The following is a 60,948-nucleotide window of genomic DNA, read 5'->3' as shown; positions in this document are numbered from 1 at the left end:
TTCATATTCTTCCCTCTTTTTGGAATTGTTAATGATTGTGCTTTGAGAATCTTATTTTTCAAGATTTGCCATCTTTCCTGAACATTTTTGTCCTTAAGGATATCCAGCAATTGGATCCCTCCAATTCTCTAGTCACAATGTTCAGATCCAAGGCGCATGATCACATTTATCATTGCCGCGCACTGTGTACTGCATCAATGGAGGGAGCAGCGGAGATTCTCTTACTATTACTGGGTTCCCACTCCACTCGCTCCTAACACTCAGCAAGTGTCTGCACTGCGGCCTATATACCCAAAACATCACACACGGCGATGTTCTGTGTGCAGCACACACCCAGTACCTCTGCTATATACGGTATGCTCTGCACACACACAGCTCCGCTCCGTACACCTTGTAAATGTGTGGCTCTGCTCCATACACCTCGTACACGCATGGCTCCACTCTGTACATGCGCGGCTCTGCTCTATACACCTTGAACACATGCAGCTCCGCTCTGTACACCCCGTACACACGCAGATCTGCTCCGTACACCTCGTACACATGCAGCTCCGCTCCATACACCTCACACACGCATGGCTCCGCTCTGTACACACACGGCTCCGCTCAGTACACATCGTACAAATGTTGCTCCACTCCGTTCACCTCGTACACACACGGCTCTGCTCCGTACACCTCGTACACACGGCTCTGCTCCGTACACCTCGTACACGCGGCTCTGCTCCGTACACCTTGTACACACATGGCTCCGCTCCGTACACCTCGTACACACACGGCCCTGCTCCGCACACCTCGTACACACACGGCTCTGCTCCGCACACCTCGTACACACACGGCTCTGCTCCGTACACCTCGTACACACGGCTCTGCTCCGTACACCTCGTACACACACGGCTCCGCTCCGTACACCTCGTACACACGCGGCTCTGCTCCGTACACCCCGTACACACGGCTCCACTCCGTACACCTCGTACACACACGGCTCTGCTACATCCCCCCTGTAAACCCCTCCTGACCCCACAGAAACTTCCCCTCATCCAGCACCATGACAACCAGCACAGCAGAGTCCTGCATACACTGAGGCCCTGATCATGTGACCCCCTGACTCCTCCCCTCCTGTGACCTCATCACAGGTCCTGTGCGCACAGAGCAGCCATATATGTGGAGTGCGGCTCTGCGGGTGGAGGTCGGTGCTGGAGATTCCCCATTAAAGGGAGCGGGGGACATTAACCCCTTCAGCACTGAGGAGACTCTTTTGGGGTCCCTTTGTGGTGTGAACAGTGACGTAACAGCTGTGGACAGAGGGGTCGCACTGGTTACAGATTCACCGTCGTCTATTGGAGCTTTCTGGTAAGCAGCGTTTCCCGTTTCCCCTCATATATGGAGATTTTGGGGTCACCGCCCTAGAACAAGCAGCGTATAGTTCCCCACGTGACCTCTGCCCTCAGACTCCTGCGGCTCCTGTCGGTGATTGACCTTGTGCTTTGTTTCTGCTCATAGTAAATACAAGTCGGATTGGAAGCTGCAGACGCCTATAATGGGGGACGTGTCACTCGGTAACGAGGGGGGAGACGCGGGATGGGAACATTTCCCCCTTAGTTTCCCATAAGAATAGTGGCCCCAATACCGTTGGGCTGAGACTCGGACACACGACCTTGCGCCGTTACACAATTTGTGGTAAAGGTTCCTCAGTAACATTATCGGAGCTCCTATCCTTATAATGAGCCCCTGCGGTGACATCCAGGAGACCCCTCAGAATTCAGGAACTCCAATGGGGACATTCTGGCTTGGTCACTCTCCATAACAGGCCTATTAACCTCTATCATCACAAAACATGCTGTAGCAAATTTCCAGGTTCATATCACTGAAGCTAATAATGTTAGGCGTCGAGTTTTCCCCACTGCACAGGGGGGATCTCGAGCCATGCTCTCTGCAGTCTCCCATTCCTGTGCAGCTGCAGAGATTCCTGCTCAGCTGCAGAGATTCCTGCTCAGCAGGGTTGTCGCTCCAGACGTCTTGCCCAGGCTGATGCTAGGCGTCTGGTTGCTCCTTTTTGGCTCTGCTATAACTCCATGCCTGAGTCAGCAGCAAGTAGATGCTTCTGGGACTAAGTCCTATCTTTTGGGTACTGAGCATGCCCATGGGACGACCTCTCATTGGAGGTCGGAGGTCACATGCGCAGGTCCCACTCCTGCTCAGACTGGTCCACCACTGGGAAGGTCCCGCAAGGACGCCACTATAAAAGAGTCGCATGGCCGCTCGGCCATGCGCTAGTATAGACTCTTATGCTTATTTGTGTGTATGATGATGGATGCATGTGTCTGGTGACTGACTCATTCAGACTCCCATCCCTTTGATACGCATGTTGGTTTGGGATTCAGAGTGAGAGTCAGCGCCAATGGGTGGCTATGCTCAAGCCACCGTGCTCCCAGTACTCTGTACACACTAGCGTCCGACTGTGCCTCCCTGCTACAGGCACTGTCGTACCGCACCAGGTAGCTGTGACCGCTGTGCGCACCTCTGGCGCTTTCCTCCCCGTCCTGGGTGGTTAGTGGTGTCCGCCGAAGCGGCACTGTGTGCACTTGGTGCGATTATATAAACTTTTACTTTTTGCTGGCACCGCAGCGCCGAGCACTGATGATCTAGAGGAGCTCTAATCCGGTGTCTCTAGGACAGGGCTCTGTGACCCCTAATTAGCGCTCACTCAGCCGAGCTCTGTGAGTTCAACAGGCTCCGGCGTTTGTTTCAGCGACTCTGTGGAGCAACAGAGTTCGCCTCTATTCACACTGGGTGAAGTTAACCCACGTGTGAGCAAGCGCTTACCCACCATCTAGGTCCGCCATTACTCAGCAGCAGGTTCCATCTCTGCACAGTGGACCCCGGGCTGCGAATGCACCTCATATCTCCTTTCATATTATTTGGTGCGTTCTGCCTGCCCCTAACATTATACTAGCGCCAGGGTCTGGCTACTAATGGCGGACAACCAGCAACTGCATAGGTACATCCAGCAGCTGGAGGGCAGGTTGGCAGCGCTAGAGCGTTTCACCTCAGCTGCGGATGTTACCTCAGTTGCTGTTCAAGCAGCCACAGAGGCTGTCTCCCGTGTCTCCACGGCCATCCCTGCTCTGACTCTGTCCCATCTCCCGCTGCCCGAGAAGTTCTCGGGTGATAGTGCATCCTGTAGGGGTTTCGTAAGCCAGTGCTGCATTCACCTAGAGTTGCTGGCCACACGATTTCCCTCTGAGCGGGCTACGGTGTGATTCATCATCTCCCTCCTGTCGGGCAGGGCCTTCGAGTGGGCCACCCCACTGTGGGAGCGTGGGGATCCCCTGGTACAGAGTGTCACCCATTTTCTGGTCACTCTGAAGTAGGTTTTCCTGGGGCCTCGGGTCACGCACGACACCGCACTTCAGTTGCTGGCCCTAACTCGGGGTTCGTCTCTGGTCAACCAGTATGCCATCCTCTTCAGGACTCTGGCCTCAGAGCTAGAGTGGCAAGATAAGGTTCTCATACCTATATTCTGGAGAGGTTTGGCTGATCATGTCAAAGACACCCTGGCCACCAGACACCCTGCCCACTACTCTGGAGGAGCTCATTATTTTCTCCACCCGCATCAACCTTCGTTTCACGGAGAGAGGGCTGGAGCACTCCAAAGTCCAGTAAACGGTATAGGTTGGCTCCAACTTTTGCTAGACCGCTGGAGTCTCCCGGTCAGGCGCCCGAGTCTCCAGAGGCCATGGAGGTGTCCCGCACAGGTTCCAAGTTCCGGTCCGCGCGGGTACCCCCGGTCTGTTTTCGTTGTCGGCAGACTGGCCACCTTGCCAACCAGTGCCCACAGCGGTTGGGAAATGCTCGTGTCTAGTGGTTATTGGAGGGTGCCTACTAGACATAGCGAGTTTCTCCTCCAAGCTCTTGTTTAAAGGGATGCTGGAGTTCAATTTCTCCACTCTGATCGTGGAGATTTGCGTGGACTCCGGGACGGAGGGCAATTTCATGTCATCTGCCTTCGCCCAACAACACGCAATCCCCCTGGTCTTGCTACCCCAAACAGTCTCTATCAGAGTGGTGAATTGTGCGACACTACTGTACCAGATCACCCACCAGATGGCTCCACTGAGGCTCTCACTGTCTCCTCGTCAGGAGATGTTATCTCTCCTTGTTATGCCCGAAGGTATCGACCAGGTCCTCTTAGGGGTTCCCTGGCTATGATTTCACTCTCCTCATATAGAGTGGTCCTCGGGGAATATTCTCGGTTGGAGCAAGTTCTGCGAGGGTAGGTGTCTGAGGGACTGCGTACAGGTCGCTACTAGAGTTGAGCGAAACGGGTCGAAAAAATTCAAAAGTCGCCGACTTTTGGCAAAGTCGGGTTTCATGAAACGAAACCCGACCCTAGGATGAGGTCGGCCACGAGGTCGGCGACTTACGCGCCAAAGTCGCGTTTCAAAAGTTTGTTTTGCGCTCTTTTTCAGCCAATCAGGATCCACGGACACTGTGGGCAACGTGATGACATAGGCACGGGTCACCACCATCTTTCAGAAGGGCATGCAAGTGATTGGCTTGCTTTGGTGGGCGTCACAGGGGGTATAAAAGGGCGTGCACGCCGACCGCCATCTTACTTCTGCCGATCTTAGTATAGGGAGAGGTTGCTGCTGATTCTGTAGGGAGAGCGTTAGGCAGGGAAGAAGACAAAAAAACTGCTTCTGCTGCTAGCGATTTGGCCTGCACAACACACAAGTCACTGTGTGTGCAGTGCAAGGGGAGGCTATATTGTGGTGTATCAGTGGTGTTGGTTGTTGGGCTGCCTTCTAAGGCTTCCTGACACGCTGGCATTGCTGTTTACCCACTGCTCCGCAAACTGCTTTTTTAAAAGCAATCCAATCTCCCTTATCCTCTCGTCACTTTGGTCACAGGCAGCTGTGCCATCGTGCGTGTCACATAGCGCTCAGATATCAGTGGGCCGCACACATCCACAAGTGTCCAGTGTCCAAAAGTGTACGCAGAGATTCAAAATCTCCATTATCCTCTCGTCACTTTGGTCACAGGCAGCTGTGCCATCGAGCGTGTCACATAGCGCTCAGATATCAGTGGGCCGCACACAATCCACAAGTGTCCACTGTCCACAAGTGTACGCAGAGATTCAAAATCTCCATTATCCTCTCGTCACTTTGGTCACAGGCAGCTGTGCCATCGAGCATGTCACATAGCGCTCAGATATCAGTGGGCCGCACACAATCCACAAGTGTCCAGTGTCCAAAAGTGTACGCAGAGATTCAAAATCTCCATTATCCTCTCGTCACTTTGGTCACAGGCAGCTGTGCCATCGAGCGTGTCACATAGCGCTCAGATATCAGTGGGCCGCACACAATCCACAAGTGTCCACTGTCCACAAGTGTACGCAGAGATTCAAAATCTCCATTATCCTCTCGTCACTTTGGTCACAGGCAGCTGTGCCATCGAGCGTGTCACATAGCGCTCAGATATCAGTGGGCCGCACACAATCCACAAGTGTCCACTGTCCACAAGTGTACGCAGAGATTCAAAATCTCCATTATCCTCTCGTCACTTTGGTCACAGGCAGCTGTGCCATCGAGCGTGTCACATAGCGCTCAGATATCAGTGGGCCGCACACAATCCACAAGTGTCCACTGTCCACAAGTGTACGCAGAGATTCAAAATCTCCATTATCCTCTCGTCACTTTGGTCACAGGCAGCTGTGCCATCGAGCGTGTCACATAGCGCTCAGATATCAGTGGGCCGCACACAATCCACAAGTGTCCACTGTCCACAAGTGTACGCAGAGATTCAAAATCTCCATTATCCTCTCGTCACTTTGGTCACAGGCAGCTGTGCCATCGAGCGTGTCACATAGCGCTCAGATATCAGTGGGCCGCACACAATCCACAAGTGTCCACTGTCCACAAGTGTGTGCAGAAATTCTAAAACTCCCCTGTCCTATAGACACCTTGTACCTTGTTTTACATTACTATATAGTTTGTTGGATTTTGTCTACATTTCTACCAAAAATGAGGAAGGCTGGTGGAAGAGGCCGTGGAATTGGGCGGGGGTTGGCAGCTGGTAATGATGGTGTTGGTGGTGGATCTGATGGTAGTGGCAAGAGCAAAATAGGACCAAATGCAGGAGGTGCTGACCCTGCGTCATCGTCTGTCTACATAAGGCCTCGAACGCTTAGTTTTCTAGGAGTTGGCAAACCGCTTTTAAAGGTAGAGCATCAGGAAAAAGTTTTGTGTTACATTGCTGACTCAGCCTCCAGCTCTCTCGCCTCCTCTTCTTCAGTTGTAAAAAGTAAAAGCACTGAGTCGTCATTGGAGGCTCATGTTCATGAACCACACCTTTCCTTGTGTCCTTCACCCCAACCAAGATTGAAGGATGACGCAGGCCATACTACTGATTACTTCATGGAGCTGTTTTCACATACCAGGCCAAGATGAATCTGACATGGAGTGCACTGATGCACAGCCGCTGATGGATGATTCTGCTGGTACATTCACTCAGAGCACTACATTGTCCTCGCAGTGTACAGAGCCAGATTTTGACCCTGATGAGACTCAGGTGCCCCTTCCCGCACACTATACCACCATACACGGTGACACAGAGAAAGGTGCACATGACATAGAAGAGGAGGTGATGGATGACCCAGTTGTTGACCCAGATTGGCATCCATTGGGGGAAGAGGGTGCTGCTTCCAATAGCTCAGATGAGGAGCATCCACAGCAGACATCGACATCGCAACAGCTGTTATCTGGCAGGCCCGGAGCACTCCAAAGACAGGTTCCAAACATCAAAAGAGTTGCTGGACAGCTTGTCCAGAGGGTCAAAAGATCACAGCGTGCTAGGCCGCAAAATGTCTGCCAAAGTAGGAAGAGTGCAGTGTGGCAGTTTTTTGAACAAAATCCTCATGATCAGGCCAAGGTTATCTGTAAGAAGTGCGCAAAGACCTTTAGCCGAGGGAAAAATCTGAAAAATTTGAATACCAGTTGCATGCTTAGACATTTAACCAGCATGCACTTGCAAGCGTGGACACAACACCAAACCTCAAGTGCCACATGTGCAACTGATCACAACGAAGGTAGTCAGCAGCGCTACATTGTTTCCCCCACTGTAAGCACACCGGTTAGCACAGCAGCAAATGTTGAGGTGTCGTTGCAAGGCCACAGCAGTCAGGGAATCCCACTGTTATATCAACGAAAGACTGATTCTAGGCCATCAGAAAGAACACCAACTCCATCACCATCATCAACCCTCTCTCAGTCCGCCCTGTCCACCGCTACTTCCACCATATGCAGCTCTCAAGTCCAGCTCACCCTCCCAGACACTATGAGTAGGTCAAGAAAGTACTCAGTCTCTCATCCGCGTACACTGGGTTTGAACGCCCACATTGCCAAACTAATCTCGTTTGAGATGATGCCCTTTCGGTTGGTGGAAAGCACAGCTTTCCGCGAACTCATGGCCTATGCAGTACCACGCTATGACCTACCCAGTCGCCACTTCTCTCGCAAAGCCATCCCAGCCCTCCACCATCATGTGAAAGACCGCATTGTCCATGCAGTCAGTGAGCGGAAAGGTGCACCTCACAACTGATGCATGGTCCAGTCGGCATGGCCAGGGCCGTTACGTGTCCATCACTGCGCACTGGGTTAATGTGGTGGATGCAGGGTCCACAGGGGACAGCGGTGGTGGGACAGTGCTGCCTAGCCCACGGTCTAGGAAACAGTTGGCTGTAGGCGTTCGACCCTCCTCCTCCTCCAGAAGCGACAGCTCGTCCACAGAGCGCAGTCGTACGAGCACTCCATCTGCAGCTGCCACTGTTGCACACGATGTGTCCCCCTATCGAGCAGCTAGTGGAAAGCGTCAGCAGGCTGTGTTGCAGATGATGTGTTTGGGCGACAGACACACCGCTGAGGTGCTGGCCGAGTACTTGAAGCGACAAACTGAGTCATGGCTGGGCAGTGTACATCTTGAGGCAGGCAAGGTAGTTAGTGATAACGGCCGTAATTTTGTGGCAGCCATAGCCCTTTCAAAACTCAGCCACATACCTTGCTTGGCTCACACCTTGAACCTGGTGCTGCAGTGCTTCCTCAAAAATTATCCGGAGTTAACAGCCCTGCTCCAGAAGGTGCGAAGACTGTGCGCGCACATCCGCCGGTACACTCCGTTCGTATGCAGAAGCTGCAGCGATTGCTCCACCTTCCCAACCACCGCCTCATTATCGACATTGCAACAAGGTGGAACTCCACCCTGCACATGGTGGAGCGGCTGTGCGAGCAGAGGCAGGCCATAATGCATTTGTGGGAGGATACACGGCCAGGCACTTTGAGAGCAGACATGGAGTTGACAGGCGTGCAGTGGTCGAAGCTGAAAGACCTTTGTAAAGTCCTTCAGTGTTTTGAGGAATGCACACGGCTGGTAAGCGCAGACGACGCCATCCTAAGCATGAGCATCCCACTTATGCGTCTGCTCATGCAAACTTTGACGCACCTTAAGGAGCAGGCGTCTGCAGCCAATGTTGATGAGGAGGAAGAGGAGGAGGGAATCCTTGATGACATTCAGCCATTGTCTGCTCAGGGACCTCTCCTGGACGAGGTGGAGGAAGAAGAGGAGGAGGAGGAGGATGATGGGGATGATTACTTAGGGGAGGAGGATGCATCTCGTGGGGCAAGTGAAAATGTTGGCGTGGCAAGGTCTGGTACAGGGTTTGTGCGTGACTGGAGGGATGTGGATTTGCCAGAAAGTGCTCCTCCACCCAGCACTCGCAGTGCATCATTGACACCGGGAACATTGGCCCACATGTCAGATTATGCCTTGCGGATCCTAAAAAGGGACCCCCGCATTGCCAAAATGATGAACGATGACGACTACTGGTTGGCCAGCATCCTGGATCCACGCTATAAAGGCAAATTACAAAACATCATGCCACAGGAGAACCTTGACCTAATATTGGCTAATAAACAAGCAACTCTGGTAAATCGGTTGCTTGAGGCATTCCCAGCACACAGCAGCGGTGATGGTTCTCACACGAGCCGTACGGGCCAGGGGCAGCTTGGCAGAGGTGTTCGTGGTGCACACAGCAAAAGTGGCGTTGGAGACAGGGGCTTCATGACAATGTTGTGGACTGATTTTTCAAATACCGCTCACACAACTGGTAATACTGCATCGATGGAAAGTGACAGGAGACAGCAGTTGTCAACTATGGTTACAAACTACTTTTCCTCCCATATCGATGTTCTCCCACACAGGTCATTCCCCTTTGACTATTGGGCCGCTAAACTGGACACCTGGCCTGAATTGGCCCAATATGCCTTACAGGAGCTCGCTTGCCCAGCTGCAAGTGTGCTATCGGAAAGAGTCTTCAGTGCAGCTGGATCAATCCTGACAGAAAAAAGGACCCGTCTGTCAACCCAAAATGTGGATGATCTAACCTTCATTAAAATGAACCACGCATGGGTTTCCAAGGATTTTGTCCCACCTTCCCCTGATGACACATAGGGTGACAGAAAAATGGCTTGCTTTGGTCCACCTCTTCCTGGTACTTCACCTATTTCGCCTTTTGCATCAGTTGAATGTCCAACATCAACATATGCCACTTTCTAAAACTCCCTAACTGTGCTGCCTCCCCCCCATGGCCGGGGTCACCACCTAGAGCACGACACCGTGCGAGTGCCGTTGCCCTGGACAGGTGGGTAGGCCGACTCTTGGGCGCGGGCACTGGCACAGGGTCCCTCATAGTGCAATCAAGTGTCTCTGACGGTGGTGGTGCACACCCGCCGTCAGACACACCGCTGTACTATGAGGGGCCCAGTGCCAGTACCGACGCCCACGAGTGGGCCCCCCTTGCTTGGCCAGGGCCCCAGCATTTGCAATCTTTACCTCTCCCTGCTCCTCCGCTGTGTAATCTGGGCCGTCAAATCCATACTGTGCCTGACACCGTCTGAGCCTGCCTCCTGATGTATAGACATATATTTTGAATGTGTACGCTATCCATACATGTTATCCGGGGATACGTTACCCCTTCTAAACTTTGTGCAATGACGTGCAATCCATACTGGGCCTAACACCGTCTGAGCCTGCCTCATGCTGTATAGACATATATTTTGAATGTGTACGCTATCCATACATGTTATCCGGGGATACGGTACCCCTTCTAACCTTTGTGCAATGACGTGCAATCCATACTGGGCCTAACACCGTCTGAGCCTGCCTCATGCTGTATAGACATATATTTTGAATGTGTACGCTATCCATACATGTTATCCAGGGATACGGTACCCTTTCTAACCTTTGTGCAATGACGTGCAATCCATACTGGGCCTAACACCGTCTGAGCCTGCCTCATGCTGTATAGACATATATTTTGAATGTGTACGCTATCCATACATGTTATCCGGGGATACGGTACCCCTTCTAACCTTTGTGCAATGACGTGCAATCCATACTGGGCCTAACACCGTCTGAGCCTGCCTCATGCTGTATAGACATATATTTTGAATGTGTACGCTATACATACATGTTATCCGGGGATACGGTACCCCTTCTAACCTTTGTGCAATGACGTGCAATCCATACTGGGCCTAACACCGTCTGAGCCTGCCTCATGCTGTATAGACATATATTTTGAATGTGTACGCTATCCATACATGTTATCCAGGGATACGGTACCCTTTCTAACCTTTGTGCAATGACGTGCAATCCATACTGGGCCTAACACCGTCTGAGCCTGCCTCATGCTGTATAGACATATATTTTGAATGTGTACGCTATCCATACATGTTATCCGGGGATACGGTACCCCTTCTAACCTTTGTGCAATGACGTGCAATCCATACTGGGCCTAACACCGTCTGAGCCTGCCTCATGCTGTATAGACATATATTTTGAATGTGTACGCTATCCATACATGTTATCCAGGGATACGGTACCCTTTCTAACCTTTGTGCAATCACGTGCAATCCATACTGGGCGTGAGAACGGCTGGCGAGCTGTTAAGCAAGCTACAGCACCTGTCCAGACAAGTACAGGGATTCCCTAGCGAGGAGACTTATTTGATTGTTTTCTATGTTGGGACAGCAATTTTTGGGGAGCACTATACTCTGGAGAATGATAGATGGGGCCCACCATACACTGGAACATTCCAAAGGTGGACATCAGACACTGGAGCAGCATTTACAGGGCCCATTATACACTAGAGCATTAGAAATGGGGCCCATTATGTTTGGAGCATTATTTGGGCCCATAAGACAGTGGAGCTTCATCCATGGGGACCAACATATACTGTAGCATTATGTGGAGCTCATCATATACTGTTTCAAACATTATATGGGACCAATGATTTTGTATGGAGAAATAGATGGGCCTCGTCATGAGATGTAAAAAGTGAGGTATTTTTCATTGTACTATACCGCTATTTCTCTGCCGTATCGGAGCATGATGAGTTGTGGTATGTGTTAAAGGGGCGCTCTTTCGCCCAGGGCACATGAAAACCTGCAGCCAGCCCTCCCCCCCCCCCCACAAATTTAGCCAAATAACCCCCATTTTTCAGTGCGTAACTTGTGTTATGAAGTTAATTAAGGTTGACAAGCTTAAGTAAGAAGAATTGATGCTTTTGGCATTCAAATGGGCACTGTAGGTGTGTTTCCTGTCCTCCTCTCACTGCCGACTTTTATTCCCCATTGACTTACATTGGGTTTCGTGTTTCGGGACGACCCCGACTTTTCCCTATAATCGGACGATCTTGCTCGACCCGACTTTTGGAAAAGTCGGGTTTCACGAAACGAAACGCGACCCTAAAAAAGCAAAAGTCGCTCAACTCTAGTCGCTACCTCTGAGGTTCCCCCAAATCTCTCCTCGCTTCCCAAGCCCTATCAACAGTATGCAGACGTTTTCTCCAAGAAGGCGGCGAAGACCCGCTGCACCGCCCTTACGACTGTCCTATTGACCTCTTGCCCGATGCTGAGCCTCCTCACGGCCGAGTCTATCCCCTATCTCTCCCAGAGACAGAGGCCATGTCTCAGTGTATCACGAGAATCTGGCAAGAGGATTCATTAGGAAGTCGGTGTCCAAAAGAAGAATGGAGAATTACGCCCCTGCATCGATTACAGGGACCTTAACGCCATAACTGTTAAAAACAAGTATCCTCTGCCCCTGTTATCGGAACTGTTCAATAGGTTACGAGGAGTGAGGGTATTTTCCAAGTTGGATCTGCGGGGAGCCTATAACCTGATACGTATTTGTGCGGGGGACGAATGGAAGACGGCCTTTAACACCAGGGATGGCCTTTATGAGTATCTGGTCATGCAACTTCGCCCTCTGCAATGCCCCAGCCATCTTCCAAGACTTTGTAAATGACGTCTTCCGGGACATGTTCTCCTCCTCGGTGGTGGTCTATCTGGATGACATTCTTATCTTCTCTCCAGATTTGGCCTCCCACCGGAGAGACGTCTGCAAGGTCTTCGACCGCCTGCGAACGCACTCCCTCTACGCCAAGTTGGAGAAGTGTCAGTTTGAGCAGGAGTCCTTGCCTTTCCTGGGCTATATCCTCTCGGCCCAGGGTTTGGCTATGGATCCGGCCAAATTGCAGGTGGTAATGAACTGGCAAGAACCCCACTCCCTTAAGGCGGTGCAGCGCTTTTTGGGGTTCGTTAACTATTATCGCCAGTTCATTCCCCATTTCTCCACCTTGGTGGCTCCTTTGGTCGCTCTCACCAAAAAAGGGAGCCAATCCTATGGTATGGTCTGAACAGGTCTCCGAGGCCTTCTCCGCCATCAAGACACATTTCGCTGGCGCTCCCATCCTCCACCATCCCGATGTGGATAAACCATTTATCCTGGAGGTAGATGCTTCGTCTGTTGGTGCCGGAGTGGTCCTTTATCAGAAGGATGCTCAAGGTCAGAAGCATCCCTGCTTCTCTAAGACCTTTTCACTGGCGGAGAGATTCCATCGGGGACAGGGAGTTGTTGACCATGAAGTTGGCCTTTTCTGAATGGAGACACCTCCTGGAGGGTGCGCAGTTCCCCTTCCAGGTGTACACCGACCATAAAAACCTATCTACAAATGGCCCAGTGGCTTAATTCCCGCCAGGCCAGATGGTCGCTGTTTTTCACCTGATTCCGTTTCACCCTTCACTATCTGTCTGGTGAGAGTAATGTCCGGGCTGATGCTCTCTCTCGCTCTGTGGTGTCCCTGGAGGAGGAGGAGACTGAGCCTCGGCTAATCGTCCCATCCGAGAGCTTGAGGACTGTGGCTCCGGTCGCTCTTGAATCGGTGCCCCCGGGCAAGACCTTTGTTCCTGCCCATCTGGGGCCAGAGGTTCTCTCTTGGGCCCACGCATCCAGAGTGGGAGGTCACTTTGGGATGTAGCGGACCACCGAAATCTTGGCGAGGACATATTGGTGGCCGCACATGACACAAGACGTGGGAGATTATATTCGGGCATGTGTTTCCTGCGCCCAGAACAGGTCTTCTCGTCAGAGGCCTGCTGGGCTACTTTACCCCCTGCTGGTGGCGGACAGACCTTGGCAGATGGTCGGCATGGACTTTGTGGTCGGTCTGCCCAAGTCCAGTGGCAGCACGGTCATCTGGGTTGTCACCGATCATTTTTCTAAAATGGTGCACCTGGTACCACTCTCGCAGCTACCTTCTGCACGAGGCCTGGCAGCCTTGTTCATAAAACACGTCTTTCGCCTGCATGGTATGCCGGACAAGATAGTCAGTGACCGGGGCCCCCAGTTTGCATCTCGGTTCTGGAGAGAGCTCTGTAGTCTGCTCAGTGTTGAGCTAAATCTCTCCTTGGCCTACCACCCCGAGACGAATGGGTTGGTTAAGAGAGCCAATCAGACCCTGGTCACATACCTACGACATTTTGTCTCGGCTAGGCAGGATGACTGGGCATCCTTGCTACCATGGGCGGAGTTTGCGTTGAACAACGCTGTGGCCGACTCCACCGGTCAGACGCCGTTCCTGCTTAACTACGGCCAGCATCCGCGTGTCCCTGTCCCTATGCCCATGTTGTCCACTGATTCCAGGGTGGCAGACTGGGCGGTGGAGGCTCGTAAAATTTGGGACCGCAAAAAAGGATGCCATCCGGGCCTCTAAGGAGAGAATGAGGGCTTCTGTCAACACTCATCGGCGCCACGCTCCGACCTTTGCTCCTGGCGACTTAGTGTGGCTATCCGCCCGTAATATCAGACTGCGGGTTGAGTCCACTAAGTTCACTCCTCTACATTGGCCCCTTCGAGGTCCTTGAGCATATCAATCCAGTGGTCTACCGCAGGGCTACCACTAGGAACTTCGGGGCCCCATACTGGTAAAACTTATGGGGCCCCTTGAGGCTCCGCCCAGGCTCCACCCCAGCCCCGCCTCCACCCCTTGAACTGTTCAAAGTCCCACCGCTCTCTCTTGGAAAAACTCCACTTCTCGCCAATCACACATTAACAGTTCCCATCACCAGATCACACATATAGCCGGCAGCTTTTGTTTTTGCCAAAAGATTTTTTAAGCCGCCACCATAACAGGGTAGACTCTTTTGGCCGAGCTCTATTCTACTGTAACGTATTAAATATTTAAAATATGTGATACAATTTAGGTTTTTTTCTATTTTTCAATTTTTAAAATGACCAATAATATCACATACAAGGGAAAAATACCACCGCACCATATCCAGACCACATACCACATAATACCACACACAAGGAACAAATACCGCCAGACCATGACCAGACCACATATTACCACCACAGTGACTGAATAATATCACATACAAGGAACAGCACCGCACCATGACCAGACCACATATTACCACCACAGTGACTGAATACTACAATACTGAACAGTAATAAAAAAACACGATACTATCACCATAAGTGCCATTATACACAGGAGATCTGTACTTAGTATGCAGTGTCTATGTACAGGTAATACAGTGATCAATGACATTATACACAAGGCCTCTATACAGTCTATAGTGTCGGTGTATAGCGGACACACTAACTCACCAGTGACGTCTCTAGGTGAAGTCCTTCATCTTTGCTTTTCATCTTTCATCCAGCACAGACCGCCATCACGTCTTCCAGCCAGGGCTCATCTCTGCAGGAAATAACACAGTTACCTAGAGCTCCGCTTGCAGAACATATTACTTAAATTTCCCAACTTCTACATTACATCACATGAAGAAAAAAAGGTAACATAGTGTCACTCTACACAGTAACAGGACCGCCCTCCCCCATTTAAAACCGTATACTCAAAAAATAAAATAAATACATCACTGCAGTAATAATATCCCTTAATTAGACCCTGTGGTAATAATATCCCCCATCCTAGCCCCCGTGTGTCTCATTCCTGGCTTCAGCCATCCGTTGTCCCATCCCGCCCTCATAAGTATCCATTCTGCCCCATATGATCTCCCCATCCTGCCCCATCTGTCTCCACCGTATCCATCCTGCCCCATGATCCTGCACGATCTGTCTCCAATCCTGCCCCATCTGTCTCCAATCCTGCCCCCAGTGTCTCCAGTCATGCCCCCATGTCTTTGATCCTGCCCCCTGTGTCTCTAATCATGCCCCATATCTCCAATCATGCGCCGTATCTCATTCTGCCTCTTCCTGTGTCTCACTGTCACATTCTGCCCCCGTGCTTAACATTCTGCCCCTTCCTGTGTCTCACTGTCACATTCTGCCCCCATGCCTCACATTCTGCCCCTTCCTGTGTCTCACTGTCACATTCTGCCCCGTGTTCATTCAGCCCCCTCCTGTTTCTCACTGTCACATTCTGCCCCTATCGTGTCCAGCATTCTGCCCCCATCGTCTCCAGCATTCTGCCCCCATCGTGTCCAGCAATCTGCCCCATCGTGTCCAGCAATCTGCCCCCATCGTGTCCAGCAATCTGCCCCCATCGTGTCCAGCAATCTGCCCCCATCGTGTCCAGCAATCTGCCCCCATCGTGTCCAGCAATCTGCCCCCATCGTGTCCAGCAATCTGCCCCCATCGTGTCCAGCAATCTGCCCCCATCGTGTCCAGCAATCTGCCCCCATCGTGTCCAGCAATCTGCCCCCATCGTGTCCAGCAATCTGCCCCCATCGTGCCCAGAATTATGCCCCCATCATGACCAGCATTCTGCCCCATGTCCAGAAATCTGCCCCAGCGTTCAGCATTCTGCCCATGTCCAGCATTCTGCCCCCATGTCTCAGTCTCCCCAGGGCCCCCCCGGATTGCCACTCTTAAAAATTTAAAAAAATAAAAAAGTTCTTCTTACCTGGCCGCGGTCCAGCGGCGGGCGACGCTCGCGCTCCCTCCATACTGCAGTGTTTCCCAGCCGGCGACTGACAGTGACGTCAGACGTCGGCGAGGTGCGCTCTGCGGCTGACGTCAGCTGCCAGCCTCCTATTGGCTGGCGGATGTTAACTATTGACGTGCGGGCCTGCATTGTCAATAGTGTTTAGCTGCGGTAGCGCCGAGGGCCCGGTTTACCTACCGGTAGGGGCCCGGTGACCAGAGGAGACCGGGCCCCCTCTGCCAGTCAGGGCAGTAATGCCCTGATGGCGGCCCTGGTCTACCGCCTGGCCCTTCCCCCACACATGGCCATCTCTGAAACCCTCCACGTGTCCCTTCTTAAGCCGGTTCACTTGTCCCGGTTCTCCGAGTCATCTGCCGGGACATCAGACCTATCTTCGAACGAGTTTGAGGTCAATGCCATTGTGGGACGCAGGGTGGTGCATGGTAAAAAGTTTTATTTGGGGGACTGGAAGGGCCATGGTCCAGAGGCTTGGACCTGGGAGCCAGTGCAGAAAACCACGCTCCGCTCCTTATTGCGGCGTTTGAGTGTAGTGAGGCTCTAGGAGGGGGAGTAATGTTAGGCATCAAGTTTTCCTCACTGCACAGGGGGAATCTCGAGCCATGCTTTCTGCGGTCTCCCATTCCTCTGGAGCCACAGAGATTCCTGCTCAGCAGGGTCGTCGCTCCAGGCGTCTTGCCCAGGCTGATGCTAGGCATCTGGTTGCTCCTTTTGGCTTTGCTATAACTCCATGCCTGAGTCAGCAGCAAGTAGACGCTTCTGGGGACTAAGTCCTATCTTTTGGGTACTGAGCATGCCCGTGGGACGACCTCTCATTGGAGGTCAGAAGTCACATGCGCAGGTCCCGCTCCTGCTCGGATTGGTCCACCACTGGGAAGGTCCCGGAGGATCGCCACTATAAAAGAGTAGCATGGCCGCTCGGCCATGCGCTAGTATAGACTCTTATGCTTATTTGTGTGTATGATGATGGATGCATGTGTCTGGTGATTGACTCATTAAGACTCCCCTCCCTTTGATATGCATGTTGGTTAGGGATTCAGAGTGAGAGTCAGCACCAATGGGTGCTATGCTCAAGCCACCGTGCTTCTAGTACTCACTACTAGCGTCCTACTGTGCCTCCGTGCTATGGGCACTGTCGTACCGCACCAGGTAGCTGTGACCGCCGTGCGACGCCATGCGCACCTCTAGCGCTTTCCTCCCCGTCCTGGGTGGTTAGTGGTGTCCGCCAAAGCGGCACTATGTGCACTTGGTGCGATTATATAAACTGTTACTTTTTTCTGGCACCGCAGCCGCTGCGCTGAGTGTTGATGGTCTAGAGGAGCTCTAGTCCGGTGTCTCTAGGACAGGGCTCTATGACCTCTAATTAGTGCTCACTCAGCCGAGCTCTGTGAGTTCAACCGGTCTCCGACGTTTGTTTCAGCGGCTCTGTGGAGCAACAGAATTCACCTCTATTCACACTGGGTGAGGTTAACCCACGTGTGAGCAAGCGTTTACCCACCATCTAGTTCCGCCATTACTCAGCAGCAGGTTCCATCTCTGCACGGTGGACCCTGGGTTGCGAACGCACCTCATATCTCCTTTCATATTATTTGGTGCGTTCCGCCAGCCCCTAACAAATAACATCAGTGAAACATATCTCCCCTAAAGCACATTACCAATGACCCTCTTACAATGTAAAGAAGATAGCTATATACTGTAAATTAATAAATCTCCTCATAGGTTTCCCTTATTATCTCCAGTAATTGTATTATTACACAGGATTTTATGATGTTACATCGGCTCATCTTCTCATTCAGGTTCCTACAATATCAGATCCTCTCAGTGAAGATCTTCTATATAAGAGAATTTTCATGATTTACCCATCACAGATGGATATGGACAGAGAAAAGATGGTGGAGAGGATATTACACCTCACGCTAGAGATCCTCTACTGTCTTACTGGAGAGGTGAGACATTCTGATGACGTCACATTGCATCATTCTTATCTATGGGAATAACGGATGGACAGAACTGGAGAGATGAGGACTCTGGAAATGTCTGTAGTGAGAATTATTAATGTGTCTCTCCATAACCAGGATTACACAGTAGTGAAGAAGACCTCTAGTGAGCGCTGTCAGGACCCTGTGTCTGAGGGATGGAGAAGACCCCTGAGCCCAATCACGGGGCCTCAACCGCACCCCCTGATACATGAGGACATCAATGACCAGAAGATCCTAGAACTCACCTACAAGATGATTGATCTGCTGACTGGAGAGGTGACACTGCTGGGAATGCTGGGACATTAATACAGTAACACTATGAAGGGATCAGGGGGAATGACGGTATCATTGTATGTGTCAGGTTCCTATAAAGTGTCAGGATGTCGCTGTCTATTTCTCCATGGAGGAGTGGGAATATTTAGAAGGACACAAAGATCTGTACAAGGACGTCATGATGGAGGTTCCCCAGCCCCTCACATCACCAGGTAAAAGACAGGACTAAATACACGTGGCCTATAATTATCTGTATGTAAAGAATGAATTCAGTCCCTGTATGTATTTCCTCCAGATCTATCTAGTAAGAAGACAACACCAGAGAGATGTCTCCATCCTCTTCTTCCACAGGACTGTAAAGAAGAAGATCCCAATGTTCCTCAGGATCATCAGGTAGATGGAGAGAAGGTGTCAGGAGATCTCCCCTATGATGTGTAGATGGCTGTGAAGGTCTTGTGCTCAGTCTTGTTTTATCCACCAGTATTATATGTTTTATACTTGTGTAATGAGAACGGTGGAGATGGCATGATTAGAGCTGATCATAGATGTGACTTCTCCATCTGTCTGTGACTTTTACAATATTTTTTTCAGGGTGAAGATCTGACCCATATTAATACTACAGAGACATATGTGAGGGGTGATGAGAGGTGCAAAAAGGAGATTCCGACATATGACTACCTAGGTGAGTAGTAACCAATAAATGCTGAGAAGTCACAGATTCTTCTCAGTCACAGTCTGTGGCTGCTTAATCGGTCTTGTAGTCCGGCCGTATCACAATTATGTGATCACCGTTTTGCCTCTAGACCACAACATTCTCCTTCATCTAAAACTGTTCAAATTTCTTTGTGCATTGTGAAAGCCCTTTTCTATAGAAGTTAGAATCTGGAGGATGCACCTACCCCCTGGGATAAGAAGACGTTAACCGTTACCTGTCCAGATCTGTAATCTGCAAAGCCAAATGACAGCGTACGTAGAATGTGCTGACAAGTTAGAAAATCATTAAAAGAAAAATATTATGATGGGATTGTAAGAGAAAACAGAGGGTAATGATGCTGTTGGCTTCCTATATGCTTATTGGATGAATCTATCTTCTCTCCCTTCTGTGCTGCTGAATGTGCTCATATGGTCCCTACAAGACAACATTGAATGTGCAGTAAGGTCAAGTGTGAATTCTGTACAATAACAACAGAGTTTCCCTTTATCCTGACTTTTCAGTTTCTTTTAAAACCAACTAACTTAAAACAGGATCGCGATAAACTACATAGAAAAATTACACATGTGCTTCCCAGGGGAAGAGTCCTGAGGAGAGAATTTGCATATTCCCAGTGCCTTCTGGGATAAGTGAAGGGTCTCCGCGAGCTCAACGATCACTGGATTTTGGCCGTTGCAGCTGAAAAGAGGAAATCGGTAAACCGCGCGCCGATAATTTTGGCTCATTTTTTTAATCGCTTTGAAATCTCTTTAACAATAACAATATGGAAGAGGCCAGGAGCCATTTGGTGAGCTGCATTTCTTGCTACATGTTCACAGACTTACCAGTGGAAAAGCCTAAAATCACATGCCACAAATGCAAGCTTGTGTCCCTGTTGGAGGAAAAGTTGCAAAATCTCGAAGAGAGGTTAATTACATTGAAGATCATTAAGGAAGGTGAAGAGTTCTTAGACAGAGCAGAATTATCTCTTCATGTTACAGAAAGAGAAGAAATTCGAAGTGCACCTGAAGAAACAGAGGAATGGAAACATGTGACCCAGAGAAGCAGGAGGATCGGGAGGCAGTCATCACCCATACTGCTAAGGAACCAGTACCAAGCTCTTACACAGGAGAACGATGAAGAAATACATCAAGATGAGACTTTACCCACAAAGAACAACCTTGTACACCTTCAGAGTCCTCCTGGATGTAATGGATGAAAAATGTTGTGAAGAAGAAACGGAGAGTGGTGGTCATGGGGGATTCCCTGTTGAAAGGAACAGAGGCCGCTATCTGCAGACCGGATATAACCTCAAGAGAAATGTGCTGTCTTCCAGGTGCAAAAATTAAAGATGTGTCTGACAGGATATCAGGACTCTTCAGACCTACAGATGACTACCCATTCCTGCTAATACATGATAGAGGCCGCTATCTGCAGACCGGATATAACTTCGAGAAATGTGCTGTCTTCCAGGTGCAAAAATTAAAGATGTGTCTGACAGGATATCAGGACTCTTCAGACCTACAGATGACTACCCATTCCTGCTACTACATGTGGGGACAAATGACACCGCAAGAAATGACCTGGAAACCATCTGCAGAGACTTTGAAGACTTAGGCAAGAAAGTGAAAGAACTGGGAGCGCAGGTGGTCTTCTCTTCCATCCTCCCAGTGGATGGCCATGGAACAAGGAGGTGGAATAAGATTCTGCAGGTGAACAACTGGCTACGTTGGTGGTGCCGTCAGTAAGGATTTGGATTTCTGGATCACGGAGTGAATTACCTTTACACGATGGACTACTTGCTTGAGATGGGGTGCACCTTACGAAGACTGGAAAACATGTATTTGGAAGTCGCCTTGCTACACTTGTAAGGAGAGCTTTAAACTAGAACAACATGGGAAGGGAAGCAAAAGACCAGAAAAAGCCATACACCTGACAAATGCTATTGAGAACTCTGCTATTAGAAGTGGAAAGGAAGAACAAAGACAAAAGAATCTAATTAATAAAAATATTGGAGAAAGAGAAACCAATCACAAACTAAAATGTTTCTATACTAATGCACAAAGCATGGGCAACAAACAAGGAGATTTGGAACTACTAACACAGAATAAGAAATATGATGTCATTGGAATCACTGAAACTTGGTGGGACAATACACATGATTGGAATACAAGACTAGAAGGATACAACTTATTTGCAAGAAACAGACTTGATAAACGAGGAGGAGGTGTCGCATTGTATGTTAGAAACACATATATCTGCATAGAGATTGAAGCTTCAGAGACTGGGAGTTCTGTGGAAACTGTTTGGGTAAGAATAGAAGGACAGAACAATGGAAAGGACACCATTGTAGGCATTTACTACAGGCCGCCTGTGCAAGCTGAAGATATGGATGAACACTTTATGCATCAAATGGCCAAGTGCTCCAAAAAATGACATCGTTGTCATGGGAGATTTTAACTATCCAGACATTTGTTGGGAATCTCTCTCAGGCAAAACTAACAGGTCAAGGAAATTGTTATACTCTCTTGCTGACAACTTTATCTTCCAAAAAGTAGGGGAGAAAACAAGGGGAACTGCTACCTTGGATCTAATCCTTATAAACAGGGAGGAAATGGTTGAGGAGGTAAAAGTGGCTGGGACCCTAGGAGGTAGTGACCATGCTATTTTAGAATTTTGGATAACTAGAGGAGGAAGACCTGTGAACACTCAGATGTCAAGGTTAGATTTCAGAAAGGCAGATTTTAAGGGATTCAGAAAGAGAATTGGAGGGATCCAATGGCTAGATATCCTTAAAGACAAAAATGTCCAGAAAGGATGGGAAATCTTGAAAAATGAAATTCTCAAAGCACAATTGTTAACAATTCCAAAAAGAGGGAAGAATAGGAAGCATTTAAGGAAGCCAGGATGGATGAACACAGAACTTAAGCACATGCTAAAAAGGAAGAAAAAAATGTTTATAAAATGGAAAGAGGGAGGCATATCTAAAGAAGAATATAATGCTGTCTGCAGAACCTGCAGGGCACAGATCAGATTATCTAAAGCTGACAATGAATTGAGGCTTGCAAGAGATGTCAAAAGCAATAATAAAGGATTTTCGGGATATGTCAAAAGTAAAAGAAAAGTCAAAGATGCTATAGGGTTTTTACAGGATGCAAATGATGAAATGGTAAGACAGGATGTTGAGAAGGCTGAACTTTTAAATTCCTATTTTGCATCTGTTTTCTCTCAGAAAGGAAATGTCAACTGTTCTTCACTGTCCTATTAAGGGAATAGAAGAATCCAGGATATCTATAAACAGAAAGATAGTGAGAAAACACTTAGCTAACCTAAATGAATTCAAGTCTCCAGGTCCAGATGAATTACACCCCAGAATACTGAAGGAGATGGCAGAACTGGAGAAGTGGGCAGCAACTAACAGAATGGTTTTTAACAGGGAAAAATGCAAAGTACTACATCTGGGCAATAAAAATGAAAAAAGCATATACAGAATGGGAGGAATAGGCCTAAGCAACAGCACATGTGAAAAAGATTTGGGTATACTAATAGATCACAGACTGAATACGAGTCAACAGTGTGATGCAGCAGCAAAAAAGGCAAATGCAATTCTAGGATGTATTAACAGAAGCATACAGTCTAGATCACGTGAAGTCATTATTTCCCTCTACTCCTCTTTGGTCAGACCTCATCTGGAATATTGTGTCCAGTTTTGGGCACCACATTTTAAAAAAAGACATCAACAAACTGGAGCAAGTTCAGAAAAGAGCAACCAGAATGGTGACCGGTCTGCAAACCCTGTCTTATGAGGAAAGGTTGCAGGATTTGGGATTGTTTAGTTTGCAAAAGAGAAGACTGAGAGGAGACTTAATAGCTGTCTACAAATATCTCAAGGGCTGTCACATTGTAGAAGGATCAACTTTATTCTCATTTGCACAAGGAAAGACTAGAAGCAATGGGATGAAACTGAATGGGAGGAGGCACAGATTAGATATTAGAAAAAACTTTTTGACAGTTAGAGTGATCAATGAGTGGAACAAGCTGCCACGAGAAGTGGTGAGTTCTCCTTCAATGGAAGTCTTCAAACAGAGGCTGGACAGACATCTGACTGGGATGATTTAGCGAATCTTGCTTTGAGCAGGGGGTTGGACCAGATGGCCCAGGAGGTCCCTTCCAACTCTACGATTCTATGATTCTATGTGGGGACAAATGACACCGCAAGAAACGACCATCTGCAGTGACTTTGAAAGCTTGGGTAAGAAAGTGAAAGAACTGGGAGCGCAGGTGGTCTTCTCTTCCATCCTCCCAGTGGATGGCCATGGAACAAGGAGGTGGAATAAGATTCTGCAGGTGAACAACTGGCTACGTCGATGGTGCCGTCAGCAAGGAGTTGGATTTCTGGATCACGGAGTGAACTACTTATACGATGGACTACTTGCTAGAGATGGGGTGCACCTTACGAAGACTGGAAAACATGTATTTGGAAGTCACCTTGTTACACTCATCAAGAGAGCTTTAAACTAGAACAATGTGGGAAGGGAAGCAAAAGGCCAGAAAAAGCCATACACCTGACAAATGCTATTGAGAACTCTGCTATTAGAAGTGGAAAGGAAGAACAAAGACATAAGCATCTAAATAATAACAATATTGGAGAAAGAGAAACCAATCACAAACTAAAATGTTTTCATACTAATGCACAAAGCATGGGCAACAAACAAGGAGAATTGGAACTACTAAGGTAGGAAAAGAAATATGATGTCATTAATAATAATAAATTTTATTTCTATAGCGCCGACATATTCCGCAGCACTTTACATTTCAGAGGGGATTTGTACAGACAATAGACATTACAGCATAACAATAATCACATAGATTATAACAAATACCAAGAGGAATGAGGGCCCTGCTCGCAAGCTTACAGTCTATGAGGAAAGAGGTAGACACGAAAGGTGGGTGGTAACTAGTGTTGAGCATTCCGATACCGCAAGTATCGGGTATCGGCCGATACTTGCTGTATCGGAATTCCGATACCGACTTCCGATATTTTTTCAATATCGGAATTCGGCATCGGAATCGGAAGTTCAGTTGATTGACGGCCTGACGTCATCATGATGCGCGGTGTGTGCGCATCATGATGCGCCGTCATTTCGGGCCTGCCGGGGGTCTCTGCCGGCCTGCCGGGGGGCTGTGCCGGCCTGCCGGGGGGCTGTGTGGACTGCCCGGGGTCTGTACCGGCCTGCCGGGGGGCTGTGCCGGCCTGCCGGTGGTCTGTGCACCCTGTGGGGGTCTGTACCGGCCTGCCGGGGGGCTGTGCCGGCCTGCCGGGGGGCTGTGCTGATGTCCGGGGGTCTGTGCAAGCAACGTCCGATGGGACTACAAGTCCCATCGGGCGATGCCTGCTACCATGACAGTGATTGACACATTAGCCAATGATGGGACAGTAGTAGTCCCATCATCCGGCTAATGTGTTAAATGTTAAAAAAAAAAAAAAAATACTACATACATACTACATGCATGCTACATACATACTACATATATACTACATACATACTACATACATGCTACATACATACTACATGCATGCTACATACATACTACATGCTACATACATACTACATGCATGCTACATACATACTACATATATACTACATACATACTACATACATGCTACATACATACTACATGCATGCTACATACATACTACATGCTACATACATACTACATGCATGCTACATACATACTACATATATACTACATACATACTACATACATGCTACATACATACTACATGCATGCTACATACATACTACATGCATGCTACATACATACTACATGCATGCTACATACATACTACATGCATGCTACATACATACTACATGCTACATACATACCACATACATACTACATACTACATATATACTACATGCATGCTACATACATACCACATACATACTACATACATACTACATACATACTACATGCTACATACATACTACATATATACTACATGCATGCTACATACATACTACATGCTACATACATACCACATACATACTACATGCTACATACATACTACATATATACTACATGCATGCTACATACATACTACATGCTACATACATACCACATACATACTACATACATGCTACATATATACTACATGCATGCTACATACATACTACATATATACTACATGCATGCTACATACATACTACATGCTACATGCATGCTACATACATACTACATACATACTACATGCTACATACATACCACATATATACTACATACATACAATACATTCATACAATACATACATAGACATACAGTACATATAACATAGAGTAACATACTTACCAATACTTGTTACATTGTTCCCCGAAGCCATTGTCTTTTCCGGAATAAATATTAACATAACAAACCACAAAAATACTCACCCACGATCCGAAGCAGTCCACGAGTGTGTCCCACGACGATCTTGGGTAGAGAACTGCAGCATCAGATGATGCTGCCGTTCTCTACGGGCTGCAGGAATCCAATGACGGAAGGTAGGTATCCTTCCGCACTGTATTCCTCCGCCACTTAAAAAAAAAAAAAGTCCCTAGTCTCACTTTATGCCATTGCTGCGTGGGAATTTCCCACACAGCAATGGCATAAAGTGAGACTAGGGATTTTTTTTTTTTTTAAGTGGCGGAGGAATACAGTGCGGAAGGATACCTACCTTCCGTCATTGGATTCCTGCAGCCCGTAGAGAACGGCAGCAACAGCTGATGCTGCAGTTCTCTACCCAAGATCGTCGTGGGACACACTCGTGGACTGCTTCGGATCGTGGGTGAGTATTTTTGTGGTTTGTTATGTTAATATTTATTCCGGAAAAGACAATGGCTTCGGGGAACAATGTGACAAGTATTGGTAAGTATGTTACTCTATGTTATATGTACTGTATGTCTATGTATGTATTGTATGAATGTATTGTATGTATGTAGTATATATGTGGTATGTATGTAGCAGGTAGTATGTATGTAGTATGTATGTAGCATGCATGTAGCATGCAGTATGTATGTAGCATGCATGTAGTATATATGTAGTATGTATGTGGTATGTATGTAGCATGTATGTAGCATGCATGTAGTATATATGTAGTATGTATGTAGCATGTAGTATGTAGCATGCATGTAGTATATATGTAGTATGTATGTAGCATGTAGTATGTATGTAGCAGGCATGTAGTATATATGTAGTATGTATGTAGCATGCATGTTGTATGTATGTAGCATGCATGTAGTATGTATATGGTATGTATGTAGCATGTAGTATGTATGTAGCATGCATGTAGTATATATGTGTTATGTATGTGGTATGTATGTAGCATGCATGTAGCATGTATGTAGTATGTATGTAGTATATATGTAGTATGTATGTAGCATGTAGTATGTATGTAGTATGTATGTAGCATGCATGTAGCATGCAGTATGTATGTAGCATGCATGTAGTATATATGTAGTATGTATGTAGCATGTAGTATGTAGCATGCATGTAGTATATATGTAGTATGTAGCATGTAGTATGTATGTAGCATGCATGTAGTATATATGTTATGTATGTAGCATGTAGCATGCATGTAGCATGCATGTAGTATGTATGTAGTATATATGTGGTATGTATGTAGCATGCAGTATGTATGTAGCATGCATGTAGTATATATGTAGTATGTATGTTGCATGTAGTATTTATGTAGTATGAATGTAGCATGTATGTAGTATGTAGTATGAATGTAGCATGTATGTAGTATGCATGTTGTATGTATGTAGCATGTAATTTTTTTTTTTTTTTTACATTTAACACATTAGCCGGATGATGGGACTACTACTGTCCCATCATTGGCTAATGTGTCAATCACTGTCATGGTAGCAGGCATCGCCCGATGGGACTTGTAGTCCCATCGGACGATGCCTGCACAGCCCCCCGGCAGGCCGGCACAGCCCCCCGGCAGGCCGGCACAGCCCCCCGGAGCCGGCACAGCCCCCCGGCAGGCCGGCACAGCCCCCCGGCAGGCCGGCACAGCCCCCCGGAGCCTGCACAGACCCCCTGGCAGGCCGGCACAGCCCCCCGAAAGGCCCGTACAGACCCCAGAGAGGCTGTACAAGGGCAGGAAAGGGTTTTTCTTATTCCGATACCGGAAGTCCCATAGACTTGAATGGGACTTCCGGTATCGGAATCGGCGATACCGATACTTTTTTTAAAGATCGGCCGATACCATCCGATACGATACTTTGAAGTATCGGACGGTATCGCTCAACTCTAGTGGTAACAGTTGCCCTGATTGTATAGACCAGCCATAATGTTAAGTGTGTATCAGTACAGACACAGAGGGCTAATGGATGCATAAAGCATGTGGGAACATGATGCGGGGAACCTGGTTATGCTAAAACTTTTGGCTGTGCCACACAGGGATAGATTAGGTTAAAGTGTTGAGGTGATAGGCCAGTCTGAATAAATGCGTTTTCAGGGCATGCTTAAAATTGTGTGGATTGGGGACTAATCGTATTGACCTGGGAAGCGCATTCCAAAGAATTGGCACAGCACGTGTAAAGTTTTGGAGACGGGAGTGGGAGGTTCTGATTATTGAGGATGCTAACCTCAGGTCATCAGCAGAGCGGAGGGCGCGGGTAGGGTGGTATATTGAAACAAGTGAGGAGATGTAGGGTGGTGCTGAGCCATGGAGGGCTTTGTGGGTGAGGGTAATAAGTTTATACTGAATTCTGGAGTGGATGGGTAGCCAGTGTAATGACTGGCACAAGGTAGAGGCATCGGTGTAACGATTGGTGAGGAATATGATCCTGGCTGCAGCATTCAAGACAGATTGGAGAGGGGAGAGTTTGGTAAGAGGGAGACCGATTAGAAGAGAGTTACAATAGTTGAGACGAGAATGAATAAGAGAAACAGTAAGAGTTTTTGCAGAGTCAAAAGTAAGAAAAGGTCAAATTCTAGAGATGTTTTTGAGGTGCAGATAACAAGAGCGAGCCAGTGATCGAATGTGGGGGGCGAAGGAAAGCTCGGAGTCAAGTATGACACCCAAGACAGTGGGCATGTTGCTGGGGAATAATAGTGGAACCACACACAGAAATGGCAATGTCGGGTATAGGTACATTAGAAGAGGGAGGAAACACCAGGAGTTCAGTCTCTGACAGGTTCAGTTTCAGATATAGGGAGGACATGATGCTAGACACAGCGTTTAGACAATCGCCGGTGTTTTCTAGAAAGGCTGGCGTGATGTCAGGAGAAGAAGCGTATAATTGGGTGTCATCAGCATAGAGATGGTACTGGAAACCAAATCTTCTGATTGTTTGACCAATAGGGGCAGTGTACAAGGAGAAGAGGAGGGGCCTAGAACCGATCCTTGAGGAACCCCAACAGTAAGGGGAAGGTGAGAGGAGGAGGAGCCGGCAAAAGATACAGTAAAGGAGCGGTCAGAGAGATAGGAGGAGAACCAGGAGAGAACGGTGTCCTTGAGGCCAATGGAACAGAGCATAGTGAGGAGGAGCTGATGATCCACATGGTCAAATGCTGCAGAGAGATCCAAGAGAATTAGCATGGAGTAATGACCATTTGATTTAGCTGTTAGTAGATCATTAGAGACTTTAGTGAGGGCAGTTTCAGTAGAGTGTAAAGAGCGGAAACCGGATTGGAGAGGGTCGAGAAGAGAGATATCAAAGAGATAGCGGATAAGACGGGAGTGGACCAGGCGTTCCAGGAGTTTAGAGATGAAGGGAAGATTAGAGACAGGTCTATTGTTATCGGCACAGTTTTGGTCGAGAGATGGTTTTTTAAGTAGTGGATGTATGATGGCATGCTTAAATGAGGAGGGAAAGATACTAGAAGAGAGAGAGAGGTTAAATATTTTAGTTAGGTGAGGGCTGACAGCAGGAGAAAGGGACTAGAGGAGATGTGACGGAAATGGGTCACTGGTGCAAGTGGTTGGGCGAGAAGATGCAAGGAGCCTGCTTACTTCTTCTTCTGTGACTGGTTAAAAATCAGAGAGTGAGCTAGATGCAGTGTGGGAGGGAGGACAGTGCATGGTATGAGGTGATTGGGAGATAATTTCCTGTCGAATCTGTTCAATTTTTTCTTTGAAGTAATTGGCCAGATCGACAGCTCGGAGCTCCGTGGTTGGGGCCTGTACTCTTGGGTTGAGTAGAGAATCAAAAGTGTCAAAGAGACGTTTCGGGTTATTGGACAGTGAGGTGATGAGGGTGTTGAAATATAGGTTTGTTTGGAGAGGTGAAGGGCAGTGTTGTATGTTCGAAGTATAAACTTATAATGGATGAAATCTTCATGTAGATTGGATTTTCTCCACAGACGTTCGGCGCACCTGGAGCACCGCTGCAGGAAACGTGTTTGCAGGGTGTGCCAGGGTTGTCGCCGTCTGTGTTGTGGTGTTCTATTTATAGGGGGTGCAAATTCATCCAGGGCAGTTTCAAGTGTTTCATTGTAATGCTTCAATGCAGAATCAGGACATGAGAGGGAGGAGATATTGGCCAATGAAGACTGCAAGTTCTTCATAAGTTTCTGGGTGTTAATGGCCTATATGTTTCTATAAATATGGACAGTAGGGGTAACCTGAGCAGCCTGGCAGTTCTTGATAGAGAATGAAAGAAGATTGTGGTCAGAGAGCGGGAGAGGGGAGTTTGCAAAATCATCCACTGTACAAAGCCGAGAGAAGACCAAGTCGAGGGAGTTTCCGTCTTCATGCGTTGGAGAATTAGTAAGCTGCGAAAGGCCAAACGAGGAGGTTAGAGATAAAAGGGGAGTAGCAGATGGGGAGAGGGGAAGAGCAATGGTGATGTTGAAATCTCCCATGATGAGGGTAGGGATGTCACAGGAGAGAAAATGTGGAAGCCAAGTGGCAAAATGATCCAGGAACTGATGGGAGGGGCCGGGAGGACGATACACCACCACCACTCGCATGGAGAAGGGGGTGTAGAGTCTGACGGCATGGACCTCAAAAGAAGGGAAGACTAGTGAGGGTAGTTGAGGGATAACCTGAAAGGTACATTTTGGTGATAGGAGCAGACCAACGCCTCCACCTGCTCTATTGTCTGATCTTGGGGTATGAGAGAAGTGTAGTCCCCCGTATGAAAGAGCAGCAGCAGCGGTAGTGTCTGACTGCTGGATCCAGGTTTCAGTAAGAGCCAGGAGGTTAAGAGAATTAGAAAGGAAAAAGTCATGAGTGAAGGAGAGTTTGTTACACACTGAGCGAGAATTCCAAAGTGCACAATTAAGAGAGACAGATGGCATGCAGGGAATATTAATAAGATTAGAGAGGTTTCTGAGTGTAGCAGTTGGGGGGTTTGACTTTCTATAACATGGGGGACCAGGGTTGGGAGCAATGTCTCCTGCGACTAGGAGAAGGAGGAAAGAAAGAGTGAGCAGATGGTTGTGATTTGTGAGAGCGTCTCTTATGTTGAATAGTGGGACTGACTGGATCTGTGCAATTTAACAATGTGAAAAGAGCATGAGTGCTATACATAGGAGAGGAAAGAAGCGAGGGGCCGGTGTTATGATTGAGTCACCGTAGGAGGCAAAAACAGAAATGCTAGCTAAGTCCAGAAAACCAGAGAAGTTGGCAGCTATCGGATTGCAGACCCCTGAACCTCTCAACACAACTAGCAGTAGCCGTGGGGGGTTCCTACGATACCCTAGACCCCTCGATCACAGCCGGAGAAATAGCTAGGCCTAAAGAAAGAAAGGGCAAAACTAAACTGCCCCAGAGCAGACCCCAAAGCAATAGGCAGCCCCCAACATATAATGACGGTGAAGCAAGATGAAAACACTAACACAGGCAGAAAGATAGACTGAGCAAAGACGGGGCCCAATCTAGCTAGATAGAAAAGGACAGGAAGGCTGCTGTCTGCAATCCGTGAAAAACCCTATGAAAATAAGAGCCAACAGACTGACAGTGAAAAAGGCGCTGAAGACGCTAGGCTTCAAAAAAGCTATGTCAGTACTCAGGAATATTCTGAAGACAGAGCTACAGGCAAAAGGAGATTCAGCTCACCCCAGCAGGGAATGGCAGAATCCAGAAAAGCAAGGAAAACAAAAACAAAACACTAATGCAAACAGGCAAAGCAGAAAAACTTAGCTTAGAGGAGCAGGAATCAGACTGGTGTCCTAGAAGTCCACAGAGAAATCACCCGCAGGGCAGAAGGGCATCGGCAGCCTTATATCCAGTCCGTGACTCCACTCAGCCAGTCATCCTCATCAGGTTCAGGTGCCTGATAATCAGGCTCATTACCTTCCTTCACCAGAATAGGGAGTTCACCAGACCTCAGTGACGAAGGGGAAAATGAACTCACAACAGTACCTCCCCCTTGAGGAGGGGTCACCGAATCCTCAACCACGCCACCAGGGCGATCAGGGTGAGCCCGATGAAAGGCACGCACCAATCTTTTGGCATGAATATCAGAGGCAGAGACCCAGGAATTATCCTCCTGACCATAACCCTTCCACTTAACCAAATACTGGAGTCTCCGTCTAGCCAGACGGGAATCCAGTATTTTCTCTACCTCATATTCCATGTTACCTTCAACCAATACAGGGTCCGGAGGTGCCACCCCAGGAACAACTGGTTCAACAAACCTCTTCAACAAGGACTTATGGAACACATTATGGATTTTAAATGTGACAGGAAGAGCCAAACGGAAAGAGACCGGATTAATAATCTCCAAAATCTTGTAAGGTCCAATAAATTTAGGCTTAAACTTAGGAGAAGCCACCTTCATAGCAATATTTTTTGATGATAACCACACCATATCACCAATCTTAAACTGGGGACCAATGGTCCTATGTCGATTGGAAAACCGCTGGGCCTTTTCCTGGGAGAGAGAGAACTTATCCACCACTTGGTCCCAGATCTGGTGCATTCTCTCCACCACAGTGTCAACACCTGGGCAGGCAGAAGGCTCCACCTGCCCTGAAGAAAATCGAGGATGAAACCCAAAGTTACAAAAAAAAAGGTGACATCAAAGTGGCAGAACTAGCTCTATTATTTAAAGCAAATTCGGCCAAGGGCAAAAATGAAACCCAATCATCCTGATCAGCGGAAATAAAACCTCTCAAATACGACTCCAAGGTCTGGTTTGTTCTCTCTGTCTGCCCATTGGTCTGAGGGTGAAAAGCAGAGGAGAAGGACAACTGAATTCCCAGCTTGGAACAGAAAGTCCTCCAAAATCTAGACACAAACTGAACTCCTCTGTCAGATACAATGTTCTCAGGAATCCCGTGTAAGCGAACCACCTGTTGCAAAAACAGGGGCACCAACTCAGAGGAAGATGGCAACTTAGGGAGTGGTACAAGATGAACCATCTTAGAGAACCTATCACAAATCACCCAAATAACAGTCATTCTTTGAGAGACCGGCATATCAGATGAAATCCATTGAAATATGGGTCCATGGCCTCCTGGGGACAGGCAAAGGCATCAATAACCCACTAGAACGAGAACAAGATTTAGACCGGGAGCAAGTCCCACAGGACTGCACAAAATTCCTGACATCATGAGACAAGGTGGGCCACCAAAAAGAGCGACTCACCAGATCTCTACTACCAAAAATACCTGGATGACCAGCCAATGCAGAGCAATGAACTTCAGACATCACTCTCTTCTTCCACTGGTCAGGAACATACAACTTTCCACTGGGACAACGCTCAGGTTTGTCCTCCTGGAACTCTTGCAGAGCAAGTCTCAAATCGGGCGAGATGGCAGAAAGAACTACCCCTTCGCCTAACATGGTAGCAGGCTTGGTCACCACAGGAGAATCAGCAAAGAAACTCCTAGAGAGGGCGTCTGCCTTGACATTCTTAGTTCCAGGAAGAAAAGAGACCACAAAATCAAAACGTGTAAAAAAACAAGGCCCACCTAGCTTGTCTAGGGTTCAAGGGTTTAGCCGACTCTAGATAAATCAAATTCTTGTGGTCAGTGAGGACCACAACTTGATGTTTAGCTCCCTCCAACCAATGTCTCCACTCCTCAAATGCCCATTTCATGGCCAACAGTTCCCGATTCCCCACATCATAGTTACGTTCAGATGGAGAGAACTTTCGGGAAAAGAAAGCACAGGGATTCATTTTAGCTGTTACAGGATCCTTTTGGGACAAAACAGCTCCTGCACCAATCTCAGAAGCGTCCACCTCTACCTGGAACGGGAGTGAGACATCAGGTTGCCGCAAAACCGGGGCAGAGGTAAATCTTCGCTTCAGCTCCTGAAAGGAAGCAACAGCCTCCGGAGACCAATTCAACACATCAGCACCCTTCTTAGTCAGATCAGTCAATGGCTTGGCAATACTAGAAAATTTTGCTATAAATTTCCGATAAAAATTAGCAAAACCCAAAAACTTCTGGAGGGCCTTCAAAGAAGTGGGCTGAACCCAATCATAAATGGCCTGTACCTTGGCAGGGTCCATTTCAATAGTTGACGGAGACAAAATAAATCCCAAAAATGAAATCCTCTGTACTCCAAAAAGGCATTTCGATCCTTTGACATACAGGGAATTCTCCCTCAAGATCCGGAACACAGTCCGAATATGTTCCACATGAGAATCCCAATCCTTGGAGAAGATCAAAATATCATCCAGATAGATAATCAAAAATTTATCAACAAAATCTCAGAAAATATCGTTCATGAAGCACTGGAAGACAGAAGGGGCATTAGTGAGCCCAAAAGGCATCAACCAGGTACTCAAAATGTCCCTCCGGAGTATTAAACGCCATCTTCCATTCATCCCCCTGCTTAATGCGGATAAGATTATACGCCCCCCTGAGGTCAAGCTTGGTAAACCAGCAAGCACCTCTAACTCTAGAGAATAGATCCGAAATCAGGGGTAACGGATACTGATATTTAATAGTAATTTTATTGAGGGCACGATAATCAATACAAGGCCTTAAAGAACCATCCTTTTTGGCCACAAAAAAAAACCCGGCACCTAAGGGTGAAGAGGATGGTCTAATATGACCCTTCTCCAACGCCTCCTTAATATAGGACCGCATAGCCTCGTGCTAGGGTACAGATAAATTGAAGAGCCGACCCTTGGGAAATTTACACCCCGGGCTTAGTTCAATTGCACAGTCATAACTCCTATGAGGAGGCAAGGACGCAGACTCATTCTCACTAAATACATCATAAAAGTCCGCCAAATAGTCAGGAACATCATGCGACTGAGGAGAGGTGGAAAAAACCGGAGCCTCACTAAAGGTACACCGACAACCCTAACTCACCACAGACACAGATTTCCAATAAAAAACTGGATTATGAATTTGCAACCAGGGAAACCCCAGAACAACGGCATCATGCAGACCATGCAACACCAAAAATCTGCAATTTTCTTGATGGTCTGGGGCGACCCGCATGACCACCTGGGTCCAAAACTGAGGTTTATTTTTAGCCAAAGGAGTAGCATCAATCCCCCTCAAAGGGATAGGCGTCTGCAGAGGTGTCATCGGAAATCCACAACGTTTAGCAAAATCCAAGTCCATTAGGTTTAGCGCTGCTCCCGAATCCACAAAAGCCTTGGCGGAAAATGTGGACAGGGAGCAGATCAGAGTAATTGCCAGAAGAAACTTGGGTTGAACACCACCAACAGAAAACGTGTGTGCAAAGCGTTTCTCTCGCTTAGGACAAACAGAAATAATATGCGAGGCATCTCCACAGAAAAAACACAGCTTATTACGCCTTCTGAACTCCTGACGTTGCGCCTTAGGCAAAACTCTATCACATTGCATAGGTTCAGACGTCTGTTCAACCGGTGGCAACACCTCTCGTGCAATCCTGCGTTCACGTAAACGCCGATCAACCTGAATGGCTAATGACACAGAATCGTCCAGACCAGAGGGAACAGGAAATCCCACCATAGTATCTTTTACGGCTTCTGACAAACCCTTCCGAAAGAGAGCAGCCAAGGCATTATCATTCCAGGTAGTAAGGACCGCCCACTTTCGGAACTTTTGACAGTACAACTCTGCAGAATCTCGACCCTGGTTCAATGCCAACAGGGTCTTTTCAGCCTGATCAATGGCATTAGGTTTGTCATACAACAACCCCAAAGCTTGAAAGAATGCATTCACATTAGTCAGAATAGAATCATCTGGTTTCAAAGAAAACGCCCAATCCTGGGGATCGCCACGCAGCAAAGAGATGACAATTTTAACCTGCTGCGCGGAGCTCCCTGACGAGTTAGGCTTCAAGGCAAAAAATAATTTACAATTATTTTTGAAACTCAAAAATTTAGATCGATCCCCAAAAAATACATCAGGTGTAGGGATCTTTGGTTCAACAGCATGCGAACGAGCAAGGTAGGCGGAAATTCCCCGCACTTCCGCAGCGAGCTGCTCCACACGATCAGACAATTGCTTTATCTCCATTGAGAGAAAAAAAAAATTCCCCCTACGGCCTCAGAGAGATAGAGGAAAGAATATACGCACACCTTTTTTTTTTTTTTTTTAACACAATTCTTTCCTGCTATTGAGTACGCTAGGATCTGCGGTATGGCGGGTGATTCTGTTATGATTGAGTCACCGTAGGAGGCAAAAACAGAAATGCTAGCTAAGTCCAGAAAACCAGAGAAGTTGGCAGCTATCGGATTGCAGACCCCTGAACCTATCAACACAACTAGCAGTAGCCGTGGGGGGTTCCTACGATGCCCTAGACTCATCGATCACAGCCGGAGAAATAGCTAGGCCTAAAGAAAGAAAGGGGAAAATTAAACTGCCCCAGAGCAGACCCCAAAGCAATAGGCAGCCCCCAACATATAATGACGGTGAAGCAAGATGAAAACACTAACACAGGCAGAAAGATAGACTGAGCAAAGACGGGGCCCAATCTAGCTAGATAGAAAAGGACAGGAAGGCTGCTGTCTGCAATCCGTGAAAAACCCTATGAAAATAAGAGCCAACAGACTGATAGTGAAAAAGGCCCTGAAGACGCTAGGCTTCAAAAAAGCTATGTCAGTACTCAGGAATATACTGAAGACAGAGCTAAAGGCAAAAGGAGATTCAGCTCACCCCAGCAGGGAATGGCAGAATCCAGAAAAGCAAGGAAAACAAAAACAAAACACTAATGCAAACAGGCAAAGCAGAAAAACTTAGCTTAGAGGAGCAGGAATCAGACTGGTGTCCTAGAAGTCCACAGAGAAATCACCCGCAGGGCAGAAGGGCGTCGGCAGCCTTATATCCAGTCCGTGACTCCACTCAGCCAGTCATCCTCATCAGCTTCAGGTGCCTGATAATCAGGCTCATTACCTTCCTTCACCAGAATAGGGAGTTCACCAGACCTCAGTGACGAAGGGGAAAATGAACTCACAACAGGCCGATATGGATGGAGTGTAGAGAGTTAATGCCAGGGCGGTGGATGTGTGTGAATGCAGCGGCCAGGATATAAATTACACAAATGCATATGGTATATATTTGTTGTATTCCAAATGTACAGGGAGTAGATGTATATAAATGTCTTACCTGTCTCCTGCCCTATCTAACTGACATGTTATAACTGCCTCCTACTTTGATACATGTACTTCGATTACATGTGCATAAATGCCCCCTGCATAAATGCTTCCCCAAGCTATGTCTGAATATATAGGAGGCGAAGGCTTAGAACTTTTTTTTTTTTTTTTGCTCTCTCTTTTCTCATTAATCAATCAAACTAAATTGAGACAGCAGGACCCAATAAAATGTTGTGGTCAAATAAACAGATGTCCAGCACTACATGGATCATAAAGCACTTTGAAAAGTTTCTTGACCTCACAACATAAGGGGACAAGCAGACTAAGTTGAAAAAACTATTTACCAGATATAAGCTTGCATAGTTGAAAACACATATATAGTATTCAGGATTAACTGCTTGCTGACATTGAATGGAGTGGAGAAACACAGGTTGATTCAGAGCAGAGATTGAAAGAGCTGGTTACCAGATATAAGCTTGCATAGTTGAAAACACATATATAGCATTCAGGATTAACTGCTTGCTGACACTGAATGGAGTGGAGAAACACAGGTTGATTCAGAGCAGAGATTGAAAGAGCTGGTTACCTGTATGAAGAGAATAGAGATGCGTGTCACATTCATCCATGTTATAACTGCCAGTACTCTGATACATGTACTTAGATTACATGTGCATAAATGCCCCCTGCATTTATTTATGCATATGTCATTGGAATCACTGAAACTTGGTGGGACAATACACATGATTGGAATACAAGGCTAGAAGGATACAACTTATTTTCTAGAAAGAGACTTGATAAACGAGGAGGAGGAGTCGCATTGTATGTTAGAAACGCGTATATCTGCACAGAGATTGAAGCTTCAGAGACTGGGAGTTCTGTGTAAACTGTTTGGGTAAGAATACAAGGACAGAACAATGGAAAGGACACCATTGTAGGCATTTACTACAGGCTGCCTGTGCAAGCTGAAGATATGGATGAACTCTTTATGCATGAAATGGCCAAGTTCTCAAAAAAATATGACATAGTTGTCATGGGAGATTTCAACTATCCTGATGACATTTGTTGGGAAGCTCTCTCAGGAAAAACTAACAGGTCAAGGAAAGTCTTATCCTCTCTTGCTGACAACTTTATCTTCCAAAAGTTAGGGGAGAAAACAAGGGGAACTGCTACCTTGGATCTAATCCTTATAAACAGGGAGGAAATGGTTGAGGAGGTAAAAGTGGCTGGGACCCTAGGAGGAAGCGACCATGCTATTTTAGAATTTTGGATAACTAGAGGAGGAAGACCTGTGAAGACTCAGACGTCAAGGTTAGATTTCAGAAAGGCAGATTTTAAAGAATTCATAAAGAGAATTGGAGGGATGCAATGGCTGGATATCCTTAAGGACAAAAATGTCCAGGAAGGATGGGAAATCTTGAAAAATGAAATTCTCAAAGCACAAGACATATCTAAAGAAGAATATAATGCTGTCTGCAGAACTTGCAGGGCACAAATCAGATTACTAAAGCTGACATTGAATTGAGGCTTGCAAGATATGTCAAAAGCAATAATAAAGGATTTTGGGGATATGTCAAAAGTAAAAGAAAAGTCAAAGATGCTATAGGATTTTTACAGGATGAAAATGATAAAATGGTAAGACAAGATGTTGAGAAGGCCGAACTTTTAAATTCCTATTTTGCATCTGTTTTCTCTCAGAAAGGAAATGTAACATCAACTGTTCTTCACTGTCCTATTAAGGGAATATAAGAATCCAGGATATCTATAAACAGAAATATAGTGAGGAAACACTTAGCTAACCTAAATAAATTCAAGTCTCTAGGTCCAGATGAATTACACCCCAGAGTACTGAAGGAAATGGCAGAAGAAATTTTTGAACCCCTCTCCATAATCTTTGAAAATTCTTGGAGAACAGAAGTCCCAGAAGAATGGAGATGAGCAAATGTTGTTCCTATCTTCAAAAAGGGAAAGAAGGTGGACCCAGGCAACAATAGGCCAGTGAGTCTGACTTCTATACCAGGAAAGAACTTTGAACAAATTATTAAACAACATGTATGTAAGTACCTGGTTAAGAATGAAGTGATTAAACAGAGTCAGCATGGGTTTGTAACTAATAAGTCATGTCAGACTAACTTAATTTCCTTCTATGACAGAATCACTGATTGGGTGCATCAGGGAAATGCTGTAGATATAGTATATCTTGACTTCAGCAAAGCATGTGACAAAGTATCTCACATAATCCTTATTGAAAAAATGGCTAAGTATGGAATGGACAAGGCATCTGTTAGGTGGATTCATAACTGGCTTAGTGATCGGACCCAAAGAGTGGTCGTAAATGGCTGCACATCCAGTTGGAAGAATGTCTCAAGTGGGGTACCACAGGGCACTGTCCTGGGCCCTGTATTGTTCAACATCTTTATCAACGATTTAGATTAAGAATTTGAGGGTAAACTGATTAAATTTCCTGATGACACAAAGCTACGAGGGATAGCTAATACTAGAGAAGAGAGAGAGAGGATTCAAAAATATATAAATAAACTGGAGCAATGGGCAGCAACTAACAGAATGGCTTTTAACAGGGAAAAATGCAAAGTACTACATCTGGGCAATAAAAATGAAAAAAAACATATACAGAATGGGAAGAATAGGGTTAAGCAACAGCACATGTGAAAAAGACTTGGGTATACTAATAGATCACAGACTGAATATGAGTCAACAGTGTGATGCAGCAGCAAAAAAGGCAAATGCAATTCTAGGATATATTAACAGTAGCATACAGTCTAGATCACGTGAAGCCATTATTGCCCTCTACTCCTCTTTGGTCAGACCTCATCTGGAATACTGTGTCCAGTTTTGGGCACCACATTTTAAAAAAGACATCAACAAACTGGAGCAAGTTCAGAAAAGAGCGACCAGAATGATTACCGGTCTGCAAACCCTGTCTTATGAGGAAAGGTTACAGGATTTGTGAATGTTTAGCTTGCAGAAGAGAAGACTGAGAGACTTAATATCTGTCTACAGATATCTCAAGGGCTGTCACATTGTAGAAGGATCGTCTATATTCTCATTTGCACAAGGAAAGACTAGAAGCAATGGGATGAGACTGAATGGGAGGAGACACAGATTAGATATTAGAAAAAACTTTTTGACAGTTAGAGTGATCAATGATTGAAACAGGCTGCCACGAGAAGTGGTGAGTTCTCCTTCATTAGAAGTCTTCAAACAGAGGCTGGACAGACACCTGTGTGGGATGATTTAGCGAATACTGCTTTTGAGCAGGGGGTTGGACCAGATGGCCCAGGAGGTCCCTTCCAACTCTACCATTCTATGATTCTATAAATCTGTAAGCTGTGCGTGACTGATGGCTGTAATATACATTTATTCACACCTGCAGGAGATGTGTTGGCATGGCTCAAGCCCTGGTTTCATAGAATCGGTCCACGTCATTAATTACATTATGTTTTCATTCCTAAGGAATTCAGATTACTGCACAATCTCTCCTGAAATGGGGAGCGCTAATAATTTCTTTACTCCTCTGGCCAGGACTTATAGCAGCTCCAATGGTCCACCATATACGAGTAGTATGATTGTGGTGGGATTTGCTGCCCTCACGTATGTGAGTCTGTAACTCCCTGGTAGTATTTAAAAAAGGTCTCCATTTCCTGTGCCAAATGCCCAAGATCTAAATTTAAGGCACCTCAGCTCTCCATAATTATACATAGTTCTCTTTTAAATGTATAATTTTTCTTCTTGACTCATTTGACAGAAAATATTGGCCCTTACGATAGTTTAGATTGTCACGAACCGCTGAGCCACAACTCCTGAGAGGTTTCACCAATAGTTTCTCATTTTTTTTTTACTGAACAAGGCTGTTAAGTTTGATCATTTCAGTAGATGTCTTATTGTCTATCAGTCTTTAACCCCTTCATGACCCCAGCTTTTTTTGGTTTTGCGTTTTTGTTTTTCCACTCGATTCTTCCCAGAGCCATAACTTTTTTATTTTTCTGTCAATATGGCCATGTGAGGGTATTTTTTTTTTTTTCGGACGAGTTGTACTTTTGAACAACATCATTGGTTTTATCATGTCGTGTACTCGAAAATGGGAAAATGGCCCCAGTTATGCTGCACAGTGAGTGGCCCCAGTTATGCTGCACAGTGAGTGGCCCCAGTTATGCTGCACAGTGAGTGGCCCCAGTTATGCTGCACAGTGAGTGGCCCCAGTTATGCTGCTGCTGCTGCCCCTGACTCCCTTGCAAAAAAACCCCCAAAAAACTGCATACTCACCTCCGTCGCTGCCCCCTGCTCATCAGCGTTGCGCTCTGCAGTGACTGTGCAGGCAGAGAGCGATAGCGCTCTCTGACCTGAATGTCACTGCAGAGGACGCAAGACAGCAGAGCGCAGGGACAGGTGAATATGCCCCCCAACCCCCCCTTCATACTCACCTGGTCCTGGCGCTTGTCTCTGCAGCTCCTCTGCTTGTTCCATGTATGTCGGCGCTGCTCTCTTCCTGGTTCAGCGGTCACGTGGTACCCGCTCATTAAATATGCGCATATTTAATGAGCGGGTGCCATTTGACAGCTGAAGCAGGAAGAGAGCAGCGCCGACAAACATGGAACAAGCAGGGGAGCTGCAGAGAAGGGTGAGTATGATCTGACACCCCCGCTCCCCCTTCCCCGGCCGACCCCCGGTATATGACTCGTGTATAAGCCGAGAGGGGGACTTTCAGCCCCAAAAAATGGGCTGAAAATCTCGGCTTATACACGAGTATATACGGTAAGTGGTGAAAAAAAAATTCCTAATTTGCAAAAAAAAAAATTGCGCCATTTTCTGATAACCGTAGTGTCTCTATTTTTCGTCTACTGAGGTTGGGTGAGGGCTTATTTTTTGCATGCTGAGCTGTCGTTTTTAATTATACCATTTTGGTGCAGATATGTTCTTTTGATCACCCGTTATTGCATTTTAATTTAATTTATTTTTATATCACTACGCCATTTAGCGATCAGGTTAATCCTTTTTTTTATTGAAAGATCGGGTGATTCTGACTGCGGCAAAACGAAATATGTGTAGGTTTGATTTTTTTTTTTGTTTATTGTTTTATTTTCAATGGGGCGAAAGGGGCGTGATTTAAACTTTTATATATTTTTAAAAACATTTTTTTTTTTATTTTGGCATGCCTCAATAGCCTCCAGGGTGGCGCTCATAGCAATCCGGCATCAACAGCCATAGGGGTCTCAAGGAGACCTCTGGTTGTTATTCCAATGCATCAGTGTCCCCCGATCACGTGACGGAGTATTTAAAGCCCGATGGCCGGAAGTGCGCGTTAAATTCCGCTGTCAGCGTTTGACAATGGCATTTTAACTAGTTGATAGGCACGGGTGGATTGAGATTCCACCTGTGCCTATTGCGGGCACATGTCAGGCTAGTTTCACACTTGCTTTTTTTTGCAGCGCGTTTTTCCCGCAAAAAAACGCATTGAAAAAACGCATACAAAAGCATACAACTGCTGCGTTTTTTTCAAGCATTTTTATGAGCATGCATGAAAAAAACGCAGCGTTTTTATGCGTTTGTATGCGTTTTTAGTGCGTTTTTACCGCGTTTGCGTTTTTTTCCAACATTAGGTGGCCCCTCACACTAACCCAAACCATGACTTTACTAACCCTAACCCTGACCCTAACCCTAACCCTGACCCTAACCCTTAACCAAACCATACTTAACCCTAACCCAAACCCTAAACCCTAACTAACCCTGACCCTAACCCTAACCCTGACCCTAACCCTGACCCTAACCCTAACCCTAACCCTTAACCAAACCATACTTAACCCTAACCCAAACCCTAAACCCTAACTAACCCTAACCCTGACCTTAACCCTGACCTTAACCCTGACCCTAACCCTGACCCTAACCCTGACCCTAACCCTTAACCAAACCATACTTAACCCTAACCCAAACCCTAAACCCTAACTAACCCTAACCCTGACCTTAACCCTGACCCTGACCCTAACCCTGACCCTAACCCTTAACCAAACCATACTTAACCCTAACCCAAACCCTAAACCCTAACTAACCCTAACCCTGACCTTAACCCTGACCCTAACCCTAACCCTAACCCTGACCCTAACCCTTAACCAAACCATACTTAACCCTAACCCAAACCCTAAACCCTAACTAACCCTAACCCTGACCCTAACCCTGACCCTAACCCTGACCCTGACCCTAACCCTTACCCTAACCCTGACCCTAACCCTTAACCAAACCATACTTAACCCTAACCCAAACCCTAACTAACCTTAACCCTAACCCTGACCCTAACCCTTAACCAAACCATACTTAACCCTGACCCTAACCCTGACCCTGACCCTAACCCTTAACCAAACCATACTTAACCCTAACCCAAACCCTAACTAACCCTAACCCTAACCCTGACCCTAACCCTTAACCAAACCATACTTAACCCTAACCCTGACCCTAACCCTTAACCAAACCATACTTAACCCTAACCCTGACCCTAACCCTAACCCTGACCCTAACCCTTAACCAAACCATACTTAACCCTGACCCAAACCCCAACCCTAACCCTGACCCTAACCCTAACCCTAAACCCCCTTAACTAACCCTAACTCTAACCCAAACCCCTAAATTCCATGGTTAACAAAAAAAAACGCATGTGCAAAAAAACGCATACATGAGCATGCCAGTGCGCACGTATGCGCATCCATAGGCTATAATGGCCATTTTTAGCGCAAAACGTGCGCATACGTGCGCATGCGCTTTTTTGCAGGGCCAAAAAATGCAACATGCTGCGTCTGGAAAATACAAACGCACACCCCAAAAAAACGCAGCGCATGAAAATCGCATACGTGCGCTTACCAGCGCGCAGGTATGCGCACCCATGTTAAATATAGGGGAAAAAACGCATGCGCACGTATGCGTTTTTTTCCAGCGCAAAAAAACGCAAATGTGAAACCAGCCTCAGCTATTCAAAACAGCTGACTTCTCCCGGCTTTGATGCAGGCTCACTGCCGGAGCCCTCATCAAAGAGGGTGTTCAGCCCTAGGGCGTACTATACCTTCTGAGGTCAGAAAGGGGCTATCCCCTCTACATGAATCTGGACTTACACAAAGACCCCTAGGTTTGGGCCACAGCATTATCTGCTGTTCTGTGAGATGGCAAGAATAGTCAGGTAGTTGGGTCAGGACCACTGAAGAATAGAAAATACAAAATCATAAGACACGAGTAGCCATTAAATGGTTCGGGGTCACAACAGGAAACAAATAAACCAACCCAGAGCTGAGCACAGAGGACTGAACCAGAGTAGAACCAGGCTGTATCTGGCAGTGTCTTGCAATATGCTTCAAGCTTAAGTAGGATATGGTGCTCTCCAATTGTCTGAAGGAGTTAACAGATTACTGTAGCTGGACAGCACACACCCATACTGCCAGACTGGATAGTACTACTGGTCCCAGCAGCCCTAATCTCAGTGGCTGGACAGAGCCTGCACCATCCACAGCTTCTGGTTCCGACATCTCCTCCATTACCAGAGCTGACTGCAGAATGAATAAGGCATTGTCTGATGACAGAAGCAGACGTCGAAGGAGTAGATCCCAGAGAAAATGTGACACACCATTTCAGACTCCCTAATACAACAAAATGGCAGAAAACCAGAGCAGAGGAAATCCCCATAATGTGACTCCATTTTGGAAATTCTAACTAATCTATAGAAGTAGTGACTATTTTTATTCCACAAGCACTTTCCAGAAATTAGCACGCAGTGGATGTTGGAGAGTGAAAATTGCACATTTGACGTTTTCTTACCCAACACATAGTGCCCAGATTGTGCCCCAGGTGCAATAAATGCACCATAAATTAAGTGGGTTATTGTCACTATAGTAATGCTATATACATGTATAGTAATGCTAAATACATGGATGCTAAATGTGGTTTGGGCGCACTGCAAGACTAGGGAGAAATTTGACTTTGCAAGAGCAGATATTGCTGGACTGACTTATCTATCGAAGCCATGTTGCCTATCAAGAGCCTTTGAGCCACAAATAATGTGAAAATCTCTGTTTTTCCATTGACAGATGATGCATCTGAGTGGGGACTTATTTTTTTGTGAGATGAGTAGAAGTTTTTATTGGCATTATTTTTCCCTACATAACATTGTTTGGTGGCTTTCTATTCCATATTTGGGAGGCAGAATGAACAATCAGTTCAACACCATTCTCCACTGGTTCATGCTATGAAGTTTTTTATTAGACTGTGAACTGTCATTGTCTTGGTGAATAGTTCAATATTGTTACATAACTTTTCATTTTTACGGACAGTTTAAGTAAAAATGTTAGAAAATGTAAAAGGATATTTTATTCAAAAATAATAATTGGTTTTATTCTTGACAGATGACTGTTCCAGGAGATCAGAGGGACAGCTGACATCTTCAATTTTTAAATTAGATGATCTTGAGATCCCACAGGATACAATTGAAGTGAATGCCATTATTCAAGATATACCATCATCCCTTCACAGAAAAAATCTGTTGTCTTCTCCTTTGAAACAGGTCCTGTCTTCTCATTCATTACCAAATACTAAGGATAATCAAAGTCACAAAATAAGCATTAAAAAACTAATTGCTCCCAATGCAAAGAAGCCATTTTCACGTTCAGAATATGGAAATAGTTTTCCAGTGAAAAAATCTTTTCTTAAACATCAAAAAATTCACACAACGGAGAATCGATTTTCTTGTTTCAAGTGTGGGGAAAGTTTTAACCAAAAATCAGATCTTGTTAGTCACAAGAGAACCCACAAAGAGGAGAAGCCATTTTTATGTTCAGAGTGTGGGAAATATTTTACACAGAAATCAAGTTTTGTTAAGCACCAGAGAACTCACACAGGGGAGAAGCCGTATTCTTGTTCAGAATGTGAGAAATGTTTTAACCAGAAATCAGATTTGGTTAACCACCAGAGAACTCACACAGGGGAGAAACCTTTTTCCTGTTCAGAATGTGGGAAATATTTTACACAGAAATCAAATTTTGTTAAGCACCAAGGAATTCATACAGGGAAGAGGCCTTTTTCCTGTTCAGAATGTGGAAAATGTTTTAACCTGAAATGGAATCTTGTTATACACCAAAGAACCCACACAGGGGAGAAGCCATATTCATGTTCAGAATGTGGGAAATGTTTTAACCAGAAATCATCTTTGGTTAAGCACCAGAGAACCCACACAGGGGAGAAACCATTTTCCTGTTCAGAATGTGGGAAATGTTTTAACCAGAGATCAGGTTTGATTAAGCACCAGAGAACTCACACAGGGGAGAAGCCTTTTTCGTGTTCAGAATGTGGGAAATATTTTAAACAGAAATGGAATCTTGTTATACACCAAAGTTCTCACACAGGGGAGAAGCCTTTTTCATGTTCAGAATGTGGCAAATGTTTTAATGATAAATCATATTTTGTTAGGCACCAGAGAATTCACATTGGGGAGAAGCCTTTTTCATGTTTATAATGTGGAAAATATTTTGTGAAGAAATCAACTCTTCTTGGTCACCAAAAAATTCATACAGGGGAGGGAGAAGCCTTTTTCTTGCTTTTAATGTGGGAAATGTTTTACTCAGAAATCAACTCTTAATAAACAACAGAGAAGTCCCACAGGTGAGAAGTTTTTTTTTATGTTAAGAATATTGACACTTTTTAACCAAAATTTTTTTTCTTCTTAAAGAAGTTATACACTACAAGGACAACCTTTCGTGATTCCTTCTGTGCCTGCACCATTCTAGTGGTGTTAGTACTTGCGTTCCCTGGGCTCACATGAGGTTGTTACATCACACAAACCCTAGACCCAATCAGCGACTTTTTTGTGATGTTCGATTTGTCCGAATGTGAGGACAGTGACGTCAGCGTTGATTGGGAGCATGGTTCACATCAGGTAACAACCTCACATAAACACCAGGAGCACAATTATCGACACCGCTGAAATAGCGTTGGCATTGGAAGTTAGATTAAGTGTTTTAATTTTAACAGGACCAAACAGGAGGAATGAGAAGGGGTTGTCCGAGTAGTGGACAACCCCTTTAAACATCAAAAATCCCACACAGAGTCAAGCCATTATCTTACATAGAGTATGAAAATTGAATTACTGGAAAATCATGTTATGTTGACCATCAAAAATAACTCATAGGGTAGAAACTATATATGTTTTTGTCGAAATGCAAAGAAATGTAAAAGCACTATAGGGTCTTATCCACATAAAAAGGTTGATAATAGAACCATTCAGATTATGAGGTTGTATGAGACGCAACACTTATAGAGCCTGAAAACCAGATGCAGCAGCTTCCATGAGACAGTAAATTTAAGTAGCAGGATTGGAAGTGTTGTTTAATAGGTGTATGCACTAAAACTAACTGATAGTGAAAAAAGCCTACCTTGTCTCCCTCTCTCTAAACTCTGTGTAAGGTGCACCGTACAGATTTGGAGATGAAGAAGGCAGCTTGACCTGCATTCATCCCAGGAAATGGATCATCTGCTTGATACAGGAAAGAAAATTAACATTTTATCCTTACAGGAATATAAATATATAAAGAGTCACCATATAGAAGCAAGGAACTGGCACTCACCGTCCCATTAAAAATGTTCTTTATTATGAAATCATATAAAATCAATGCAGGCAGGCATATAAGTGGATATCGTGATGGACCTCATTACGCCGGAGCTGAACAGCCGTGCCAGTCTCTTTTTTTTCTTTTTTCTTCTTTTTTCAACATTTGTTCCATATAAATATATAAATGTCTCAATATCCAACTGTAGCGATGTTCGATCAAATTATTAAAAATGAATCAAATCCACCGGGTAGACCAATTATATATGGTATAAATTATCTGAAAGCTAATTTGTGTGCATATCTGGACTATATTTTACAGAAATTTGTCCCAAAGTTTCCAACATATATTAAAGGCACAAAGAATATATTATAAATTTTAAAGGCCATCAGATGGGAACCACATTATATTTTAGACACATTGGACATAACATCCCTTTACACTGTTATTGTCGCGGGAAGCGATTTGAGGCAGTCAGTTATTTTTTAAAAAGGGAGGAGATGATCTGATACCAGTAAAACAAATACATTTTATTACTGAGGCGATAATGTTAAATTTAACACATAATTATTTAAAATATGATGAGCAGTTTTATCTACAGACATGGGGTACCGCGATGGGAACCAGTTTCGTACCAGGTTTTGCTAATCTCTATGTTAGTAGGTGGGAGGATTATACGCTCTGGCCCAACAGCAGCCCGGTGTGGGTCTTGTCCTAAGGAAACAATTCATAGATGATGTCATTTTTATTTGGTCAGGGGGTCTAGTGTCACTGAATATGTTTTTAAATGGTATTAATAAAAATATTGTAATCTACAGTTTACATCGACTATCAGTGAAAAATCTATTAATTTTTTGGACATTACTGTATTCATAGAAAAAGGAAACATAGCTACTAAAACATATAGCATACCTACGGATAGTAATAGCTTTATTGTAATGGACAGTTCCATCTTCCAGTATGGCTGGAAAATATACCCAAGGGACAACTAATGAGAATCAAGAGGAATTATACTTATCAGGAAGATTATACCCAAGGGACAACTAATGAGAATCAAGAGGAATTATACTAATCAGCAAGATTATCAGGAAGAATCATAGAAAATGTTATATAATTTTTGAACAAATTTATTTAACTAAATTACAAACTCTAAATAAAGTGGTAGAAAAAATACCCGGATAATTATTATTAAAGGTACATTCAAAGAAAAAGGTGGAAAAAGATATTTTCTCTGAATTCAGTATCCCCATAATAACACAATACAATCAGGAATGCAGACATTTAAGAAGAATTGTAAAAAATTATTGGTCACTTTTAAAGGGCTAAAGTAATACTAGAATTTATCCCATGAAAACCAAGCTTTACATATAGAAAAGCTAACAACCTAGCCAACCAAATAACTCCAACAGTGGTCAGAAATAAAGGAGCCAATGATAAAAAAAATGTATAACCCAAAGGATTTTTTTAAATGTAAAATGTGCGAGATGTGCACATGCACCTTTTCTAGTTCTGACAAAACATTTATAATTAACACACATATTACATGCCATAGAGGCATTATATACTGTATACTGTAGGTTGTCAGAAGCTTTATATAGGAAGAACAAAGCGTGAATTAAAAGTGAGAATGAAGGAGCATCTTCATAATATCAAATGACAATTTGTGGGCCATCCATTGTCCAATCACTACAAAACACTGCATAGTGGCAGATGATATGAAGCAAATTTTTGCAGATAGAACATGTGAAGGAACATTGGAGACAAGGAAATTTTATTTACAATATGTCAAGAATTGAAAGTAAATGGATGTTCCCATTAAATTCTATAAAAACATGTGGTCTGAATAGTGAGATTGAATTGTTTGCCTTTTGAGCACCATTATACATTCCACCAATCACTGTTGATGCGTTAGCATAAATATCTGTCTGCCCCTGTGTACCTAATCCCTGAAGGAGGTTGCAACCTCTGAAATGCGTCGGATGATTAGCCTTATTTCTTTTCCGCCTGTGGTAGAAAGCTTGTGTCTTGAATGACGTCACACATATACAAGACGACAGCTCCCAAATGTCAGTGGGAAGAGAGACGTGACCAGCCACACGCTGTCTCCACCATTGATGGTTTTTTTCTACTCAAATCCCCAGCAGCTGATCCTTTACCTGGGGTTGATCCAGGTCAAGCTGTCTATGTAGCGCTCTGGCCGGCGGGTCCCGTCTCCCGGATACAGGGAGATCGGGTTCCGGATGTCCGCAGGCATGCCCCTGGTCCCGCAGTTTGTCTTACCAAGTCCGTGCACTCCCGTGAGGTCCCTTCTGGCATCCTCGTGGCATGTCTCCTCTGCTCTCTCACTTCCTGGTTGCAGGGGAACGAGCATAGGGCGCGCACCGCTGGCAAGTGATTTAAAGGGCTAACGTACCTTTTTCCCTATAATCTCTTATCCAATAAAGATCAGTGTATATTTAAAGTCCTCACTTCCCTTGGGAGGTGCCTGGGCAATTTTTGTGCTTGTTCTCAGTTGCCGTTGTCAGGTCCCAGACCAGCGCCTCCTAATTCAGCCTTGTCCTGATATTAATATCCAGTGTTTTCTTCTAGAGCTGTTGTCCTGCCTGCCTATCATCTGGCCATGGACTCCGGTGGTATTCTCTGGACCATCTGGTTGATCTTCTTTGGTTCTCTGGACCTCTCGTTCCCTTCCCCTTTCTGTTTCTTTATTCACCATGGGTAAGACTCTCTGGTCTGGAACTTTCACTAGAGCTTCCTTGGTTGTGCCGGCATAATCCCTGTTAAGGGGTTCACTTGCTGGTCCTCTCACGGAGGTATTTGGTGTTGCGGTCTAGGTTTTTTTTCCTGGTGGGTTCTTCTGTTGGCAATTCTAATAAAGCCTTGCAGTTTATCTGACGTCCTTGTCCTGCTAGTTTCTAGGGTTCAGCTTCCAAAGACTTCTCTGTGGTCCAGTGGGTTCACTATCGTCTCGCCTGCCGTGGCATCTGCTTCATCTCCAAATCTGTACGGAGCACCTTACACAGAGGGAGGCACGTCTCAAGAGTTTGGAGAGAGGGAGACAAGGTAGGCTTTTTTCAGTAGCCGGTAATTTTAGCGCATACATCTTTTAAACAACATTGCTTTATACAGCCCTCGCGCACAGCAGCAGATTTGTATGCAGTTTTTTTTTAACTTATTCAAAAGGGAACATTTTTGCACAGATTTTATACTTAGGATTGGAAGTGTTTCTTTGCTCTCCGGAATACGGCACAATTAGTGGTATGATAAAATAGTAGGTTTGTTCTCAGCGCATTTCAGAGGTCACCGACTCCTTCTTCAGGACACCCCTACATATATAACGAGGTAATACAGGATAGCGTGGTATAAATACTCCCCCAAAAAAATAAAAAAGGCGCCAAAGAGCAAAGGGAGGGGAATATATAGTCACATGTCAAAGTACTGTGTATCAAGTTATATACTTGCATATTTATTGTAAAATAGCAAGAGGAAATACATGTTTAATTGTTCTGAAATTGAAAAAAAAGGGTTATAATAAAGTGGATATTCAGAAAGTTTCTATTTTAAGGTGATGCACTCGAGGAGATACAATCCCAGTGCTGGTGAGAAGGAAAAAGGGGGAGAGCACCACAAACTGACTTGCCAAGTGTGATCCCAATCTCATTGGACAGTGTGTCCATGGATAAGGCTGAGAAAAATATATGTATAGATATATCTACGGCAAAGAGCAAACAGATGAACGGCATACTAGGTCACACAAATCACCACATTAACAGACGGAGCTATTTATCTGAAGTATTGCGGCGTATGATTCAGACAAAAAATGGAGGTGCTTGCATGAAAAAACATGAATATTTCAAAGTGAAGCAAAAAAAGAAGAAATATGCAGAACTCACCAATGTAGCTGAAAAACTGTGAGTCTTTATTTCACATATTTTCCATCAAATGTGTGGACATGCAGGACGTGGAGGAATGCTAGGGGAGGGAGGTGCCGGACAACGGCCGTTTCGCGATTACTCGCTTCTACGGGTCATGGAGGACATGTCAGATGTCTTGTCACATCCACACGGAGGGATCTTTGAGAGAGGAGACAAAACTGGAACCGGGAAGGAGAGAAGTATTAATATACAGTATGATAGAGGAATTGATGGAAAAGAAAGTATTTATATTTCTTGGATTTTTGAATTGTATCAAAGGGACAATCTTTAATGAATCACAACTTTAGTTATTTATCGGTCACATCGACCGCATTCTGCAGTGATCGTGATTGTATAGATGGACTCCAGGGAACAGTAGTTTACTTACATACTATTCTAGTTTTATTAGTGGTTATTAAATTAAAATTATACTCAGATGAGAGTAAATGAAGGGATGGATAATGAGGGTGTGAAGATTATTACACACTCGAAAGGGAAGTTATATATGCGGCCTGCCCCAAGGTTTGGAAAAAGAAGAATTAATGGGCTGATGCGTTTATTGCAGTAAATGGTTTTAATAGAGGTGTCAGTGCTTTGCTGAAAACCCCCTGGGTAAAAATATTAAAAAATTATTTACAATATAAATCCACATAAAAATGTACTTATTTTCTAGATGCAAAATAGCATTTGGAAATGTTAAAAAAACAATTGAGAAAATCAATGGGAATAGGAGAAAATCACAAAATTTCAAAGACCTCCTACTTATCCCTAGTGATAATCTTGACAGTGAATCCCATATTAAAAGTACCCTTTTACCCACTGACAGTGATTTTCTTGAGTTTCCTTTAGATGAAATCCTTAGTGAAGATGAAGCACCAGTGAAAGAAACCATTAGAACTTTTAACAAAAAGGGAAAAATAAGGAGGCTACTGTTCCTTTTAAACCCAGAACTCTAGATCTCAAAAATAAACTAACTACTTTTATCCACCAAAACCAGAAAAAAGGAAAAATTCCACAGAGGGTGTAGAGCTGAAAAATCAAAGCAAAAAAAGGGAAAAACTGATCCCTGTGATCTTGAATTAAGGGACCATGCAAAATCAGTAAATATTTTTAATTTATCTGACTATTTGTTATCCGAGGATGAGACCTCTGTTCTCTCCAAAGGACTTTCTTTTTGTCCAACTTATGAAGCGAATAATTGTGATTTATTCTTGGATTTTCAATCATTTATTAGGAAAATAACACTGAAGAGACATTTTCATTTGACACTTCTGATAATGATCTATATGTGCATCTTAATGCAAAATCCTCCTTTTACCTACTGAAAGCAAAGTGCAATATATCAGTACATTTTGTGACTTGGTACTCAACAAATTTAAGACCTCCCTAACTTTAAAAACCTTTACAACAAATCTGACCACACAAAAGACCGACAATCCCTTTGAAATAATACTGGTATTATCATCAGATCTGCTGGTCAGAGTGAGGGATTGTTATTCAAAACATCAGTAATTACTGCAAGTAGGTGAATAGAATTTTATCAAATCCTTTATATTACTATGTGATGCAAATTGATCCTTTCCATCAGCTAATTAATGAATAAAATGTATTCATAAAGAATGTATACTAAACAAAAATGAAAAAACTGCGTAGTGATGAGCAAGCACTAAAATGCTCTGGTGCTCGTTGCTCGGATCGAGCAAATTGGAACGCTTGGGCGCTCGACCCAAGCGAGGAGCCCAAAGTAAGTCTATGGGAAACCCGAGCTTTTCTGCTGCGACCCCCCCAGAGGTGATTTTAGGGTATCAAAACATTGGAAAACTATGGGAATGGTGAACAAATGACATGAGAACATCATGGAGCATTTCTGACTCCTAGGTCACTGCTGGGAACAATGTTGCAGTGTTACGGCACTTTTACAGGCGCACACTAAAACATACAAAAACAAAACCAAAATGGATTTTCCTGGGAAATATGTTAAGGAACATCCTTTCCAGTGTAATGATTTGTATGTAAGGCAAAATAAATAACCCCCCGAAAAATGTACCTCCACCACTTGGGCTATGTTCACACGTAGCATTTTTTTATGCGTTTTTCAACTGTATCATTGCTTTCAACCAATACAAATGCATTCACTGGGAAATGTCATTTTAACATTTAACAACCTTATCTGGCCATGTGGTGTGTGGCACACCATCAGACACATCCTGCTTCATTTATGATGGAGGGACTCTGAAAGACACAAGCATAGACACAAGCATATTTTTATAGGGGCAAACAGTGGGTCTCCCTATGCAGTGAGTGGCTGGGCTGCCAAAAATTTTGCACGCACTCTAATACCCTTTTGACTAGACATACAGGATGACCTCATGAAAAAATGTTCCCATTATAAAAAAGGGTCTCCCTTAGTGTTTGCCTATGCAGTGAATGCAAGGCCTGCCTTGCCCCAAAGTTGCACGCACCCCAATAACCCTTTGAACCGACGTACTGGATGGCCACATGAATCCAAAGTTCCCATTATTATTTATTTGGTACTGCCACGATGTTTGCCTATGCATTGAATGCAAGGCCCGCCTTGCCACAACAAAGTTACACACACCCTAATAACCCAATGAACCAACATACTGGATGGCCACATGAAACCAAAGTTCCCATTTTTTTCATTTGGTACTGCTATACTGTTAGCCTATGCATTGAATGTAAGGCCTGCTCTGCACCAAATATAGACGCACACCAATACCCCTTTGAAGAGACATACAGGAGGGTCTCATGAAAAAATATTCCCATTAGGAGAAAGTGGGTCTCCCATAGTATTTGCCTATGCAATCAATGCAAGGCCTGCCTTGCCCCAAAGTTAAACGCACCCCGATAACCCTTTGAACCGATGTACTGGATGGCCACATGAAACCAAAGTTACCATTATTATTTATTTGGTACTGCCATACAGTTAGCCTAGGAATTGAATGCAAGGCCTGCCCTGCACCAAATTTAGATGCACCCCAATACCCCTTTGAAGAGATATATAGGAGGGTCTCATGAAAAAATGTTCCCTTTAGGAGAAAGTGGGTCTTCTATAGTATTTGCCTATTATTTGAATGCAAGGCCTGCCCTGCCCCAAAGTTACATGCACCCCAATAACCCAAAAAAACACGTCCTGGATGGCCACATGAAACCAAAGTTCCCATTATTAGAAATTTGGTACTGCCATACTGTTTGCCTATGCATTGAATGCAAGGCCCACCTTGCCACAAAGTTCCACGCACCCCAAAAACACTTGGAACAGACGTCTTGGATGACCACATGAAAACAAAGTTCCCTTTATTATGAATTTTGTAATCCCATAAAGTTTGCCCATGAAGTGAATGCAAGGCCTGCTCCAAATTTGGATGCACCACAATAACCCAAAAAACAGAGGTCATGGATGGCCACATGATACCAAAGTTCCCATTATTAGAAATTTGGTACTGCCATACTTTTTGCCTATGCACTGAATGCGTGCTCAGGTCAAGGGGATGAGGTGCTGGTGGAATGGACTATTGAAGTCCCAAAATCAAAGAACCTGTAATTCACCACACACTCTGCTGGTTTGTTGGCGAAAATATATTGAAAGTTTATTCAACCATTAGATATCCAAAAATGGATGCCAAACAATACAATAAGGATTCATATAATATGACTGAAACACCCAATGTTATGACCCTCCCGGGTCTTACTCATGGGGTTACTAAAAGACAAGACAAGAAAAGGACATGTATGGTACAAGTACAAAAGTATAAGATGAGGAATAAAAATTAACAAAATAAACAAAATAATGGATACCGGATACCAATAAGTGCATGTTGTTTGTCATAGTAGAGCAGCCAGATAATATGGTCAACATAATGTTTTTTTGAAGGTTATACATGAAGAACCAATGCACATAATTGGATGAGAACATAGGACACATTACAATAGAACAATAATAATAGTACTGTAAAAATACTCTCAGGAAAGAGATAAGACAATTGCAAGTTAAGCATAGAAGTTTACCTTGGTTTCGGGTATAAAGGGAGTATAAGGCAAAAATGGAGATGAAAGGCCCATTGGCAATCCCTAGATGCTGGGAAGGATAATGGAGATGTTATAAGTAAAAAAAAAAAAAATAAATAAATAATAAAAGTCTTTGATCTCGAAATGTTGATTCAGGATTTTTAGTATGTCCTCTTTATCCCTTTCTTTTTCAAAACAAACTAAAATGTCATCAACATATATAAGTACATAAATCCATCTGTTCATTAGTCTTTGTGCGTATAGGCAAGGATCAGCTTTGCTGCTCTGAAATTTTTTATTTGTGAGCACTTCCGTGATTTTACCATTCCACGCTTTAGCTGCTTGTTTCTTTTTTTTTTTGAAACATCATTTTTATTGATTTTGTAATGAAGTTGCATATTACAAGTTATAAATGTTGCATATTTAAACATGCTTATCACCTAAGCCTGAATAGAAGCAAAAATAAGCTTAACAAATAAAAAATTATCAAACCCCCTTACATTCACATTTTCATAGATTACATTGACTGAGATCCGACAGCTTATCTCCAGCTCCACCTTATCCTCCATGTAGCTCATATAACACATTTCAGTTTACCCAGATTACCACTCAAATCCTCTAATAGATACCACTCCGAATCCACAAAGGCGCTCATTAAGTCTTGAATTTCTCTGGCGGTCAGTGATGTTTCTATAAACACTCTCCATTTTTTTAAAAAATTTTTTGGCATTTTATCTTTATTTCTTTCTGTTTCTCTTTTTTTCCAAAAATAAGACCGATGTTAAACCTTCCTTGATCTCTTTTACCCCTGGGAGTGTTTTAGCTAGCCAGTGTTGCAAAATTAGACGTTTTGTCACCATTGCAATGGTGTGAAACAAGTCATGTAGCCGTCCCCCTTTTGTTTTACCCGTCGTAAAGTGAAACAACCAATACAATGGATCTACTTCTACCCATATCCCACAGATCTTCAGATACATATCCTGGACTTTTAACCAGAGTTCTTGTGTCCTGGGGCATGACCACAATTCATGTTCTGTGTCTGTTTTGGGCATTGTACAATTTGGGCATCTTGTCTGCCTATCAGGATTCTGCGGAGTCGGAGGTATATTGAAGCCACATATTGTTTTATGCATTATTCTGAACTGACTGTCTCTCAATTGTTCATTGATGATATGCTTTCTTACCAATTCCCAGCCCCGCAGAATCTTATGCTCAAGTTCTTTATCATGTATATGTTTTTCCCATTTGTGAAATATTTTGCCCTTCCCTGAAGGGCGTAATATGTCCCTCAGCATCCCATATATTGAGGTGATAGATATTTCTCCAATGTCTTTGGTAACCAAGTCCTCCCATATTTCTGAATCGATTTCCTTCCTCACATCCTGAAGGAGGTCTAATACATAATGCTTTAATTGACTATATAACATCAAATCAAATCTCGGCAGCTCAAATTTGTCTATCACTTCCAATCCCGTCAACCAGCGGCCTTCTTGTAGATGTAGTAAGTCCCCTAACGTCTGTATACCTTTCCCCAACCACACTGTGTATAATTTATTTTCTCTTCCTAATCTAAAGGCAGGAAATGCCCAAGGATTCAGGTGTTTCAACACTCTCCATGACATTTTTAGTTTTTTTCGGTATGTGTGACAGCGGCGTATGTAGCAGCGCAATCAGGTCCCACAAACCACAGAATTCCGTTTCCAATTTGTAGTCAGTATATCGTCCTGTTTTTTTTAATCCAGTCTATTACATTCCTCATTAAACACAATAAATTATATCCCCTAATATTTGGCAATCCCACTCCCCCTTACTCCTTTGTGTGCATTAGAGTTCTTATAGCCAATCTCGCCCTTTTACCCCTCCAGATGAATTTAGAAAAGGCCCTGTTTAATCTGAGAACATCTGCGTGACAAATTAACATTGGGATAGTTTGCATTGGGGACAGTAATCTGGCAAAGCTTGTCCTCTTGATTAGGTGGCAGCGACCCAGCAGCGAGAGGGGTAGATTTTCCCACCTCTCCAACTCCTTCTCTATTTTGTCTATGATAGGCTTATAATTGAGATCATAAATCTGTTTCGGCATTCTCCCCAAATAATTTCCCAAGTACTTTATAGATGTTGTCGCTTTCGGGATACCCATCATATTACTCTCCTGGCCACGTTTTACCTCACTCCTCATGAACAGAATCTCACATTTAGACTTACTTAAACGAAAGCCTGAGAACTTTCTAAACTTTTCAATTTCAAGCAGCAACATAGGGAGATCTTCCTCTGGGTTGTTCATGAACAGAATTATGTCATCTGGAAATAGGGCATTTTTGACTGTCTCATTTTCCACCTTTATCCCTTTGTAGGAACTGCAATCACTGAAATATCTCGACATAGGTTCTATCGCCAAATTAAACAGTAAGGGGGACAGCGGGCACCCCTGCCTCATTCCCTTTTTCAGCTCGAAGGCATCTGAGAGAAACCCCGGCGTGTATACCCTTGCTTTGGGATCCTGATATAGTACTGCCAAAAATTGTCTAAACGGACCTACCAGATTTATGGCCACCTCACATTATTGAATGCTTTTTCTGCGTCCAGTGTGACCATAGCTGGATCCTCTCCCTTATCCAAATGCTTCCCTCTAATCTTGTCTAGGAATAACATGGCTTTCCTTATATTAGTAACGGCTGATCTTCCCTTCACAAAACCTGTTTGTTGCTTTGATATCAATCTAGGCAGTATCCTAGCCAGCCTGTCTGCCATTATTTGTGAGAGAAGTTTAACATCTTGATTTATTAATGATATCGGTCTATATCCCGAAGGGTCTTCCAAATCCTTCCCTCCCTTCGGGAGAAGCTTTATGTAGGCCGTATTCATCCCTTCTGACATAGCTTCCCCTTGCAAAATGTGATTATATAAATCTTTAAGTGTGGGAACTATTTTCTCACTCAGCGCCATATAAAATGAACCATTAAATCCATCGGGCCCTGGAGCCTTATTGGCCCCCAGTCCTTTTATCGCCATACTAATTTCTTCCTCCGTGATGCAACCATTTAAATCCTGTAATTCCTCCTCCGTCAGTTTAGGGATATTAACTCTACCCAGCCATGTCTCCCCTGCTACATCTTGATGATCCTCATCCTTGTATAACCTAGCATAGAATTTGCCCAGCACTCTGTTTATATCTTTGGGATTAGTCAGTCGTTGTCCTTTTTTATCGCTAATTGCCATTATAGATGTACCCACATATCTTCCCCTAGCCAAATTAGCCAGTATTCTCCCTGCTTTGTCACCATACCTATTTAATTCTACCTCCCAGTGATTTCTATATAATTGCTCTCTTTTTTCCGCCCATTCTTCAAAATGTTTTTTTGGCCTGCATCCAATTATCTTTATCCTCATCCAGTAGTAAGTTCTTATATTTTGTATAGGTGCTCCTAACTTCGCTGCTTGCTGCTAAGTACTGCTCTTTTATTCTTTTTTTATTCTCTGTGTGTAAGCCATGATGTTTCCCTTTATCACCATCTTCGCTGTTTCCCAATATAGTCTAGGGTTAGATTTGTGCTCCTCATTATACATTGCAAACTCTGTCCACCATTCCCCCACCCGTTTCACAAAATCTTGCTCTTTTGTCATGTTTCCTGGGAATCGCCATAGATAGTCCGTCCCTTTCTGATGTGCGTCAGCTAAGTCTAGAGATATAGGACTATGATCTGATCTCATGTCCTCAATATTGACATCACACATTTTGTGTAGTATCTTATCTGACACAAAGAACATGTCTATTCTCGACCATGTCTTGTGTGCATGAGAGTAATGTGAAAATTCCCGATCCATAGGGTCTGACGTTCTCTACGCAACTTTCAGCTGCCAATTCGATATCATATCTTCCAAATAACCTTTTTTCCCCCTATATCTCTTCCCTTCTCCTGGATTTAATCTTATTAAGCTCCCTTCCTGTCCTCTTCCTCCTTAAGCACCTCATTACAATCTCCTCCTATGATTATGTTGTTACCACTATCAGCCAGTATTTTGTTCTGTAAGGACATAAAAAATTTCTTTTGATTTATGTTCGGGGCATATATATTGTACAGGGTAATACTTTCATTATTTATCTCTAATTTCAAACGGATGACCCTACCCTCCTGGTCCATTTCTACGGATGAAACTCTGTGTGCCAATGCTTTATGTATAAGTATTAGGACTCCGGCTTTTCTGTCTACCGAGCTAGAACCATAAACTTCTCCCACCCATAATTTCTTCATTCTAAAAAAGTCTTCTTTACCCAAGTGTGTCTCCTGAAGCAAGGCTAGATCTGCTTTCAATCTTTTCAGGTGACGAAGAATCTGATATCATCCTTTTATGTGGTGAGCGCGACCCTTTTATATTCCATGTTATTAATCTAACCATTATTAATTGCAAAATGGTTTCTTCTGCGAGGACGTGTGAAGCTTCTCCCTCTCAGGTATGGACTACTTGTCAAATTCATCACAGTCAGCAATAAATTAATTAGTACAATAGCAGTGGGCTCATGAACTTTTCCCTCCCTCCCTTCCCCCCCTTCTCATCTCCCCCTCCATATAACAACCTCTTTGTTGACTCCTCTTTATGCCGCCAATATCCAAACCAAAAGAGAAATAATTTCCCACCCGCCTATTATCCCATATTTATCATGTTGTACCTATTTTACATCCATTCTCTATCTGACCCCTGACCCTCATGTAGCCTTGGAACTCTGAAATCTTAGATCAACATCTATTTCCCTTAATTTATCATATAAATTTCCTAACATCTTAATACTCACAACCATATTATCTTAAAGTCCTTCTCCATCTCTCCTTTTGGATGTCAGAGAGGTATAAAAATACTTTACTCCCACCACCTTCATCCCCCCAAGCAATATCTCCCAATGTGAACCTAGCATTTGTATGATACTTTCCCCTGGGAGATATCTGAATTTAGCACAAAATACTCCCATCAACATTCAATGAAGATCTTGTCTTCTACCTAGTATATACATCACATCTGGTCATCATTATCCCAACTTTATATATGTCTTTTTGTTGTGAAAACCTCACAATGTCCATAAATCTGGAAGTCGCAAATTCGCCATCAGCCAGTATGATCAGCTTGTAAATCAATTAAATCAGCACCCCAAATTCTCCATTCGGTCCAATAGAACCTGTGGAAAGAAATAAGATGGGAAAAAAAAAATAGGAGAAGGGGGATCTCTCCACCAGCTGTCCTGTAGTCTTCCTTGAACATACATAGTTCCGTCTGATATTGACCCGGTTGGGTGGATATACCTGTAAATTTGTAAGTTTTGTACACCACCATGTGGTTCACAGATGATATCCCTTATTACTGTACGTCTTCCTATTTTATGTGATTGGGAGTGTAAGTAGTCTTTCTGTAGCTCAACCTGGACCACAGAAATTTCTCCCTTTCATCTTCATATTATCATGTGAGGTATTCCAGTCATACTTTTGATAGGAACTGAAGGAGTTAAATTGAGTTCTGTCTATGTTGCATTTTCTTGTTTAAAATTTATCTTTTCTTCGAGGAGATGTCTCAGACATCTCCCTTGTGAACCAAGGTCAAATACTCCTGCTTTTTAGCCTACATAACTTTCTTTGTAGAAAACAAGTTGTGAAATCATTTTTTATACTGCGCATGTCTGTAAATGTTTAAATTTTTTGCTA

General features: G+C 44.6%; 1 protein-coding gene across 1 annotated transcript; it reads left to right on the top strand.

The window, feature by feature from the left end:
• Window positions 1-1,120: 1,120 nt before the first annotated feature.
• On the top strand, window positions 1,121-46,368 carry LOC141055848 (uncharacterized). The gene is made up of 7 exons (XM_073552566.1): window positions 1,121-1,347; window positions 18,094-18,243; window positions 18,373-18,552; window positions 18,638-18,761; window positions 18,845-18,942; window positions 19,141-19,231; window positions 45,120-46,368. Exons 2-7 carry the CDS (start codon window positions 18,148-18,150, stop codon window positions 46,223-46,225), a joined length of 1,695 nt encoding a protein of 564 aa, XP_073408667.1. The 5' UTR covers window positions 1,121-1,347; window positions 18,094-18,147; the 3' UTR covers window positions 46,226-46,368.
• The last annotated feature ends 14,580 nt before the right edge of the window (window positions 46,369-60,948 follow it).

This window comes from Dendrobates tinctorius, unplaced genomic scaffold (genome assembly GCF_039654945.1).
Source record: "Dendrobates tinctorius isolate UK_male_01 unplaced genomic scaffold, ASM3965494v1 ptg000192l, whole genome shotgun sequence".
Classification (NCBI taxonomy): Eukaryota; Metazoa; Chordata; class Amphibia; order Anura; family Dendrobatidae; genus Dendrobates; species Dendrobates tinctorius.
This window is presented reverse-complemented; position numbering and strand designations above follow the sequence as displayed.

Bases quoted from the DNA above. Each gene is read 5' to 3' on its own strand.
- LOC141055848 (XM_073552566.1), top strand. From the start codon at position 18,148: ATGATTTACCCATCACAGATGGATATGGACAGAGAAAAGATGGTGGAG. The intron at 18,762-18,844 runs GTAAAAGACAGG...TATTTCCTCCAG, and splicing joins CCAGCCCCTCACATCACCAG to ATCTATCTAGTAAGAAGACA. The intron at 19,232-45,119 runs GTGAGTAGTAAC...TATTCTTGACAG, and splicing joins TCCGACATATGACTACCTAG to ATGACTGTTCCAGGAGATCA.